The 72,089-nt window shown below is 43.4% G+C and overlaps 1 protein-coding gene and 1 long non-coding RNA gene across 2 annotated transcripts; both read left to right on the plus strand.

Annotated features, from left to right (window-relative positions):
- The first annotated feature begins 19,402 nt into the window (after positions 1-19,402).
- LOC137362355 (deleted in malignant brain tumors 1 protein-like) lies at positions 19,403-46,955 on the plus strand. Its single transcript, XM_068026767.1, has 7 exons — positions 19,403-19,536; positions 26,978-27,010; positions 27,862-28,176; positions 35,853-36,167; positions 40,560-40,874; positions 46,575-46,889; positions 46,945-46,955. The coding sequence occupies exons 1-7, from the start codon at positions 19,491-19,493 to the stop codon at positions 46,953-46,955; spliced, it is 1,350 nt and encodes a 449-aa protein (XP_067882868.1). The 5' UTR covers positions 19,403-19,490.
- Positions 46,956-57,758: 10,803 nt separating this feature from the next.
- LOC137362339 (uncharacterized) lies at positions 57,759-59,603 on the plus strand. Its single transcript, XR_010972485.1, has 3 exons — positions 57,759-57,877; positions 58,613-58,769; positions 59,040-59,603. It is a non-coding gene; the product is annotated as an uncharacterized lncRNA (long non-coding RNA).
- The last annotated feature ends 12,486 nt before the right edge of the window (positions 59,604-72,089 follow it).

Consider the following 72,089-nt stretch of genomic DNA (forward strand, 5'->3'; position numbering starts at 1 on the left):
CAGAGAGGGAGACAGAGATACAGGGAACGAAAGCGAGACAGCAAGAGACACACAATGAGAGAGAGAGAGTAGGACACTGAGAGAGAGAAGGAGAGAAAGAGAGACTGAGATAAAGAGCCTGAGACAGATAGGGAGACAGAGCTAGAGAGAGGCAGGGACAGAGAAAGAACTGAAGAGTTAACAAGAGTAAGAGAGAGGGAGAGTCAGAGAGAAGGAAAGAGTGGGAGATATAACCCTAAATACACGAGAGAGGGAGAGTCAGAGAGAGAAAGAGAGGGAACATGGACTGAGATAGAGAGAGAGAAAGAGAGTCAGAGAGAGGGCGAGAGTGGGCGGCATAACTCCAGATACATGAGGAGAGCTAAAGTGACAGAGAGAGTGCAAGAGAGCAAGAGAGTGGAAGGTAAGCTGAGAGAGAGAGAAGGAGATTGGCAACCAATTCAATTCTGGTTTGTTGACCTCGAGGAATGGGAGTCTCCAACATTATATCACTTCCTAATAATCTTCATGTTCCTTCCAATGATTTGTAAAGAGTGAATTTGGACCCTCACAAGACTCTAAGCTCCTGCTCTCACTCCTGTGTCGATTAAGAGATCAAGTTGAAGTGAACGATGTATCTGTTACTGGGTCTGATCATCCTGTTTCATTGTAAGTGAGTGTGACGTACAATAATATTGTTAATAACTTTCCTTTCCTCTCCCAGTCTTCCTTTCACTCCCACAAGTTCGCGATCAGAAACAATGAGAAAGAAGGAGACAAAGAGAGGCATTGACAATCTTCTGCATTCTGATTTGTTGACGTGGAAAATGAACGTCACCATCTCTGCCTCACTTCCTAATGCTCTTCCTGTTCCTCCCAATTACTTGTACGAGTGGGTTGGTTATTGACAACACTCATCGTTCCTGCTCTCTCCCCTTTGCTGATTCAGAGGGCAGCTTAAAATAAAAGATATATTTGTTACTGGCTCTGATCACCCAGTTTCATCATAAGGGGTTTGTTTCAACAATAGCTCTACTTAATTCTTCACTTATTCCCACTTTCTCTCATTCTTTCACTAACTCTCTCCACTGGACTGATTGTCCCTGTTTACTGATCTCCTCCTCTCACTGTCTCTTTCCCAGATGTGAACTCATAGACTATCCACCAGACTCCCACCGCTGTCTCCAAATTTCCTGGAGAGCATGGTGAGAGGGGCCAGTAACTGCAGGGAGACAGGGACACCAGCAGATGGAGTAGGTGGGAGCGGAAAGTAACTGCAGTGAGATAGGGACACCAGCAGATGGAGATAGTGAGCGGGGAGACAGTAACTGCAGTGAGACAGGGACACCAGCAGATGGAGATGGTGAGAGGATACAGCAACTGCAGTGAGACAGGGACACCAGCAGATGGAGATGGTGAGAGGGGACAGTAACTGCAGTGAGACGGGGACACCAGAAATGGAAATTGTGAGAGGGGCCAGTAACTGCAGGGAGACAGGGACACCAGCAGATGGGCATGGTGGGAGCGGAAAGTAACTGCAGTGAGATAGGGACATCAGCAGATGGAGATAGTGAGCGGGGAGACAGTGACTGCAGTGAGACAGGGCCACCAGCAGATGGAGATGGTGAGAGGGGGACAGTAACTGCAGTGAGACAGGGACATCACATTGGGGGATGACAAAAGCACTTCTCCTCTTTGACAGATATTTTATATTTCCCTCCCACTGCCCTGTCTCAGCAGCCAGACCTGGAGCCCACACTGAGAGATGGCTCTGTCGTGCCAGTCACTGCACTGTCATCGTGCAGGCAGAATTGGAGACCACACCGAGAGCTGACCATGCGTTGCCTGGCATTGCATGGTGAAGCAGCGAGTAACATGAGAAGTCTGAGAACAAGTTATTAAACATTGATTGCATTGAAATGCTACCCATCCCCCTTCCTCCCACCCCTGCACCCCGTGATCCACGAACATCATTCTTCTCTTCCATTTAGCTCAGATCTCCACTGCACCTGGACAGAGAACATCCCTGCATGAGGCATTCACATGCCCACACACTGTGAAGGAACTAAAGTTATTAACAAAACAATCTGCACAAATTGACATGGATAAACGTTTGACTAATATTACGTTCACAAATTGCACTCAAATTAATATTCATTCATGGGCCACCTAATTGTGTTTTCCTGAAGGCTGCGTGTTTTCTAATTCTAGAGCTGCCCCTTTGACCTCAGCGTGGTGGACGCTGACTGCAGTAGTAAAAATGGCACTGCAGATATTTACAACCGGAATTTTCTGATAAGTGTGTGTGCGCGATTGTGTATATGTGTGTCTGTGTTTATGTGTATGTGTTTCCATATCTGTCTGGCTCAGAGCCTGTGGTCTGATTGGTGTATCTTTGGTGAATATTTGTCTGTCTGTCTATGTTTGTGCCTGCGTCTGTGTGTCTGAATATCGGTCTGGCTCAGTACCTGAGGTCTGATCGGTGTGAATTAGAATTATGAATTAGAGATACAGCACTGAAACAGGCCCTTCGGCCCACCGATTCTGTGCCGACCATTAACCACCCATTTACACTAATCCTACACTAATCCCATATTCCTACCACATCCTCACATGTCCCTATATTCCCCTACCACCTACCTATACTAGGGGCAATTTATAATGGCCAATTTACCTATCAACCTGCAAGTCTTTGGCTGTGGGAGGAAACAGGAGCACCCGGAGGAAACCCACGCAGACACAGGGAGAACTTGCAAGCTCCACACAGGCAGTACCCAGAATTGAACCCAGGTCGCTGGAGCTGTGAGGCTGCGGTGCTAACCACTGCGCCACTGTGCCGCACACTGTTTGTGTGTGGGTGTGTGGGTGTGTGGGTGTGTGTATGTGTGTTTGTATATTGGACTGGCTCAGTGCCCGGTATCTGATCTGTGTGTGTGTGCGTGTGCCTGTTTCTGTGTGTTTGCATATCTGTCTGGTTCAGTGCCTGAGATCTGATCGGTGTGCATTTCTGGGTGTGTGGTGTGTGTCTGTGTTTGACTTTATGTGCTTGTATATCGGTCTGGCTCAGTGCCTGGGGTCTGATCAGTGTTTGTGTGTATGTGTTTGTGTGTATATGTATATCTGTCTGGCTCAGTGCTTGTCCTCTAATCTGTGTTTGTGTGCGTGTGTGTTTATATGCAAACCTGTCTGGCTCAGTGCCTGTGGTCTGATCGGTGTGTGCCTGTGCGTGTGTGTGTGTGTTAATGTATGTGTGTGTGCTGTGTATTTGTGTCTGTCTGTCTCTTTGTGAGTGTGTGTTTGCATATGGCTCCAGCTCAGTACCTGGAGTCTGATCAGTGCATGTGTGTGTGCGTCTAATTTGTCTGACTCAGTGCTTGTGGTGTGATCGGTGTGTGTATGTCTGTAGGAGCAGGAGTAGGCCCTTCGGCCATTCGGCCCTGCTCCGTCATTCATTATGATCATGGCTGATCACCTAACTCTGTAACCTGTTCCCGTTTTCGCCCCATATCCTTTGGTCCCCTTAAACCCAAGAGCTATATCGAACTCCTTCTTGAAAACATACAATGTTTTGGCCACAACTGCTTTCTGTGGGCGAGAATTCCACAAGCTCACCACTCTCTGGGTGAAGTAATTTCTCCTCATCTCAGTACTGAAAGGTTAACCCCGTATCCTTAGACTATGACCCCTGGTTCTGGGCTCCCCCACCATCGTTAACATCATTCCTACCTCTACCCTGTGATGCCCTGTTCGAATTTTATAGGTTTCTATGAGATCCCCCCTCACTCTACTGAACTCCAGCGAATATAATCTGAACCCACTCAATATCTCCTCATACGTCAGTCCCGCCATCCCAGGAATCAATCTGGTAAACCTCCGCTGCACTCCCTCGATAGCAAGAACATTCTTCCTCAGAGACCAAAACTGCACACAATATTCCAGGTGTGGCCTCACCAAGGCCCTGTATAATTGCAGCAAGACATCCCTGCTCCTGTACTCGAATCCTCTCACTATGAAGGCCAACATACCCTTTGCAGTTTTTACCACCTGTTGGACCTGCATGCTTGCCTTCAGCGACTGATGTATGAGAACACACAGCACTCATTTCATATTCCCCTCTCTCAGTTCGTAGCCATTCAGATAATAATCTGCCTTCCTGCGTTTGCTGACAAATTGGATAACCTCACATTTATCCACATTATACTGCATCCGCCAAGCATTTGCCCACTCAGTCAACTTGTCCAAATCACCCTGAAGCCTCTCTGCATCCTCCTCACAACTCATCCTCTCACCCAGTTTTGTGTCATCTGCAAATTTGGAGATATTACATTTAGTTCCCTCAACTAAATCATAAATATATATTGTGAATAGCTGGGGCCCAAGCACCGATCCCTGTGGTACCCGACTAGTCACTGCCTGCCATTCAGAATAAGGCCCATTTATCCCTACTCCTTTTTTCCTGTCTGCCAACCAATTTTCTATCCATCGCAGTACAGTACTCCCAGTCCCATGCCTTTTAATTTTACATGCTAATCTCTTATGTGGGACTTTTTCAAATGCCTTCTGAAAGTCCAAATAAACCACATCCACTGGCTCCCCCTCATCATCTCTCCTAATTACATCCTCGAAGGATTCCAGTTGATTTTCCAAGCATGATTTCCTTTTCTTAAATCCATGTTGACTCTGGCCGATTCTCCCACTGTTCTCCAAGTGCTCTGCTATAAAATCTTTGATAATGGATTCTCGAATTTTCCCCACTACCGACGTCAGGCTGACTGGTCTATAATACCCTGCTTTCTCTCTACCTCCCTTTTTAAATAGTGGGGCTCCATTAGATACCCTCCAATCTGTAGGAACTGTTCCAGAGTCGATATAATCTTGGAAGATGACCACCAATGCATCCACCATTTCTAGGGCACTTCCTTAAGTACTCTGGGATTCAGACCATCAGGCCCTGGGAATTTATCAGCCTTCAATCCCACGAATTTCCCAACACCATTTCTCTGCTAATACTGATTTCCTTCATTTCCCATCTCTCTCTGAGCCCTGTGTTCCCCAACATTTCTGGTGTGATATTTGTGTCCTCCTTTGTGAAGACAGAACCAAAGTATACAATTAGTTGGTCAGCCATTTCTTTGTTCCCCATAATAAATTCCCCGTTTCTGACTGTAAGGGACTTACATTTGTCTTCACTAAACTTTTTATCTTCACATATCTATATAAACCTTTACAGTCAGTTTTTATGTTCCCCACAAGCTTGCTCTCATTCTCCATGTTCCCCTTCTTAATCAATCCCTTGGTTCTCTATTGCTGAATTCGAAACTGCTCCCAATCCTAAGGTTTGTTGCTTTTTTCCTAGCGAATTTATATGTATCTCCCTTGGATCTAATGCTTTCTCTAATTTCCCTTGTAAGTCATGAATTGGCTACCTTTCCTGCTTTACTTTTGCGCCAGACAGAAATAAACAATTGTTTCAGTCCGTCCATGCAAACTTTGAATGTTTGACATTGCATTTCCACCGTCGTCCCTTTAAGTAACGTGTCCCAGTCTATCATAGACAATTCGCGCCTTATACCTTCATAGTTTCCTTTACTAAGATTCAGGGCCCTCGTCTCAGAATCAACTATGTCACTCCCCATCTTGATGAAGAATTCTATCATATTATGGTCGTTCTTCCCCATGGGGTCTCGCACAACCAGAGTGTCAATTATTCCTCTGTCATTACACAATACCCAGTCTAGGAAGGCCTCTTGCCTAGTTGGTTCCTCAACGTATTGGTCCAGAAAAACATCCCGTTTATACTCCAGAATTCCTCCTCTATGGTATTGTGACTAAGTTGATTTGCCCACTCAATAGTTTGATTAAAGATACCCGAAAATACAAATGTTCCCGTAATACATGCGTCTCCAATTTCCTGTTTTATGCCATTCCGAACATCACTACTACAGTTTGGGGATCAATATCGAACCCCCACTAACCATTTCTGCCCATTAGAGTTTCTCAGCGCTACCCATACATATTCCACATCGTCAGAGCTAATATCCTTCCTGATTATTGCATTAAAAAGCTCTTTAACCAGCAATGCAACTCCAACGCCTTTTGCCTTTTGTCTGTCCTTCCAAAATACTGAATAGCCCTGGATGTTCATTTCCCATCCCTGATCACCTTGCAGCCATGTCTCCATAATCCCGTCTGCATCATACTCGTTTATATCTATTTGCGCGATTAATTCATCCACTTTATTGTGAATGCTCCACGTGTTAAGGCACACAGCCTTAAGGCTTGTTTTAAAACATTAGTTGGCCCCTTCCCACTATTTTTCACTGTGGCCATGTTTGATTCTGGCCCTTGATTTCTCTGGCTTTCACTTTTCCTATTCCTCTTACTGTGTTTTGTCCTTGTCTTTGATCGTCCCTCCTCTGACTCTTTGCAAAGGTTCCCATCCCTCCGTGTGTTTGTGTGTGTGTGTGTTTGTGTGTGTCTCTGTTTGTGTATGCGTGTTTGTATATCTGTCTGGCTCAGAACGTGGGGTCTGGTCGGTGTGTGTGTGTGTGTGTGTGTGATTCTCTTTGTCAGTCTGTGTATGTGGTTATATAGCTGTCTCGCTCAGCGCCTGGGGTCTGATCGGTGTGTGTGTGCCTGTGTGTGTGTTTTATCAACCTCTTTGCTGGTAGATTTGCTAGTGCTGTTGGGGTTGGGGGGTGGAGTTGCTGTTGGGGGTGAAATAATTTGGCAGCGCAATGATATAAGACTGGAGGTACAGTCGGGATGATGCACTGTCAAATGAAGAAGAACATCTAAATCAGTTTGGAAGGCAGAGCAAATACAGACCTGTTAAGGCACGAGCGAATAATGCAAGGATGGATTGCATCTATTTTTTTAATGCGAGGAGTCTTACTAGCAAGGCAAATGATTTGATGGCATTAATTATTACATGGGATTTTGATATTAATGCTATCACAGAAACATATTTTTGGGAATGGCAGGACTGGCAGCTCAGTATTCAAGGGTATAGAATCTTCAGGTGAGACAGACGAGGGGGTAAAAGAGGAGGTGGCATTGCACTGTTGATCAAGGAGTCAATTACTGCAGTAAGGAGGGATGATATCTTAGAGGGATCCTCAAATGAGGGTATATGGGTAGAACTTCAAAACAAAAAAACTGGCAAACACTTGGCTGGGAGTGTACTACAGGCCTCCAAACAGTCAGGGAGAGATAGAGGAACAGATACGTAGGCAAATCTCAGGCAGGTGTAACACTGATAGGGCTATAGTAGGGGAGTTCATGTTCCAGCAATATTAACTGGGATATTCTTTGTGGAAATGGCTGAATGGGGGCGGAGTTCTTAAAATGCATATAGGAGAGTTTTTTGAGCCAGTACGTAGAACGTCCGACAAGACAAAGGGCAGTACTGGACCTAATCCGAGGGAATGAAGCTGGACAAGTAATAGAAGTATCAGTGGGGGAGCATTTCGGGCTTAGTGGTCATAAATCTGTAGGATTCAAGGCAGCTATGGAAAAGGACCAGGAGGGACCGGAAATAAAAGTACTGAATTGGGGGAAGGCCAATATCAATATGAAAAACAGGATCTGGCTAAAGTGGACTGGGAGCACATAATAGAAGGAATGTCTACATCAGGCCATTGGGAGTCATTCAAGGAGGAAATAGTGAGAGTTCAGAGCCAGCACGTACCCGTAAAGATGAAAGGGAGGTCTAACAAACCCAGAGAACTCTGCACGTCAAAGGATCTCGAGGATTGGATCAGGAAAGAAGGGGGCTTGTGGCATATTTCGAGCGCTGAAAACAGTGGCGGCCATGGAGGAGAATAGAAACATAGAAAATAGGAGCAGGAGTAGGCTATTCTGCCCCTCAAGCCTGTAGAATGTGTAGGCAAAGGAAAGGCCCAAGGCGTTTTATAAGTATATTAAGGGCGAGAGGATAACGAGGGAAAGAGTCGGGCCCATTAGGGACCAAAGTGTCAATCTGTGTGTAGAGCCGGAGGATATAGGTACGGTTTTAAGTGATTAGTTTTCATCTGCTTTGACGATGGAGAAGGAGGATGTAGGCATAGATATCAGGCAGGGGGATTGCGATACACTTGTACAAATTAGCATTGAAACGGAGGAAGTATTAGCTGTTTTAGTGGGATTTAACGTGGATAAATCCCCAGGCCCAGACGAGATGCATCCCAGGCTGTTATATGAGGCAAGAGAGGAGATAGCAGGGGCCCTGACTCAAATTTTAAAATCCTCTCTGGAAACAGGAGAGTTACCAGAGGACTGGAGGCCACTGAATGTGGTACCATTATTCAAGAAGGGGAGCAGGGATCTAACAGATAATTACATCAGTGGTATGGAAACTATTGGGAAAAACATTCTGAGGGTCAGGATTAATCTTCACTTGGAGAGGCAGTGATTAATCAGCGGTAATCGGCATTGCTTTGTCAGGGGAAGATCCTGTCTAACAAACTTGATTGCAATTTTTCGAGGAGGTGACTAGATGTGTAGATGAGGGTAAAGTGGATTCTGTAGTCTACATGAACTTCAGTAAGGCTTTTGCTGAGGCCCCGCATGGGAGATTGGTTAAGAAGGTAAGAGCCCATGGGATCCAGGGTAATTTGGCAAATTGGATCCAAATTTGGCTTAGTGGCAGGAGGTAAAGGCTGATGGCCGAGGGTTGTTTTTGGGAGAGCAGACGTGTGACCAGTGTTGTACCACAGGGATCGGTGCTGGGACTCTTGCTGTTTGTAGTGTCCATTAATGATTCAGACGTGAATATAGGAAGTATGATTAGTAAGCTTGCAGATGGCATTAAAATTGATGATATTGTAAATAGTGAAGGAGGAAAGCCTTTGATTACAGGACGATATAGATGTGCTGGTGAGATGGGCGGAGCAGTGGCAAATGGAGTTTAACCCTGCAAAGGTGATGCATAGGAGGGATAACAAGGCAAGTAAATACAAAATGGATGGTAGGACCCTAGGAAATAAAGGGTCAGAGGGACCTTGGTGTACTTGTCCATAGATCATTGAAGGCAGCAGCAAAGTTAGATAAGGTGGTTAGGAAGGCGCATGGGATACTTGCCTTTTTTAGCCGAAGCATATAATATAAGAGCAGGGAGGTTATGATGGAGCTGTATAAAATATAAGTTAGGCCACAGTTAGGGTGCTGTGTAGAGTTCTAGCCTTCACCTTATATGAAGGATGTAATAGTACTTGAGCGATTGCAGAGGGGATTCACCAGGATGTTGCCTGTGCTGGAGTATTTCAGATTTGAAGAGAGACTGAAAAGGCTCGGGTTGTTTTCCATCGAGCAGAGAAGGCTGAGGGGGGACGTGATTGAGGGAAACAATATTCTGAGGGCATTTATAGGTCAGATAGGAAGAAACGTATTCCTTCAGCTGAGGGATCAATAACCAGGGGGCATAGATTTAAAGTAAGGGGCAGGGAGTTTAGAGGGGATTTGAGGAAAAGAATTTGAACCCAGAGGGTCGTTGGTGTCTGGAACGAACTGCCTGAAGATGTGGTAGAGGCAGGAACCCTCACGACATTTAGGAATTATGTAGATGAGTATTTGAAACGCCCGAGCATACAATGGTCCGAGCCAAGTACTGGAAAATGGAATTCGAATAGTTAGGTGCTTGATGGCCAGCACAGACACGTTGGGCCAAAGGGCCTGTTTCTGTGCTGTATTACTCTATGGCTCTCTGATTGACCACCGCACAGTCCCTCTGGAGCCAAGGTCCTGTCTTTATATTGAGGTATACTCACCATTGTAGTGTGTGGCACTGTCACGACGCTAAATGGCATAGATTGCAAACAGATCTAGCAACTCTAAACTGGGTAACCACGAGACGCTTTGTTCCATAGGCAACAGAAGCAACAGCAGAATTATATTCAGCCATAATGTTTAACTTCATGGCACGGCATATCCCCACTCGACCATTAACATCAAGCCGTGGGATCAACCCTGGTACAATAAGAGTGTTGGAAGGCTTCCCAGGAGCAGCAACAAGCATACCTAAAAATGAGGTGTCAGCCTGGTGAAGTTACAACACAGGACTACTTGCATACCCAACAGTGGAAGCAACATGTGATAGACAGAGTTAAACAATTCCACAACACACAGATCAGCTCCCAACTCGATGTCTTCCCCACCAGTATTGCCAGCCGTCCTGACTCCCAGACCATCTCCAAAATGCTTGAAAATTTCAGCCTGTTGAATCAGGCAAGGCTTCCAGCCACATGACACACCAGATAAAATAACTTGTAGAAAAAACAAGTAAGTCTTTTGGTCGATGAACTCAATTTTCCCACAATTCATATAAAACTCCTCCTCTCCCATCCCACAAGCTTTGTGTGCTCTCTTAAACCCAGAAGCTCACAGTTGAAAAATCTTTCTTCATACTGTCCCCACTCACTTTCCTGGATGAGTGCAGGTCTAATAACACTGAAACAGATCTGCAGTCCTGCCGCATCCAGTCACGAATGGTGGTGGACAAATGATCAACCAACAGGAGGAAGAAGTTCCACAAATATCCACATCCTGACTAATAGTGGAGCCCAGCACATCAGTGCAAAAGACAAGGCTGCAATATTTACATTCATCTTCAGCCAGAAGTGCAGAGTGGATGATCCATCTCGATCTCCTGCTGAGGTCCCCAGCATCACAGATGTCAGTCTTCAGCCAATCTTATTCATTCCACGAAATATTAAGAAATAGTGAAGGCACCGGACACTACAAATGCTCTGTGCCCTGACAGTATTCCGGCAATAGTACTGATAACTTGTGTTCCAGAGCTAACCATACGCTGAGCCAGGCTGCTCCAGTACGGCTACAACACTGACATCTACATGGAAATGTGGGAAATTGCACAGGTATGGCCTGTCCACAAAAAACAGGACAAATCTAACCTGGCCAATTATCGCCTTATCAGTCTACTGTCGATCATCAGCAACGTAATGGGAGGGGTGATCAACCATGCTTTCAAGCAGCTCTTGTTCAGCAATAACCTGCTCACTGGCACTCAGCTCTTGACCTCATTACAGCCTTGGTCCAAACATGGGCAAAAGAGCACAACGCTAGAGGTGAGGGGAGCGTGACTGCTCTTGACATCATGGCAACATTTGACTGAGCATGGCATTAAGAGGCCCGAGAAAAACTGGAATCAAAGGACATCAGAGGGAAAGCTCTCCACTTGTTGGAGTAGTACCTCGCACAAAGGAAGTTGGTTGTTGTTGTTGGATCTCAATTATCTCAGCCATAGAACATCAAGGCAGTGTGCTCGGCACAGCCATATTCAGCTGCTTCATCAATAACCTTCCCTCCATTATCTGGTCAGAAGTGGGGATGTTCGCTGCTGATTGCACAATGTTCAACATCATTTGTGAATCAGAATATACTAAAGCAGCCTGTGCTCATATGCAGAAAGACATGGAGAACATCAAGCCTTGTGCTAATAAGTTGCAAGTAACATTCACACCAGACAAGTGCTAGTCAGTGACCATCTCAAACAAGAGGTAATCTAAGCATCTCCCCTTGATGTTCACTGGTATTAGAATTGTTGAATCCCCCACTATCAATATCCAGTGGGTGACCGTTGACCAGAAACTGAACTGGACCAGCCAGGTAAACACTGTGGCTACAGGCGCAGGTCAGATGTTAGGAATTCTGCCTCGAGTAACTCATACCCTGTCTCCCCATTGCCTGTCCACCATCTACAAGGCACATGTCAGGAGTATGATGGAATACTCTAGACTTGCCTGGATGGGTGCTGTTCCAACAACACACAAGAAGCTCGACACCATCCAGGAAAGCAACTCGTTTGATTGGCACCCTATTCACAACCTCCAGCATTCACTCCCTCCACCACCGACACACAGTGGAAGCAATGTGTATCAAGAACAAGGTACACTGTGGCAACACACCAAGCACATACCAAAGCCGCTACCCCTACTACCTAGAAGAACAAGGGCAGCAGATGGATATGAACACCACCACCTTAATATTCCCCTCCAAGCCACTCACCATCCAGAAAAATAACAAGACAGTCGTTCCTTCACTGTCGCTGGATTAAAATTCTAGCACTCCCTTCCTATAGCACTGTAGGTGTACCTACACCCCAAGGAGTGCAGCAATTATGGATGGTCAATAAATGCTGGTCTAGACAGGGACGCTCACTCCCCATGAATGAATAATAATAAAAACAACAACAATCTCTCCTGCCCTCCGTCCTATCACACATCTTAATTTTATTTCTTCTTGCCACCTTCTTTTCAGTTTCTAATAAAAACTATTTCATTTCTAACCTTTTCCAGTTCTGATGAAAGGTCTCAGACCTGAAATGCTAACTCCGTCTCCACAGATGCTATCAGATCTGCTGTGTATTTCCAGCACTTTCTGATTTAAGGTCAGTGTTTATTAGGTTGCCTGAGTGTCACATTATTAACAGTGACCCCAGAAAATGACAGTGTTGGCAGAGAGATCCTCAGATCTTTACTTTCATACTGCGTTCTCTTAAGTATTTGAGAAAGTCTGAGGAGATCTTGCATGTATAACATAATTTATATAGGTTCTTTGCTGAGTATCAGTGCTTACTGCAAGTTCCTTGGTTAGCGCTACCATTTCTCAGTATGTTCATGTGTAAGTGCCACTGTTTACAGGATCGATCAGCTCCTCACAGATACAAGATATTGACCCAAATATCTTCAATCCCCACCATTCTGTGCATGTGTTTCAAGTTTCTCTGACAACCAGTTGCTGTCAACACCCATGGCTCATACTGAAATTGTCAGTCTGTGATATCTGCAAAACACACCTCAGGGGGACAAGTCTATCAGATTGGGAAAGTACCTGACACATCCTCAGAAACCAAAGAGTGTGTGGCAATGTTATGGGGGATTTACCTCGTTTCAAATCATTTTTGTCCAGATTGACAATGCAGTTTGTGGAATTATTTTATTAAATGTCCATTTCTGGGGAGTTTTTGTTTCATTCTATGTGAGATCCGGAGGAATTAATCATTTGAACATTTTCTACCTGTGATAACTTTACAGTGGCTGCTCAGCTGTGTTCATTTATTGATCTGTTTTAGTTCTTCAGACTCTTTTCATTACCCAGATTTACTTTCATTCCCAGAGAAATCAGGCTGACATTAAATGTTATTTATTGAGGTACAGTGGACAATTTATTGAAGCAACTGTCTACCTTCAGATCCCCTCTTTGAATTGAATCACAGCAAGTTAACTACTGACATTGACACAGGCTGCATTTCCAGTGATCGGATCGCAGCGAGTTAACACTTTACATTAACACAGGCTCAATCCTCCTGACTGTATTTGATTCTTAACAGTATTCCTGCTTCATGAACCTGGACAGGCAACATCACATGGGTTCTTCTATTTTAAATTAAAACCTCAGCGAGAATTGATGCTTTGGTGTATCTGACTTTGCTGATTGAATTGGACTCAGAGTGATTTATCATGGCCTGTTGATATTGTGTGTTATACATTTGGAAATTGTACACAGATTACAGATATTCTGTGCTGTGATTCAGTTTTTGTGATAAGAGGTACGTTTACTTGCAGACACTAAGCTGTCAAATATTTCCAATGAATTAATGATATTGCCCAGAAATTCTTCCCCCGATACTTTGTCCTTTTGGATTTTAAACAACGTAATTTCAGATTCCGAGTTTTAATATGCTGCTGCAGTATCTTGACATTACAGAGCAGCAGGCAAGAAAAACGGAAGCAGAGAAATCACCACAACGCCAGGTGCTTCCTCTCATTTCAACAGAACAGAAAAACACACAGTGGCTGTTCTGAGGTTCTGCAGACTGTGAGCTGCTTTTCACATATTTCGGCAATGGAAAGCCGTTCCTGACTCCAAGTGATCACCTTCCAGAAAACAGATTCCTTTGTTTTAGAGGAAACACATCACATCCCTCCCTGTATAGTTCAACGATGGTGAACATTCACAACTTATGATGACCACTCAGTGTCTCAGTGTGTTCTGCGTCTCTCGACAGTCTCAATTAGAGATCACATTTCCTCAAATATTTGGCAGTTTTCCCAATAAAGCTGCACAGTCCTTATATGGAGTGCAGCAGTTTTGAGAGGAATGTCTCAGATACACTCTGCTGTTCTACAGTGGGCAAATACAGCAAAACTGAGCAGAAAAGCAGTGATTGCTGTTTTGCTGGTAATGGTGGTAATGGTAATCGAGGTGGCTGCCCTGGGCAACAAGTCAACATTTGACCAAGTGTCTGCCGAAGAAGATTACTTTCCTGATCCCATCATATTCCCATTTGCCACTCTCTCCGAAGTTATTTATCTATTGTGTGTATGTATTTATATTCAATTGCAACCTAACCACATTTCTCTATGACATCAACTTCTTTAAAAAGTCAAAATATTGCAGATGCTGGAAATCTAAATCATGAACTGAAAATGTTAGAACTACTTAGTAGGCGAGGTAGCATTTTGAGAAAGAGAATTTTCTTCAGAACAGGAAAGGTTTGTGCTGTAACAGTGTTTCAGTAAGGACAGAGGCTGGGAAAATGGGAACAGAGGAAGGAGATAAAGAGAGAAACTGTGATGGGGTGGAAGGCAGTCGTGATTAAATGAAGAACAGAATCATTACCAGAACCTGCTGTCAAAAACAAATGGGGGCAGTAGTTCCCACGTGTTTATTTTTGAAGTTGATGCTGAGTCAGAAAAATTGAAACAATGTGGGCGGCTGAACACAGAGGGGTCAGCTCTGAGTGGGACAGGGAATTGTAATGGCAAGTGAATGGAAGCTACTGGGCATAATGGAAGAACTCAGCAAAGCAATTGCAGAATGTATGCTTCATCTCCATGGTGTTGAGGACAATTGTTAAGAAGTAATGCATTGATTAAACAAAAACAAAAATACAAATAAATCACTGTTTGTGGTCCTGACAGTTGAAGGAGAGAAGGTGAAAGGGCAGGTCATGCATCACCAACACTTGCCTGGGGAGGTGACATTGGAAGAGTAGTGGGTGTTTTGAGTGAAGGAAGAGTGGGTCAAGCTGTACCTTCAGAATGCTGAAAATAGAGCAGAGGATGTCTGGTGGGAGCATTGTGGTGAAGTTGGCAGAAGTGATGGAGGATATTTCATTGAATGTAGAGTCTGGTGGAGTGAAAGTTGAGGGTAAGCGCAACTTCATTATGGTTAAGGAAGGATGGAAGGAATGATAGTGGAACTGGAATGGAGAGGTTCAAAGGCCCTTTCAGCCACGGTGGCATAGAGCTAAATACACTTCATTCTAAAGCACACTTCTAACTGGAGAAGAGTAAAGGAGAAGGTGGAAAACAAGATCAACAACTTCTTATTTATGAGGTGTCCTTACATAGTTAAAATTTCCAAGTCATATTATCAAACACAATTTGATAGCGAGCAGCGTTAACAGATATTAAGTCAGATGACCAAATGCTTCGTCAAGGTGGTAAGTTTTAAGCAGCATCTTAAAGGAGGAAAAATATGTAGAGAGGCAGAGGTTTATGGTGGGAATTCCAGAATTTCGGATCTTGGCAGCGGTGGAGCGATTAAATTTGGGAATGCTCAGGTATCCGGAATTGAAGGAGGACAAATATCTTATAGGGCTAAAAGAGATTACAGAGATAGGGAGAGAAGAGCTCATGGGGAGATTATAAAATAAACGTGGGAATTTCAATATTGTTTAGGTGTGTGACCAGAAGCTAATGTGAGTGTAGAGGTGATGGATGAACGTCTCCTTGCGAGAGTTGTATGTAGGCAGCAGAGGTTTGGATGTCCTCAGGATGACTGAGGATGCAAACAGGGAGTTTGGCCACGAATGCATTGGAGTACTCAAATCTGGAGGTGAAGATGGGGAATTAAATGCTGCACTCTCTGGATGAAAAATGAATTGTCAGTTAAAGGAAAAGAGAAAGAAGAGATTCATTACAAATTCCAAATCAAGAATATAATCTCAAAACAAATAGAAAGCAGAGTGCACAGGGAGAATTGGAAAAGAATACAAGAAGGACAAAGGGAAAGCATGGAAAAGATTAGCAGCTAAGAGTAAAGGGGTTCAGAAATCTTGTCAAACATATACAAGTAAAAATAAAGGAACGGTGCAGCCGATTATGGAGAAGCAAATAAATATTCCTGTCGAGGCAGAGGGCGTGACTGAGGTACAGAATGAGTAATTTGCAACTGCCTTCAAAAAAGAAGAGGCTGAAATTAATGTCCCAATCGAGGAGAGGGATGCAGATATCCTGCATAGGATAAAATAGATGGGAACGCGTTGCTAAACAGTTTGTCACTAAATGTCGACAACATCCCTGGTCCAGATGGGAAGCATTCTGGGAGATAAAGGAATCTGGGTTGGAGATAAGATCAGGTCTGACCACAATGTTTCAATACTCCTTGTACATCGCACTGGGGCCAAAGAACTGGAATTTGGCAAACGTTAGACTCCTTTTCAAAACGAGAGGAGAGGGTAAACCATGTGACTACACGCTAATCTGTCTAACCACAGTGAAAGTTGAGAGATCTACCAGAGGCCTTCATCAAGGACAAAATTAATTCTCACTTGCAGAAGCATGAGGTAAGATGAGAAAAACATCTCGGATTTATAAAAGGCCAATCGCGTGTAACTTAACTGATTGAGTTCTTTAATCAAGTCAGAGACTGAAGTAGGCCTTGTGTATTTGGGCATCCAATGCTGACGAAGTACCTCATAACAGACTTATTCAGAAAATGGGAATGCATATTATTAAAGGGAAGATGTCAGCTCGAGTAGTCGATTGGGTAAGAGATAGGAGGGAGGGAACAATGGTGAATGGATGCTCTTCTGACAGGCGAGAGTGACTGTTGCCCGGGGGTTCGTCTTAAGATTATTGTTCTTACTTTCTTCATGCAAGTTACATAGACTTGGGTTTAGAATGTATAATTTTTACATTTGTGGATGGTGAAAAACATGGCTCTGCATTAAATCGTGAATATTATAATCGCAGACCTCAGGGTAGACAGTCTGCTGAAATGGGCAGATCAACGGTAGATGCAATTTATTGTGGTCAAGTCAGAAGTGATGTTCATTGTGACAGCATCATGTCAATATAACATAAATAGTACCATTTGCAGGAGGTGCAAGAACAGAGGGACAGGGGAATGCATGTTCATAAATCTTTAAGGATTGCAGGGCAAGTAGAGAAGCTGATTGAGAAAGTGTACGAGATATTTGATTTGAAAATGGGGTTATTGAATTCAAACATAAAGGGCATCAAGCTGCTACTTAATAGATCAATTGTTATGACTCAGCTGTCGTCCTGTGTGCAATTCCGGGCACGAATACCTTGGAAGAATTTCAAGGCCCTGCAAAACGTACAAAGGAGGATTATCAAGAAGGCACCACGGGTGAGGGAATTCATTTACAGGGAGAGAACAGTGGCGCAGTGGTTAGCACCGCAGCCTCACAGCTCCAGCGACCCGGGTTCAATTCCGGGTACTGCCTGTGTGGAGTTTGCAAGTTCTCCCTGTGTCTGCGTGGGTTTTCGCCGGGTGCTCCGGTTTCCTCCCACATGCCAAAGACTTGCAGGTTGATAGGTAAATTGGCCATTAGAAATTGCCCCTAGTATAGGTAGGTGGTAGGGAAATATATAGGGATAGGTGGGGATGTGATGGGATTAGTGTAGGATTAGTGTAAACGGGTGGTTGATGGTCGGCACAGACTCGGTGGGCCGAAGGGCCTGTTTCAGTGCTGTATCTCTAAACTAAAAAAAACTAAACAGAATTCAGGAGCTTGGATTTTTCGAATTGGAGCAGGGAAAGTTCAGTGGGATAGAAACATAGAAAATAGGAGCAGGAGTAGGCCATTCGGCCCTTCGAACCTGCTCCGCCATTCATTATGATCATGGATGATCATCCAACTCAGTAACCTGTTCCCGCTTTCGCCCCATACCCTTTGAACCCTTTGGACCCAAGAGCTGTATCTCACTCCTTCCTGAAAACATATAATGTTTTGGCCTCAACTGCTTTCAGTGGTAGCGAATTCCACAGGCTCACCACTCTGGGTGAAGCAATTTCTCCTTCACTCTGTCCTGAAAGGTTTACCTGCATCCTTAGACTGTGACCCCTGGTTCTGGACTCCCCCAACATCGGGAACATCCTTGCTGCATCTACCCTGTCAAGTCCTGTTAGAATTTTGTAGGCTTCAATGAGATTCCCCCTCACTCTTCTGAACTCCAACAAATATAATTCTAACCGACTCAATCTCTCCTCATACGCCAGTCCCGCCATCCCAGATCTAACAGAGTTCAAAATAATGAGGGGTTATGGTAGAGTAAGAATGCGAACTTATTTCCTCTCATGAATACGTTTGTCATCAGAGATCATGGCCAGGATTTTACTGGCCCCCAGAGGCGTGATTGGAAGCCGGGAGGGGTGGGGAGGGGGCACGGAGAAAAGCGGTGTGTGACAAGGGACTTGGCAGGATGGGGATCCCAGCGCCTCCCCATCGTCCAGTGATCCTGGAGGCAGCATAGACTGACAAGAGCCTTCTCGCCCAATGGCAGATTGAGGATCTTCAGTGGCCAATTAAGGGACAATTATGGGATCATTCCACCGCCGCTGGGATCTTACCAGCAGCGATGTCCTCCACCATATAGAGAGGACACCTTGTAAAACGAAGCATTCTCCCTGTGGCCTTGTGGGTGCGGTGGGGCGTTGCCTCCTTCATGGCCAATTTGTGACGCACAGAGCACCCCCACCAGGAACCAGTTCATTCCCTGGGACCTCCCTCCACCTGCAGCACAAGAAAACCGCCCAGGCCCTCTCGCCGGGGCCTTGCGTACTGGCTCTGGTGACACCGCCTCACCTACCTCTTCTCTGCGGTTCCAGAGATGGGCCTGGGTCCGAGACCTTCTGTCGAACCGGAAGAATAACTAGAAAGGTAGTGAAGAGACATTTCTTCACACTAAGGCTTGTTTAGATCTGGAAAGCACGACCCGAAAGAGTGATGAAATCAGATTCCAGAGGAATTTATAAAGACAATTAAACAAGTGCTTGCAATGGAATAATTTCCAGGTTACGTGAAAAAGCTACATCTGTGACAATAAATTAGACAGCTCTTTCAAAGGGACGACTCTGACTAAAGTAGCCGAATGGCCTTTCCTGTGCATCTATGAATCTATGATCTGGACGCCAGATCAGTGATTCATTTACTTTTCAAACTGTCACACGTCATTATCCTCGCAGGATAGGCTGGTAGTTGGAACCTGGGTTCATTTTATCCATTTATGGTCACATTTCGTCTCATTGGTGTATTTTACCAGCTTGTAATTCACGGTTCACACAAGTCAAAATCTATTGGTTATTTGGAAGAAAACATTTTTTCTGCAGAAACTTCTGTCAAAGAATTAATTTCCACAACAGCCAGAGTTTCAGAAGCTGCTGCAAGGAGCTCTTAGTGTCTGAGAACTGCGTTCGGGTAATGTTCTGTTCTCATCGCTGTACCCAGCGCCAGAACCATGATGCAAACCTTCCTGACCCTGTCTCTACTGCAGCTTTTGAACTGTAAGTTACAGATTTTTGAATGCATTATGTTATTTACTGATACACTGATTATTATTACAAGATGTATATTATTAATCTAATTATCATCTTTAATACAGAACCCATTCAGGAGATGTAGAAAGTAAATAATGCTTTATACATTTTAATTTTCTTGTGTAGAGTTTAATGAAATATTGGCACTTGTTTATTGCCTTCTACCAGCCGCTCGTACAGAGCAGACTGGCGTTGAAAATCTCATGGGTCGATTTAAGCAGGGTCTGTTAGAAAAAGAGACACTTCGCTGTTAGAATAGAATATGTCAGTGTCTGAGATCAATTTACGTAAAACGGATCTATTTTATTTTCAGTTGTCATTCATTGGGATGGTATGAAATGGATAATGTGTAATATAATTTGTAGTAGTTTCATTTACTACAAATTTTGGATTGAATGTTTCAATTTTAAGTTCTTTCAACTACAAATAGGAATAAACCCCCATTTATATAAAAATGCCTTGCGCTTACATAGCGCATTTTACGCCGTCAGGACGTCCCAAAGGGCTTTGCTGTCAATTCGATATTGTTTTGTAGTGTTGTCCATACTGTAATATAGGAAACGTGGCTGCTAATTTACACACAGCAAGCGCCGACAAACAGCAATGTGATAATGACCAGAATACTTTTTTTGTGTGTGACATGTTGATTGAGGGATCAACATTCGCCAGAGCACTGGGGATAATACCCCTACCCTTCCTCCAAATAGTGTACCTGAAAGGGCCGACGGAGCTTCGCTTTAACGTCTCCTCCGATGGAAAGAATTTGGGCAGTGCAGCACACCCTCAGCACTGCATTGGAGTGGCAGCCTAGATTCTGTGCTCAAGTCTCTGGAATTAGACTTGAACCCACCATCTCCTGACTCAGAGGCGAGAGTGCTAGCAATTGAGCTATTGCTGACAGTAATATTGTTTTGGTTACAGTAAACGAGTTTGGAATATTCTACATCTAATTAACAGGTATTTTAAATTCCCAGTTGAATTTGTATCGAACACAAAGACTGCGGGAGTTTGTTTTATATTTCCCCCTGTGTTTCTTATACTGACACAGCCAGCTGGAATTGAAATTCTAATCTGAGTATTTAAAGCGAGTCTGATAGAAGTAGAGCGCCGTCTTTGTTTGAATAGAGTGTATCAGAGTCAGGTGTAAGTTATCTCACTGAGTGCAGATCACCAGTCAAAACTACATCTACTGCCACCATGAACCGCCACACACATTTCTGAAACAGATGTTTCTCAACACAAGTGTTGTCTGCTCTCCTAGTGATACAGTTCATGAAACTAAATATTTTAAAATAATTTGTTCAATGTTGAAGTGTTACCTTCAATCTATAATAACCACTCAACTGGAGGTGGAACCAATATTTTTCAATTCGTTTTCATGATTAGTATAATTATCAAGAGCACTCTGCAAAAAATGATGTCACTGTAAGTTCCTAAATCATTGGGGAATTTGCTCTGTATTATTGATCAGTTAGTGATGATCTTCAAAATTAGTATCTTTTATATTAAATTAATTATTCTATTGCCTCCATTTTTTTGTACAGTGCCTGAAGATAGTTAAGTTTTCCCAATCACATATTTTCACACAGTGACATGTTGTGTGTAAAGAGTTAGCGATATTGTTCTTTATGATTGTTCCAACGGCTCGATATTTGTTGTTTTATTCCATTGATGATTCCATTCTGTTTCTCACTATTTCCCGTGTGTGTTTGGTTACATTTATCAATCTCTGTCTGTTACAAACTTTATTGGTTTACTGACAGGCCAGCTTAGTCCCAGTGTTATCAGATACTTGATGTGTTTAACGAATTGTATTTCCGTGAATATTAACTAATTGGATTGTAAAAGCCTGTTCTGTGGATTATTTAAAGAAAATTGTATTCAAGCCACAGAAAAGATAAACAATGAATTGCACATGACTCCCTGTATCCGTTTCTCCAATCGCTAGTTGCTCAGAATCATTTTTAAAAAGCAGGCATGCTTTATGACAAAAAACACTGTGATTCATTGCGATCATATGAAGCGAATATTGAAATAGTTTATCTCATTTGTAGAATTCACGTTGAATACGAATCTTGGGCTGTTGGTTTGATTTTACATTCCATCAATATTAAATAGGGAACAATTATCCATTCTTTTGCGATCAAAAAACATTGTTTTTATAATATCTTGCATCTTATTAACACGTCTTCTAAATTCCCAAGTGGGACATGTGCAGAATTTTGATTTAAATGCAAAATTGAAAACAAATATCGTGGCAATTTGTGTTATTTGGTCCTCTGCGGCACTCGTACCGACACAACTGACTGAAGTTGAAATTCTAAGCAGATTATTTAACAACAGCAATCTAGCAGTAGAAAGTGATCACAGTGAGAATAGAAGGTCTCGGGGTGTGGGGTCGATGGTAATGCAGGGATTATAGAACAGCAGTCAAAGCTAAATCTACTGCTGACCGAAGCCACGCGGGCATTTCTGTCCCAGTTATTTCACAGTAGAAGTGCTGTCTGACCCTGTGTGATATACTGAGTGGAACTGAAATGATTTAAATAGTTTGTTCCACGTTCGAGTGTTGTACATGATCTATAAATATTGTATAATGTATTAACTGTAGCAGAACCAATATTATTTCAATTAGCATTAGTTATTACTGTCATTGTGAAGTGCCGTTCCCAAAGATAATGTTAATGAATATTCCAAAATCTCCGGACGATTTTCCATTTGTTATTGTTTACTTAATGATGACCTTGAACTTTAGAACTTTGTATTATAAATTCTCAACTTATTTCACATATTCATATGAACAGCGTCAAGTAATAATTAATATGACAGTTTCTCACTGTTTCCAGTGCGGGTTTGGTGACATTTGTTAATGCCTATCGACAGCAAATGCAGGTTCACGACAGGGAAACGCTCCCTTAATGTTATTACAGACTTCCATGATTAATTTTCTTTTGGTTTTGTGAAAGGGATTGCATTCTAAAATTCTGATTTTTAAGGTAATTTAAGAATATTTTCTGCAAGCCATAGGACAGAGAGAAAGTATGAAATCTATCTGACTCCCTGAAACTTTTTTTTAGCTATTAGCCCCAGATCAAAATCAATTTATGGGGCATGTGCATATTTATTTTGATTTGTCATTTATTGAAATCGTACAAGTGAATATTGAAACAGTTTCCTTAATTTATAAATTTGTCATTGAACACATTCTGTCCTGTTTGATTTTAAGTTCATCAAATTCAAATAAGGAACTGTTATTCATTTTTGTCGCAAAAAGCAAAAACGGATCTAATATTTGTCATCTGATGAATATTTAATTGCATTTCCAGAGATAATTTGAGTTAAATTTTGTTTTATTACCAAAATCAAACAGAAGTGCGGCAAGAGTTGGTTTTATATTGTTTCCTATGGCTCTCGTACGGACGCAGCAGACTGGAGTTAAAATTCTAATCAGACGTTTAAAACGGAGACTCCTGGAAGTAGAAAGTAGTCAGTGTTACAATCGAGTGTATGGGAGTCAGAACTGTAGAATACCGGGATCTGCATCCAGTTGACTCATCGCACATTGAGATTTCTGTCCCCGGAATGTCTCAGTGAAGTGCCATGTGCTGGAGAGAATTAGATTAAATAGTTTGTACAGCATTTGGAATATTCAGAAAGGACAATAAATATTGTACAATATATTAGCTGGAGGTGGAATACATATTGCTTCATTTTTACTGATTATCGATTATACCCTCCAGAAAGTATGCTGCTGTTTTCAGGCGATTTGGCGGATGAACAATTTTATTTCGTCACTGACAATCTTCAAAACTATGTCTTTTGACATTAAATCATGATTTCTATTTCATACATTTATATGCACGGTGTTGTGTAATAATTAGTGTTTCTCAGTCTCTTTCTACATGATTCATACATTTGATGTAGTATTTAATATCCAGACGTATTTTGGAATCTCTTTCCACATATCCCAAACTTTATATATGGTGCGATGCAGTGTTTAATGAAAGATCCAGAGTTGTTTCCCAATCTCTGGGAAAAGGTGGAAAGTTGATCTGGGGCAATAGATCAGCCATGATCTTACTGAATGGCGGAGTAGTCTGGGTAGGCAGTATGGCCTAATCCTACTCCTATTAAATTCTTTTATCTCCTTCTACATGTGCCATACTCTGGTCACCTTGTGGAACAAATCCTGAATTTGTTTGCATATAGAAATTCAACAGACAGTGCACAGAACATTTTTTCTCGGTACTGTAAAGGTTCGATGCGTGTTTGGTTATTTCGAACCGTGGTAACGTTTCTTCAGACACTCGTTGATGTGTTATGGAGATAGATGCTAAACGTTACTGATAATAGTATTGACACACAGAATCCGGATTGTTTGATATGACTTCCTTCTGTCCAGTGCTTTGCTTGTGAGTGTAAGCTACAATAACTGTAATTCTATCAATTAATTTGCTTCTGAAATCCAAAATACCTCATTTATTTGTGGAAGTAGCTCAAATTTCAAGTAAAATAGTTTGATATAATATAATTATTTTGATTATTGACCCATCTAATAATCTGCCATTCGAAGCATGTACTCATAAACTCTCTGCATTGACTGTATTTTGTATCCCCTAAACCACCGCTGTCCCTGGTTTTGTAACACATTCAAGAGTTTAAATTTTGGGATTTGAATATCCAACGTTTGTCCCATTTCTGTTCACCTCCTTTGAGTTTATTGTTATTAATAATTAATATTTCTATATTACTGTTTGCAGTAATACGGTACCATAGTAATTTAACATATGTATAAAATGTTAAAATAACCTAACAGTTTTGCACTAAACCCATTAGTCTAAACATCAGGAAGGTAACGGTGTGAACACTGAAATCTAAGGCGTTGGGATCCGGGAGTCAGTGACAGCGGGACTGTCCATGCCAGGAGAACAGCAGCAGAGTTTTAGATCAGCTGAAGTTTACCTAGGGTAGGAGGCCGACCAGAAGAGTGTTGGAATAGTGAGTATATCCTCTGCATATATCGGAGATTTGAAAAACGGTACACAGAAATGCATTCAAACTTTTTCAAGAACAATAATGAGAGCAGTTAGAAACTGCGAGGAAGGATCTGAGAGCAAAATGGAGGAATCAGCAGAAATGAGGAGTAGTGCAGATAAATGGAAAAATAGTATTGATTGAGAAAGGGGATTGACTGAACATTTCTCTGAGACAGCAAGAGATAAACAGGCCGAATAGACAAGTATGGGTATCTCGGTTATAATTGTTTAAAATCATTTTCGGGATATGAGTTCGCTGGCCAGGCAGAATTTACTGAACAACCCTAGTTATCCAGACAGGATGACGGGGTGTTTTCTTGAACCACTGTCGTCATGTTGGCGACGTTGTCCTCCACCCATGTATTGTCTATCCCTAGTTTCCCTAAGAGGGTGTTCGTGGGCTTTCTCCTTGAACCACTGGATTATTTGGAGAAAAAATCCCACGTGACATGGATGGTTACAGGCTGAAATGATAAATGCATGAAGAGTAGGGGAAATGAATGAGTGGATTGAAGACGATTCACGGACTCTACAGAAACACTGAGACTGGAACCGTTTTTCAGTAAATACTGAAAGATTATTCCCCCCCTCCCCCACGTCTGTCATTGGGTGACTGGAAAAGGGGAATTTGTGGGAACTGACTATTATCAGGGAAAGTTAGTAGGAATGCTCAGGCTCCAGGACTGGGAGGAAATCACACACTCTTTACATTCCAGAATTAGGATCATTAAGAGACCAGTGAGATATAGTTGGGAAACAGTAACACATTCAAAATTACTCGGGAAGCACAGCTGAGGACAGGAATCGGTGTCCCGTTGTCTATAATATATCACCAGAGTATACAAAGAGACAATAATACATGGGAGATATAATTTCACCAGGGAGTTGGGGAACAGGTCAACACACCGCCTGTAGTATATAATTTTAGTTTAGTTTAGAGATACAGCACTGAAACAGGCCCTTCGGCCCACCGAGTCTGTGCCGACCATCAACCACCCATTTATACGAATCCGACTCTAATCCCATATTCCTACCACATCCTCACCTATCCCTACATTCCCCTACCACCTACCTATACTAGGGGCAATTTATAATGCTCAATTTACCTACCAACCTGCAAGTCTTCTGGCAGGAAACCGGAGCACCCGGAGAAAACTCACACAGACACAGGGAGAAATTGCAAACGCCACACAGGCAGTACCCAGAATTGAACCCGGGTTGCTGGAGCTGTGAGGCTGCGGTGCAAACCACTGCATCACTGTGCCACCCCATGTTGCGAATAGAAAAACACCTGGAGATCTGTGAGACACATTGTGATCAGTGGGATTGGGATCAGGTCAACACACCGTCTGTAGTATATAATGTTGAGAATAGAAAAACACCTGGAGATCTGTGAGACACATTGTGATCAGGGGGATTGGGTTCAGGTCAACCGAGTAACTGAATTTTTGAAAAGCAGAAACGCTTAACCAGTAAACGGGGGGACCATTGATCGAACATTATTAATGGGTAAAAGAACAGGGCACGTCGGTGATGGCAGGTTACAAGAGAATCAGAACTGCAGGAGCTTACTGAGAAACAGTCAGCACGGAGTTAGGAGGCTGACAGACCGTTAATCTTGTTTTGTTTCGTTTGAGGAAGCTATGTAATTTATTGAACGACAGAATAGCCCAATTACACGTTTACAGATACTTTGAAAGTTACAGGTGGAAGAATTTGCAGTAAATTGAAAGGCATTGAAATCTACCGCAGGATCGGAAAATCTTTAACTTGTGTTGCCATCCCTTCTCGAACTTTAGATCGGAAAGCTGAATTCACTGACAGTGCCATCAGTGTGGGTTTAAAAGGGTATCCATCACTACCCTCTTCTCAGGGTATCTACATACGGGTCATCAATGATCAGAGCACCATCAGCACAAATTTACAGGGCGATTGGGAATGGGAGTGGCACTAATTAGACTGCTCTGACGAAGAGACAGCATAGGCACCATGGGCCGAATGGCGTCCCTCTGTGCTGTTTCATTGTAAGATTCTATAAGGGAGAGGACCATCACCATCGCCTTCTCAGGCACCTTCACACTGGTAATACATGAAGCCCACCCACCGTCAGCACAAGGAGAGAGTGTATCCGGATGTCAGTGTGTGTATATGTGAAAACAATTCTGGATATATTTTATCCCATTACCAATATTAATGTTGTGCAGAAACTGTATTTTCTGTTTTAAGGAATGAAATCACAGATCCCGATATAATTTCTTCTGCAAGGCACGGGAATAATGACCCTGCAGTTAGTTGTATTTGTGTTTTTTCTTTCTGACAGTTTCATTCATTTCTTGCCCCAGTGAACTCTAATTGTTAACTTCTCATTTCAGGCAGACCTGGGAACAGTAAGGCTGACCCGTCAGGTAATCGCCCTTTATTTTCACACTATCTGCTATCTCTCTGCTCTAATCCATCCCATTAAATATGAAGCTTGGGCGAAAATCTCAGCATTTTCTTTGATCACGGATTAACCCGCTGCCCAGTTGAGAGTCAGAAAGGGAGGGTGTCCCTCATACTGTGACTGAAGATCTTTAATTTTAGCTGAGAGATGAGTGCTGCCTTCATGCAGAAGGACAATAACTGAGGGTCTCTGAAAAGCAAAGTGTGAAGGATCAGCTCCACTCACACTGTTACCTAGCTGAGAGATGACTGCTGTCTTCATGCAGAGGGACAATAACTGAGGGTCTCTGAAGAGCAGAGTGTGAAGGATCAGCTCCACTGACACCGCTGCCGGCCCAACGGTCCAGCTAACCAATCTGCGCTGACATCAAGATCACATCACCATCCAGCCCTGTCTTCATTGGCTGTACTGGGTGTGGGTGCAATTTCCTCTGCTCTTTCCTGGTGCTGGGGTCTCACTGTGTTCGTCCAATGAGTTCTGAGTACGTAAACATGTGATCATTACAGCCACGCCCATCTCCCCACTTCTGCAGGTTAAAACTATTCTGAGCCTGTCCCCATCCAGTTCTCCTTCGAGCCGCTGTGCTGGTGGGAATATTCGGCTGTCTCCGGGTTCCCTGCTCGTTTGCACCGTGTATTAATATTTCCCTTTCCTTTTTTCATGTGTAATATATACTCCGGGTTTTATTAGGGTTCTGAGTGCAGACTGATATTCCTGTCAATTCATACCTGGTGAATGGGGAGGGTCTGTGCACTGGGAACCTGTGGGTTTAACACACAAGAACCGCTTGATGATATTTCTGATATTTTACAGAGACGGTGAAGCTGAGACTGGTGAATGGGGGCAGTCGGTGCACTGGGAGAGTGGAGATTCACTACCGGGGGCAGTGGGGGACTGTGTATGGCAATGATTGGGACCTGCAGGACGCCGCTGTTGTGTGTCGGGAGCTGGACTGCGGGACCGCAGTCTCTGCACCGGGCCGGGCTCACTTTGGGGAAGGGTCCGGACCCGTTGTGACGGTGAATGTAAAGTGCGGCGGGACCGAAGCCTCTCTGCGGGACTGTAAGTCAGCTCAATGGGGTCACTATACCTGGTCACACTTCTATGATGCCGGCGTCATCTGCTCAGGTAAAAATCTTTCTCAGTCTCTCATCTCCCACCGCGGCTGTTAGATTCTGTGAAGAAGTGAAAGTAAAACAATCCGCGATGGTCCGTACCCAGAAAGTCAGATGATAATAATTCCAGTTATCTCTGGTTAGAATTATTGTTAATATTAGGATCACTGTTTAAAATTATATTATTAGTATTATATTTAAGAAACATTTTCCACCGGGAGCAGCCAATACCTGATACTCAGCACATTTACAATGCAGACAGAGCAGTTTCTATTGAGATTTTCCCCAGATCCGCAGTGAATGATCTGAACCGCTGGAAATGTCACAATCTCAATCCAAATCTCCATTCATCAACCCAACAGCCGCTGCCGGGCATGTACTGTCCGCCCGGCTGCCAACCTGCAATGATCGCTTGGCTTCAGATCTGATATATCACACAGATTGTGAAGCTGAGACTGGGGAGCAGGGAAGGGAGGGAGGGAGGGAGGGAGTTTCCTCAGCCTCGGGGAGCTGAAGTAATGGGTCCACAGTTATTGTGGGAATCACAAAGATAACTGCTCTGTAAGATCCCGCAGTTGCCTGCGCATGGCCTTTTTAAGTAGCGGTATAGTGTAAAAAAGTAAGGAAGTTATTATGAACTTTTGTGGAATACTGGCTTCACCTCAACTGGCGTATTGTGTACAATTCTGGGCACGGCACATTAGAAGAATGTGAATGCTATAGAATGGGTGCAGAAAGGATTGACAAGGAAGGTTCAAGGGATGAAAGACTTCAGTTACAATGATCGTTTGGAGAAACTGTGGTCGCTCTCCTGAGAACAGAGAAGGCTGCGAGGAAATTTGATGGAGGTGTTCAAAATCATGAGGGGAATAGACAGAGTAGAGAGAGAGAAAGTGTTCCTCTTGGCAGAAAGGTCAATAACCAGAGAACACTGTTATAAGGTGGATGGGAAAAGAACCAACCGTGACATGAGGAATAAGTTATTTACACAGCGAGTGGTTAGGATCTGGAATGTTCTACCTACGAGTCTGATGGAGACAGGTTCAATTGTGGCTTTCAATGTGGAATTGGACAAGCACCTGAAGAGAAAATCTTTGCATGGCTATGGGGAAAGGGCAGAAGCATAGGACCAGCTGAGGATCTCTTGCCGATAACCAGCATGGACACAACGGGCTGAATGTCCTCCTTCTGTGTTGTAAACATTCTATGATTATATGCTGACTGTTGCATCTTGCTGGTCAGAAGCTGTCTGTCCAGTTTTTAAACCTAAAACTGTGAATGTGGTTTCAAGGTAATTAATTGCATAATGTGAAGGGTGATCATGACAGACTGTAGAAAACTGGCTGCAAAACAGTCAACAAAGTGTGGGTTAAAGGTAGTTATTCAGACTGGCAAAAGTTGAGAAGTAGTGCGTGACAATCCATGCCAATGAGCTACTGCTGTGCAAATGCTTTCTATTTTTCGGTCCATTCTAAAATTGACAGTGCACAACATTAAGAAGCGGCTGAGCACACTGCACATAACAAAGACTAGGGGCCCGATAACACTCCAGCTGCAGTGCTGAAGATCAGTGCTCTAAAACTAGCAACAACTGGAGCCTAGCTGATCCAGTACAGTTACAGCACTAGGATCCAACTGATCCGGTGGAAAATTGCCCAGTTGCATACTGCCTAGAAAAGCAGGGAAACACTGACCAGTTCGCACCCAATCAACCGACTCCAATCAACAGCAAATCTTTCCTTGTGCTGGGTATGACTCCCCTTTCAACGTATCTCTCTGAAAATAATCCTCAATGTTTTTGTATTTTCTGCAGCTTTGTTAACCCGTATTGCTGTTGTATTCATTTTTCTATCTGCACCCCTGAATCCCATTGCTCCTCGACACAATTTAGATTATCATTGTCCAAGGAAAATGTGTTCTCATTCTTCCTACCCTAATCTGTAAGTGTACATTTATCTGCATTAGAATTAATTTACAATTTCGTTAACGTCATGTATTTTATCACAATCTGCCTTAGTATTAACCATTGTCCCAAGTACATGTCATTAATGAATATTGTAATTGTATGTCCCTCCCTGAGTCGAAATCATTTATGCAAAATATGATCAATAGTACTCCTAGCATCAGTTCTTGTCGCACAATACTTCTTGCACAGTTCTAACTGCCCAAAATACTTTTTGTTTGCACACAGCCGAACACTACTGTAGATGTGACCTGACCAGGATTTTTTTTTAGCTGTAGCATCATTTCCAGCCCCTTGTATTCCGTTCCTCTAGATATAAAGCCCAGCATTCCATTTGCTGTTTTTTTTCCTGTCCTTGCCCATGACCCTGAAGTCTATTTTCCGTTTTTTCACCATTTCGAAAATACTGGAACATTTTAAATTCCAAATTGGACACCTCACACTTGCCAATATTGTAATAGTTTTACACAGTCACTTAATCTATTTTTTTTGTTGTTGCAAATTTATGCTTAAAATATGCATGATTACAATATCGTTGATATTTTTCAATGGCAATATTGAGTATGTCAATTATATACGGCTTTCTGTCCAGCCATCTAAATCATTAATAAATAGTAGAGGTTCCTGTGGGACGGCGCTATCACATCCTGCCAGTTATATGATCTGCCCATTATCCCTGCTGTCTGTCTCCTGCCACTTAGCTCACGTCCTAAGTAGTCAATAATTTGCCCTAAATCCTGTGAGCTGCAACTTTAGCCAACAATCAGTTATGAGGGATTTTGTTGTTTGCTTTCTGGAAGTCCATCTGATTAACATCCATTGAGCTTCCCCTGCCCTCTACTTTAGTTACCTCCACAAAACAATTGATCAGGTTAATCAGGCATGATCTACCTTTTACAAATCCATGCTGGCTCTCTCTCTGATTGGTTGTAACTTTTCAAGGTGATCAGACACTCCATCTTTAAATGTACACTCTAGTAATTTCCTGACAACAGCTGTTAGGCGAACCAATCTATAATTCCCTCGATTCCCTCGATAACATTCTTTAAATAGCCGTGTAACAATTGCAATTTTCTAATTACTGACCCAGCAGTTTGCTCTCAATCATTAACAAAGTGATGGAAGGTGTTGTTTGCAGCGCTATCAAGCAGTACTTACCAATAAACTACTCACTGATGCTCAGTTTGGGTTTGTCGGACAACTCAGCTTCAGGCCTCATTAAACCGTTTGTCCAAAAATGGAAAAAAGAGCTGAATTCCAGATGTGGGATGAAAGTGACTGTCCTCGACGTCAAGGCGGCTTTTGGTCAACTGTGGCAACAAGGAACCTTAAGAAAAGTGACGTCCATGTCCATACTAATGCAAAGTAATTATGTATAATTCCCGCCATTTCCTTATTTTCATTTATAATATCACCATTGTCATTTTAATGAGGCTACATTGCTCTTACTTACAACCTATTTTAGAAGTGATTGTAAAAGTTGTGTAGCTTTTGCGATCTATTTTGTCACCCTTTGCTATTCTTTCTACATCTGCCATTCACGAGAATCTGGGCTCTTTTCCCCATTTTTCCATGTTTTTGTTTTCTTTTATGCTGATCATGTTACTGTGTCTTGCACGGCAGTCCATAATAGATGAGGTGAGTTTGGAATTGGACCATTTAATGCTGTGGTCATTGAGTTGAGCTTACTTGACGGTGGCAGACATGTCTCATTCATTGCATCAGGGAAGCTATGGAGATCTAAAAACACCATACTGTCCCCCTAACAGTGGCCTGTTCCTCAGTGGATATCTGGTTGTCTATCCTCAAGAGACACACCATCACCTGATCTGCAGCCAACATAACACGACCAGAACAATAGTATGGAATGACTTGCCACGATACAGAGTAGCTGACAAAAAGCAGCAAGGACAATTGCATATACCGACCTATCATAGAAAATAATTAACAGACCAATAGCAGCCAGAACAAGAACATGTAATAACCTATCACTAGTAAGATCCTGTCCATATTCCCTTTCTCCACTACATATAAACCGATAACTTCCACTAGTTCCAGTTGTTTCTCCAGACAATGGGCACAGTACACTGCTCAAAATGTCGAGGTCTGCCAATATTTCTAACAACTCCTTTTTCAAGAAAGAACTGCTGTTTTAAGAGCAAATTCACGTGGTGAAAACCCGTAAAATTGCCTTACGCAAATGTAGCATCTTTCTGTTTTTCCTCTCCCGGTGGTGCCTATTTATTTTACATTTCCAACTGTGCTCTACCCCCTCACCCCGCCCCCCCACCAGCCTCCTTTCACCCACTAACTAGTTTATCATTCCTGTAACAACCTTATTTATCCTTCATTCTAGGACCCTGATCCCAACCCGGTTCTGGTGAAGCGCATTCCAACAGAACAATTATTTAATATCCCAGTACAAGTGGTGGGTGCCATGAAAAGTAACACCTCTTTCCAACATCAACACCTTCAACCACGTGTTGACCACCCTAATCCACCCCCACCCACACCCCATACAAATGTGCAAGCGGCTTGTATAATAATCCAGAGATTATAATCCTTGTGATCTTCTTTTTTAGTTCAGCTCCTGGTGCTCTCTGAAAAGAACCTCTTTCCTCATCTTTCCTATGCTGTTGGTCCTTACATGGTTCACAACGACAGGATATTTCCCCTGCATTCTCCCAATCTGATTTGGGATATCCCTCACTTCGCACAAGTTGGGGAAATACTGTTTGGGACTCCTAAAACCCTAACTATTGAACTACTTAAAAGTATCACATTATGATCCACTCCTCCACCTTTTCCACAGCTTCCTGTTCCAACGTATCACGGTCAACATTCTGGCTGTCCTTCTGACAGTCTTCATCCTTATCCTCACAAATAGCCAGTACATTGTTCCTGTTGGATAGATTCACTTTCTGCATATCCTCGTTCACCAACAAATCTGGATTTCCATTACTGTGCACTATAAGCTGCAACAACCTCATTCTGATCCCGCACCTTCAACAAGTGGTGGTACCCACCACTTGTACTAGGATATTAAATAATTGTTCTGTTGTGACTGAAATCTGCAGCAAACTGTCCAATATTCCTCTTGCTGCTGTATGTGTTGGGGTATCTCCAATTCCCCCTCCAGCTTTATGACCCAGAGCCAGAGAGTTTGCAGGTGGATACATCTGCTATGGACATGTTCCCTCGGGATAATTGCGTCATCCACAAAATCCTATATCCAGAAAAAAATAACTGATCTGCCATAACTTAGTCTGTCTTTATTTTAGAGTTAAAATTATTTGTCGATGCATTTTAGCTTTAAAGCTATTTTACTGGTTAGCTAATGCCGAAACACTGAGCACTCACCAATTAACGTAATACTTATTTGAAACTTATCCACATCCCCTCATACTCTGACTTGACAATTGCTTCCCCTCTATTTGTCTGGTGCCTGCCTCTCCCAATAGGCTCTGCTGCTGCTGGATGTGGTGCTGTCTTAAATCGGTGACTCCACACACTTACTCAAGCTGAACAGACAAAACAAAGCACCTCCTTGTAAACCCAAGCCCTCGGCCACTTGGAAGGACAAGCACAGCAGATGGATGGTAACAGCGCCATATGCAAGTTCCCATCAAAGACGCACACCATCCTGATTTGGAACAATATCAATGTTTCTTCACCGTCGCTGGGTCAAATCCTGGAACTCCCTTCCTAACAGCACTGTGGGTGTACTGAGAGTGCATGCACTGCAGCAGTACAAGAAGGCGGCTCACCACCATCGTTGCAAGGGCAATTCGGGTTGGGTAATAAATGCTGGCCTTGCCAAAAACCTCCACTCCCTGTGAAAGAATTAAAAAAAAACATCCTTTTCCCCCTCTGCACCGAATTCTTACTCTGAGCAAACTCTAACTTCCCATTGTGTTCATTATTTATTCAGTTAACATTGCAATCTGTGGTTACACTCTGCCTTACTAGAAGTCTAAAAATAGAAACATGGAAAATAGGAGTAGGAGTAGGCCAGTCGGCCCTTCGGGCCTGCCAAGCAATAAAAAATAATCATGTCTGATCATCTAATTCAGTACCTTGATCCGTTTCGTCCCCATACCCCTTGATCCCTTTGGCATTAAGAAAGATATCCATCTCCTTCTTGAAAATATGTAATGGTTTGGCCTCCCCTGCCTTCTGCAGTAGAGAATTCCGCAGGTTCACCACCCAATGAGTGAAGACATTTCTCCTCATCTCGGTTCTAAATAGCATACCCCATATCCTGAGACTGTGACTCCCCAGCCATCGGGAACATCCTCCCTGCATCGAGCCGGCCTCGTCCTGTTCGAATTTTATAGGGTTCTATGAGATCCTATCTCGTTCTTCTAAACTCTGGTGAAGGTAGGCCTAGTAGACCCAATCTCTCCTCATACGTAAATCCTGCCAGCCTGGAAACCAGCCCAGTAAATCTTCTTTGCACTCTGTCCATGGCAAGGTCATCCTTTCTCAGATAAGGAGACCAAAACTGCACACATTACTCCAGATGTGGTCTCACCAAGGCCCTGAAGTAAGACATCCCTGTTCCTGCACTCAAACCCACTTGCAATTAAGTCTAATGTTCTTTGCCTTTGCAGGCACATTCAAGTTGCAACAGTTTAGACCGTTTCCAGCAGACAGTAATTACCCCAGATCGGACTATCACAGCTGATTGACTGCTTACTGCTAACTTGACTTGCACGATTAACTGCTAACATGAACTGCCTTGCAGCTTTTTTATATTGCAAGTTAAATTCTAAATGTTAAGGCTAGATTTCAGTCTTTCACACTAATTACCAAATTCTACACTTCCCACTCTGTTTGTAACATATGCAGCTAAAGGTACACACTATGCTTAAAACCTTTGACTGAACTCTACCTAGCTCAGAACTTGCAGAAGAACATTGCCCAGGCAATCAAATTAAGTTCAAGAAGAAGGTCCTGACAACGGTTTCAATGGCAAATAAATTTGAGCAATAACTGCCAGAGATGTCCACATCCCTCATGAAGAAAAGCAGCTCCTAAATGGCCTTGTTTTGTATTTATTCTTTTGATCTTCTCTAGCGCATCTATCAAACCCCTTAAACATTTTAAACACGTCAACTCGATAATGTCTAATCCTTCTAAACGCAATCTACTGCAAACAAGGTTTATGCAACTTGTCTTCAATAATGTAACGCTTTAAGCATAGTTGTCATTCTAGTGACTCTGTCCAGCACCTACTCCAAAGCCGATGGTTTTGTGAAGTGCCGTGCCCAAAAGCGACAACAGATACAATAGAAACATCACATCCTTCTGAGTTTTATATTCCAAGTACCAAGAGATAAAGTCCAACTGTCGATTAACGTTTGAAAGAAGAACTGTTAACTTTTGAGTATTCAGCCAACTTCTTAAAGAGGTCCTGTAATAATTATTGTGAGGAAAGTACACAGACCTGAAACATAACTCTCTTGTTCTCTCCACAGATGCTGCTCGCCCTGCTCAGTATTTCCAGCATTTTCTGTTTCATTTCAGATCACCAACAGCCGCAGTATTTTACTTTTGTGTTGCTGTAGTAATTCTAATTGTTTTTTGATAGATAATTTGTGTAAAGTATGGTTGGATAATCGTGTTGATAAAATTCTCCTTTTTTTTACCCATTTTCTATTTTGCTGTTTCTATGCAGAGGATGATTTAGAAATCATTTGGATTTGTATTTGTTTTCAATACAGGAAAACCTGAACTTCGATTGGTTGGTGGGATGGACAGATGCTCCGGTCGGGTGGAGGTGCTGCATGGCCACCAGTGGGGGACGCTGTGTGACCTTTACTTTGATATGGAAGACGCCAAAGTGGTCTGTGAGCACTTACAGTGTGGGGCAGTAAACTCAATCCCGGGAGGAGCCCGCTTTGGAAAGGGTACTGGTGCAGTGTGGAAGGAAAATTACAGGTGTATGGGGAACGAGAGGCGATTGTGGGATTGTCCTGTTTCATCCTGGGAACAGTTTAGCTTCTCCCATGAAAACGATGCAGGTGTCATCTGTACGGGTGAGTCATCTCAGTCAATTGAACTGAAATACAGCAACCGCTCTGCTGTCAAGCATCATTGACTATTTCCACAGGTCTCTGATTCACTCGTTTTGCTGATCCCATGCTTCCTTTGTCACTAAGATTCTGAGATGTGTTTGTGGGCTTATTGGTCTGAATTAAATTACAAATGAATCAAAGCTTCACTCCAGTAAACATTTATACATACAATGACTCGTTGGTCGTACTTCTCGTCATATAATATCTATTTCCGGGTAAATCTGGAGCATTTTTCAAGGGCTATAGAATCAGCAAGATGCTCCCAGGACCACTGCCATGGAATGGATATGTTGCTCGAGCATTGAAACTGTTATCAATGTAGGCAGTTCAAATATGAATGATCATGGAATTCTCTGCAAAGATCAGCTGTTTAATAGAAAACACTGTGAACTTGTTGTAAGATACATAGTGTGAGATATATTTTAAGTTCCACCACACCGGTTGCAATAAAATGATAGTGAATGGCATAATTCGTTATTTCACCAATGTGCTATGTCTTTGAAAATTTCACAAACATGATGTAAATTTAAATTCTCCCAATTTGCAGGATTATACTTATCTCTCAGCCAGCACCCTCATATAACAGATTATCTGCTCAGTTATCTGATCACTGTATGTGGGACATTGCTCAATGCAAAAGTGCTCCCACGTTTCACAATTTACAATATAGGTAATAAAAACAGGAAGTGCTGGAAATACTCAGCAGTTCTGGCAGCATCTGTGGTGACAGAAAGAGTATCAACCTTTCAGATTGTGGATCTTTCATCAGAACTTAGAGATTTAACAGTTTTTTTTAAAGAAAGGGGGAAACAAGGAAAGAATGAAAGGAACGCTCCGTGATGTGGTGAAAGACAGGAGAGATGAAATGGTAAAACGAACAATGCAGAGCAAAAGTATGTTAGAAAGAGCCAAGTAAAAAGCACATTTCTGGAGGAGGTGCAAATTGGAAGTCAAATATCGTCCAAAAAAGAAAAAAAGGGGGAGGGAATCTGATCTGAAATTGCTGAACTCAGTGTTCATTCTAAAATGCTGTAAAGAGTCTAGTGGAAAGAGGAAGTGATGTTTCTCAAACTTATGTTATCCTGCATTGGAACTGTCCAGGAGAAAGAGGAGGGAGAGGTCAGAGTGGTAGTGCAGTAGACAATGAAAATGACAGGCAACTGGAAGCGAAAGGTAAAGCTTGCAGACTTGAAAAAGGTGTTCTGCAAAGTAATCCCTCCACTGTGTTTGGTCTGCCAATGTAAAGGAGACGCATCATGATCAGTCAATGCAGTAAATACATTATACTAAAGATTAAGCAGTACAAGTAATTCGTTGTTTCACTTGGAAGCAGTGTTTTGGGGCTTGGATGGTGAGAAAGGTGGAGGTAACAGGGCACTGGTTGGAACTCCTGCGCTTTCATGGGAAGTTCCTGTGGGAAGGGGTGTTGAGAATGATTAAAAGGGAGTATCAGGGTACATTTTCTATATTTAATAAAGAAATAGGAGGCTTATTGAAGCAGGAATATTCTGAAGAGATCATCCATTTGGAGTATTTGTTTGATGGTTAGCATTGCTGTAACCCTCTCAAGTCGTTTTTGTTGCGAATGCAGTGCATTACATTGAAAGAAGTACAATTAAATCGCAGTGGGGGTGGGGGGGGGGGAATCCTCGGTTGAGGAAAAAGGAAGACATATCAGAAACGCTGTCATGGAAGGTAGCATCATCAGAGCAGATGCGTCGGAGACGGAGAAACTGGGAGAATGGAATGGAGTCCTTATAGGAGGTCCTTACAACCACAGTGGCTTACAGGGCCCTCAACCGTGCCTGGCACATTTCCTGCACCTCTACCCTCTCCCCTTCCCCTCCCTCCCAAAACCGTGACAGGGTTCCCCTTGTCCTCACTTTCCACCCCATCAGCCACCATATCCAAAGGATCATCCTCCGCCATTTCCGCCACCTCCAGCGTGATGCCACTACCAAATGCATCTTCCCCTCCCTACCCCTGTCAGCATTCTGAAGGGATCGTTCCCTCCGTGACACCCTGGTCCACTCCTCCGCTACCCCACCACCTCATCCCCTTCCCACAGAACCTTCACCTGCAATCGCAGGAGGTGTAATACCTGCCCATTTATCTCCTCTCCCCTCACTATTCCAGACCCCAAACACCCCTTGCAGATGAAACAGCGATTTACTTGTATTTCTTTTAATGTAGTACATTGTATTCGCTGCTCACAATGTGGTTTCCTCAACATTGGGGAGACCAAACGCAGACTGCATGACTGATTTGTGAACACCTCCAACAGTCCTCAAGCAGGACCCTGAGCTTCTGGTTGCTTGCCATTTTATCACTCCCCCTGCTCTCATGCTCACATCTCTGTCCTGGGATTGCTGCAATGTTCCAGTGAACATCAACGCAAGCTCGAGGAACAGCATCTCATTTTCCGATCAGGAACCCCACAGCCTGCCGGACTGAACTTTGAGTTCAATAATTTCAGAGCATGATGGGCCCTCCATTTTACTTTTATTTTGAGTTATTTTTTCTTTTCCAATTTTAATTTTTTTTTTGTTTTTATATTGTTTCATCTGAGTTTGGTCAGTTGGGTTACCCACTGTTTTATTATGTTTGTACTTGTGGCTGTTCAATTTTCAGTCTGTTAACACCCTTTCTGTTCTAACGTTTTGTCTTTCAACACACCACTAACACATCTTTGCTCCAAGTCATTCTGGTCAGCTATTCTGTAACCTCATCCTATGTACACCTTCTCCTTTGTTATCTCTTGCCCCACACCCACTTAACTTGCTTATAACCTGTTAGGTTTCTAATATTTGTCAGTTGTGAAGGCGGGTCACTGATCTGAAACGTTCACTCTGCTTCTCTCTCCACAGATGCTGCCAGACCTGCTGAGTATTTCCAGCATTTCTTGTTTTTATTTCAGATTTCCAGCACGCGCTGAATTTTGCTTTTAATTTGCTATTTCTCAAACTTATGTTAACCTTCATTGGAACTGTGTATGAGAAAGAGGAGGGAGAGGTCAGAGTGGGAGTGGAGTATACAATGAATACCAGGAAGATAAAGGTGAAGTTTGCAGACTAAACAAAGGTGTTCTGCAAATTAATCACTCGACTGTGTTTGCTGTGCCAATGTAAAGGAGACGCATCATAATCAGTCAATACAGCAAATACAGTATACTGAAGAGAAAGCAGTACGAGCAAATCGTTGTTTTACTTGGAAGCAGTATTTGCCGGCTTGGACGGTGAGAAAGGTGGAGGTAAAAGGGCAGTGGTTGCATCTTCTGCGCTTGCCTGGGAAGTTCCTGTGGGAAGGGTTGCTGAGAATGATTGAAGAGTGCATCAGGGTGTCACAGAGGGAATGGTCCCTTTAGAATGTTAAAAGTGGAGGGAAGGGGAAGATGTGCTTGGTAGTGGTATCACATTAAAGGTGGTGGAAATAGTGGAAGATCATCTGTTGAATATGGAAGCTGATGGAGCGGAAGATGAGGAGAAGCAGAATCCTATCATGGTTCTGCGAGGGGGGAAAGGGTGAAAGCAGAGGTATGGGAAATGGAATGGGCGTGATGGGGCCCTGTCAACCATGGTGGGTGGATGAGGAGGTGAGGAGAGTCCTCGGTTGTGGAAAAAGGAAGACATATCTGGAAGCACTGGTATGATCGGTTGCATCACCAGATACAATGCAGATGGAGAAAGTGGAAGAATGTGATAGAGTCATTCTAGTATTCGTGGTGTGAGGAATCATAGACAAGATAACTGTGTGAGTCCCCAGAATCAGAGACACAGATGTTGTGGAAGGGAATGGAAGAGTTGAAGATGGACTATGTGAAAATGAGGGGGAGAAATTGGAAGAAACGTTGATGCTGCTTCAAGTACAGGGCGAGAGCAGGAAATATCAGTACATGTGGACAGGAGGACAACCTTCAGTCCCTCGGGTCTGTCACCTATTGCATTAGTGACCACGAATCAAAAGTGCTTCATTGCCTGTGAGGCGACTTGAGATGTCATCGGAAGCATTGTGGCAACGTAAACTGGTCTGTTTCTCTCCATATGGGATGAAAGGAACTGTCATCTGTCAGGAGCCATTTAAAGCCCCTGCCCCACCCTTCGGTCTCATCACTTATCAATTGCCGGTATGTGCCGCGCTCACCTCCAGTTCATTTTACCCTTGGCCCCCAGTTTAAACAGTGGAAGCGACTCGGTATGTCTCCAAAATGTATTTACTGAGAAAAGATGATGGTGAGCAACATCTGCCGACACGCCTTCTGAACAATGATGACAGAAATAGTAACCATCAAAATTAATAACTTTTCTGGTGGCAGTGAATTATGCTTCAATTTCACCATTGTGTTTCATATTGTAGATGAAAATTGGTCACTAAGGCTGACTAACGGGGGAAGCTGGTGTGATGGGCGAGTGGAGATTTACTACACCGGCAGCTGGAGGAGATTGCAGGACAGACTCTGGACCCTGAATGATGCCAACGTGGTCTGTACACAGCTGGGCTGCGGTGAAGCGACAGCCGCTTATAACTATTCAAAGGACGGAAAGAGTGAAGGACCCATCTGGGTGAATGATGTCCAATGTGGAGGAAATGAATTGCAGCTCCAGAACTGCAGTTTGTTCACATTGAATTCGTCTCTCACTGACAGTATGGGTGTTGGGGTCCTGTGTTCAGGTAAACAAATTCTTCACTGCTTTTACAATAACAAAGAAGTGAAATGTCTAATCTGCTGAGAAATGTGATAATACAGGTTACTTGTTCCTGGGTGTCTCAAATCAGTAATTTCATTTGAGGGTAGGGGATGAGCATGGTGGGCGGTGGGGGAGCTGGGGATGGATGGGGTGGTGTTCAGGGAGAGAGAACACGGACACAATTAAACAACAAGAACTTTTTTCTCACAGAACTTTCAATAAACACATACATCACAAAGAGTTTATCAGGAATGTAATCGGACAGAAAACTGACACAGAGCCAGACAAAGAGATGTTAGAGTGGGTGACTAAATTTTTAGTCAGATGGTTGGATTTGAAGAGGCGGAGACACAGAGATGTTTGGGGTGGAAATTCTCATCTGGGTGGTTAGATGGTTAAAGGCTAGACTGAAAGTTGTGGGGGATGGAAGTGGGAGATGTACAAGAAGCTGGATTCAGATAAATGCAGAGCTCTCGAAATGATTCAGGCTGGAGGAGGTTATACTGATGGCAGGGGGAGAGCATGAAGGTGTCTGAACATGAAGATCATAATTGAAAACTCGATGCATTGGCAGCAGGGATACCAGTGAGTGCAGTGGCGTTCCTGAGAGGGGCTTAATGGAGGGCAGGCGACAAAGCTTTGGATGAGCTGATGTTTCTGGAGGATGCAGGATGGGTTATCACCCGGGAGAACATTGAAATATGCTGTTCCACAGACAACAAAGCATGGGTGAGCATTTCAGCAGCAGATGGGCTGCGGCAGGAAGGGAGGTGAATGATGATAGAGGTGAAAGATCTCTATTTTGTGATAAATAGAATACAGAATTGGACTCTCAGCTGTGGTATCAAATCCGGCGTCGAGCTTGCAATCAGTTCCATTGTGCAGTATATAAGTGCAGGTAGCTGTGTGGGAGTTGTTCTGGTGTAAGTTTCATTAGGCTCTGTATAAAAGTAGACAGATGTTTTGGACCAGATGCTTGAAAGTTCCATTGTGCAGCATGTCAATGCAGGCATATGTTCTGGGGAAGTTGTATTGTGCAGAATGAAAGCCTCGACCGATGTTTTTTTTTAGAATTAGAATCAGAATATTTCAGCGCAATACAGGCCCTTCGGCCCACGATGTTGCGCCGACCTGTGAAACCATCTGACCTACACTATTCCATTTTCATCCAAATGTCTATCCAATGACCACTTAAATGCCCTTAAAGTTGGCGAGTCTACTACTGATGCAGGCAGAGCGTTCCACGCCCATACTACTCTCTGAGTAAAGAAACTACCTCTGGCATCTGTCCTATATCTATCACCCCTCAACTTAAAGCTATGTCCCCTCGTGTTTGCCATCACCATCTGAGGAAAAAGACTCTCACTATCCACCCTCTCTAACCCTCTGATTATCTTATATGTCTCTATTAAGTCACCTCTCCTCCTCCTTCTCTCCAACGAAAACAACCTCAAGTCCCTCAGCCTTTCCTCGTAAGACCTTCCCTCCATACCAGGCAACATCCTAGTAAATCTCCTCTGCACACTTTCCAAAGCTTCCACATCCTTCCTATAATGCGGTGACCAGAACTGCACGCAATACTCCAGGTGTGGTCTCACCAGAGTTTTGTACAGCTGCAGCATGACCTCGTGGCTCCGAAATTCGATCCCCCTACTAATAAAAGCTAACACACCATATGCCTTCTTAACAGCCCTATTAACCTGGGTAGCAACCTTCAGGGAATTATGTACCTGGACACCAAGATCTCTCTGTTCATCTACACTACCAAGAATCTTCCCATTAGCCCAGTACTCTGCATTCCTGTTACTCCTTCCAAAGTGAATCACCTCACACTTTTCCGCATTAAACTCCATTTGCCATCTCTCAGCCCAGCTCTGCAGCCTATCTATGTCCCTCTGTACCCTACAACATCCTTCGGCACTATCCACAACTCCACCGACCTTCGTGTCATCCGGAAATTTACTAACCCACCCTTCTACACCCTCTTCCAGGTCATTTATAAAAATGACAAACAACAGTGGCACCAAAACAGATCCTTGCTGTACACCACCACTAACTAAACTCCAGGATGAACATTTGCCATCAACCACCACACTCTGTCTTCTTTCAGCTAGCCAATTTCTGATCGAAAGCTCTGAATCACCTTCAACCCCATACTTCCGTATTTTCTGCAATAGCCTACCATGGGGAACCTTATCAAACGCCTTACTGAAATCCATATACACCACATCCACTGCTTTACCCTCATCCACCTGTTTGGTCACCTTCGAGAAAAACTCAATAAGGTTTGTGAGGCACGACCTACCCTTCACAAAACCGTGCTGATATTTCGCTAATGATAGTTTGGGGTTGTTCCAACGAACATTTATTTAAATATGACAGAGTGGAACTTACAACATATGAGATAGTTAATGATTCAGATTTAATACCGATTGGTTACAGTAAGTATTTTTTTCGGATACAGCGGCATTCAATACATTCCATCGTTTCACGTCAGAAGTTTACAGTGCCGAATGGTTATTACACACTCAGTCAATGGACAGAGTAGAGTATGTCATCTTGTTCTTTAGTTAGGTAGATGTTCAGCTCCACCCAACATTTATGTCCGCCTACAGAAGCCATGTGTCTTCTCCTTGTCTTCTACTTCTCTATCTGATGGGTCACATCCTGATTCTTATTCCCCAAAGTGCCTGACGCAATTAGTCCAATCATTTTTGTCTCGTCCAGATTAAATACTGGTTTCCTGCTCAGCCAGGAGGTCTACACATCTGGAGTTCAATTGTCCAATGACACTTCCTGATCCTGTCCAACATTTTGCAGAGAGATCCTGTTTTCTGCCCTCTTTGTTCACTCCAACAGTCATATATTGATATAATTGGTAGTTTAGATCATTGATATTTTACAGACAATAGCAATTGATAATATGCCTCACAAGTTTCGTCTGCTCATTGAACATAATAGCAGCAGCCTGTCTGGACAGAGAGGTCTGCATATTCTCTGTTCAGACGTATGGTTTATCTCTAAAATTACTCAAATGTCTTCATTGTCAAATACAGAGTCCCATCCTTACAAAAGTAAGTGATTCTGTTATGCAATTAATATTACATCTATTTATGATAATGTTATAATCAACACGACCCTGGAACATAGTTCTACACGAAGATACTGTATATTGCAAGACTGATGTTCAAGGGTAGAACTTGTGGACGTTACATTCTCCAGTATGAATTGGAAGTAATATATAGGGTGGATAAAAGAAATTCTGGCCTTGCCAGTAACACCCACACCCCATGAAAGAATTAAAAAAAAACAGAAAGGCTGGGTGACATCTGGCCAACAATCTGGTAATATAATCCTGAATGGATCAATCACATAAAGCATCATCGGTTCCTGCTCTTCTTTGCTAAAACCACCCGTTAGACAATGATCATCCAGGAAGGCAAAGGAAACGCGCAGCATATCTTCTCCATCATAAATCTTCCCCCTGAACCACTCCCCTGCCTCGTCCACCCTGAACTCCAAAAATAAATGAGAGGACTCCGAGACTTTTTGTCACAAAGTTCAAAAATATCTGTTCAGTCGCCTCCACAACTTACCTTTCTTCCCCAATCCACCGGGCCTAACTTCCTATCAGTTGTTCAACCCCACCCCGCACCATCACCCTGAATTCGCTTTTCTTGTTTCTCTCCTAGAGTCCTTCACGCTCTCTCTGAACCTATGCTGTTGATGAAATCCACGTCTTGCTGTGTGCGCCTTATTTCTACTAAGATACTGAACAGAGACATTCCCTTCCTGGGTCCCATGACAGCTGACAATATTAACGATTCTCTCTTTCTCTCTTCATGTTCAGCCCCCTCTCCTTCAAATCGGCAGTCATCATGCCTCTCCTCAGAAAGAAACCATTGACCACCTGTCCATGCAAATTATTGCCCCAGCTCCAACTGTTCGTTGCTCGCCAACGTCCTTGAATGTGTTGTCGCCTCCCAAATCCATGCTCATCTTTTATGGACTGCATGTTCCAATTCCTCAAATCCGATTTCTATCCACACCACAAGACCAGAATAACTCTTATCAAAGTCACAAATGTCATCCTAAGTGATTGTAACAAATCTAAACGTTTCCTCCTCCTATTTCTTGACTTGTCTACAAATGTTGATATGATTGATCATGAAATTCCTCTCCAACCCCTCTCCATTATCCCCTGGCTGGGTGGGACTGCACTCAGCTGGTTCTAGTCTTATCTGTGCAGTCATAGTCAGAAAGTTACCGGCAATGTCTTCTCTTCCCGCTCCTGCAAAGTCACCTACAGTGTCACCAAAGGATCTATCCATTGATACCTCATTTCTCATTTACATGCTGCCTTTCAGTGATATCCACAAACTGAGCCTCAGTTTCCACATGTATCTCACTGTATCCAACTCTACCTCACATTCAGCTCTCTTGAGCCCTCCACAGCCTGTACACTGTCAGAATTCCAGTCTGACATTCAGTACTGCATCAGCAGAAAATTCCTCCAACTCAGTATTGAAAAGATAGAAACCATCAGTCCCCATCGCATGTTTCCTTGCTGCCAACTCCATTTCTCGCCACACCAACTGTCTGTGACTCAGGCAGACTGCTTGTAATCTTGGTGTTACATTTGATCCCGGGGTGAGCCTCCTACCAAATCTCCATATCTTCATTAACACTGTCTATTTTCACCTCCATGACATCACCCGAATTTGCCGTGATCTATTCTTGTCGATTGCCCTTTTCCCTCCAGACTCGATAATTCTAATGTACTCCTGGCTGGCTTCCTTAGTTCCAACCTCTGCAAATTCTGCTGTCTCGACCAATTGCCACTCAGGCATCTGCCCTCTGCTCACTGACCTACTTTTCCCAGCAATGCGCGGTTTTAAATTTCTCATCCTTGTTTTCAAATCCCTTCTTGGCCTCGCAGCTCCTCTCTTTGCAATCGGCTCCAGTTTGACAGCTCCCAGTTCTGGCTTCTTGAGCATTCCTGATTTCAATTGCGCACCATGGCGGCCGTGCCTTAAGCTGCAAAGGTCACACGCTCCAGAATTGCTTCCTTAAATCTCTCTGCCTGTCAACCTCTCTTCCCTGCTTCAAGATACTCCATAACAAGCAAACTCTTTGACTTCGCTTTTGGTCATGTGACCTAATATATTCTTTGGTGCTCTGTGTTAAATTTTCTTTGATATCACTCCTGCACTGCGCCTTGGGATGTTGCATTACGTTAATGGCGCTAGATAAATGCAAGTCACTTGCAATTCAAGATAAAGGCAATAGGAGATGACAGTAAATGTCTGACCAAGATAACAGATAAGGGTAACATACATGGACAACGAACATATACAGTAATAAAACATGGGTATAAATTAATTGTTATTCGTGTGAGTGATCGCCTGTACAACAACGTACACAGCGTTCAAAACATAAAATGGGAACTGGAGAACATAACATGTCAAAGCCAGATGTAGTAGGATATCTGAAACATTTCTGTTCATTACATTCTGTGTAAGAAGCATGTGTAAACAGATATTCTGTTTTATAGCTTTATTTACCTGTCGCAGGCGCATTTAACATGTCTTGTTTTAAAGCTGGTGATGGTGCAATGAGTTGCATTGAGTGATGAGGTGAATGTCTATTGAAAGTATAATCCTCCTGTACTGTTGTCCAACAGACCACGTGCAGGTAAGGCTGTCTGACGGTGGAAGCCCATGTACTGGCCGAGTGGAGATTTATTACAATGGGATATGGGGTTCAGTCTGTGATGATTCCTGGGATCTGGCGGACGCTGACGTGGTTTGCAAACAGCTGGGTTGTGGAAAGGCCTTGGACCTGGCACTTCCGGCATCTTGTGAACGAGGCTCAGGGCCAGTTTGGTTGGATGAACTGAAGTGTTTCGGTAACGAATCATTTCTCTGGGAATGTCCCTCAGCATCGTGGGGTAACCACGACTGTTCTCATAAAGAAGATGTGAGGATCTTGTGTTCAGGTAAGGGTGCTTCCATGTGCCCATTTTCCGTTGTGTTGTGCACATGGCTTCACAGGGAAGATATGACATCGAATTACATACAATGGACAGCACAGAATCTGGCCATTCGGCCTTACTGGTCAATGTGGTGTTTATGCTGCCCACGAGTATCGCCCCATATCACTGCATCTAACCCTCTTTGCATATCCGCCTACTTCTTTCTTCTTCATGTACCTATACAGCTTTACCTTGAAGGCATCGACGCTCATCACTTCAACAATTGCATGTGTTCGGAATTCAAAATTCAAACCACTCCGAGCTAAAAAAAATAATTCTCCTGAATATCTTATTAGATTTGTTCATGATCATCCTATATTTATGATCACTAGCTTCGGTTTCTGTCACTTTATAAGTGATTAGTGCCCCTATATCCCGAGGTCTCTTTGCTGTTATACATCATTTTAATCCTTATTTTACAAGAAGTACGTTGCCTCTTTATTCTTCCTATCAACACTGACCACCTTAGACTTATCTGTATTCAACTCATTTGGCAATTGTTTGCCCATTCGGCTCTTTTACTAACGTCTTCCGTATTTCGTATTTGTTGTTCTTAGTGTTAACTATATCCCCAAATTGCTGTCATCTGAAATTTTGAAATCATGTCTCCCTTGTCTAAGTCAAAATCGTTTTTGTAAATATTGAGCAGCAGTGACCCCAGACCTGTGGAACACGACTTCCCACCTTCCGCCATTCTGGGTTACCACATTTAAACCCGACAGTGTGCTTTGTAGCTCGTCTTATACTATTCTTCCACTGATCTCTTGACTTCACATGCTCTGACCCCAGTCATGATCTCACGATGTGGTTCCTTGTCGGAGGCCTTCTGAAAAAAACATGCATGTTGCGTCGACTGCATTATCCCCGTTATCTTTCTGTAACGTCTGAAAACAATTCAGTAACGTTGTTTGTCTTTCTGTTGTTCAATCCGTGTTGATTATTCTTTAATACATTATGGGCTGCCGGTGTTTTTCTATCGCTTTTCTTGAATACTTACCGGAAATCAGTGAACACAACTGGTGCAGCATGTGTTGAGCTGTGCAGTATGAACATACAACGAGTTATCAATCTAACTATCTGGATATTTCTTGTGTCATTGACAGAGCACAAAGAGCTGCGGCTGGTGAATGGGAAGCATCGCTGTGAGGGGAGAGTGGAAGTGTTCTACAATGGCACCTGGGGAACAGTGTGCTCGGATACACTTGATGGACCTGATGCAGAAGTGATCTGTAAACAGTTACAGTGCGGTCCCCTCAGTTCTATCGATTATTATGCTCAGTCATTTGGAGAAGGATCCGGACCCATTTGGCTCGATGGGATGGAGTGTATTTCACACGAATCGTTCCTTTGGCAGTGTCAAACAGAACCGTGGGGGAAACACAACTGTGAACACAGGGAGGATGCTGGTGTTATTTGTTCAGGTAACACAACAAACGTCTCAATCTGTGAGTGTCATTTCAAACATTGGTGGCTGATACAGTCAGCATGTTTCTCTTCTCAACAGAAGCAAAAGTAACTGAGGAGCAGCTCCATCGATCAGAGGACTGCATTCGAGAATATGATTGCAAACATGTACTTTCACCAGGTGCTACTTCCTCTTTATTATACCAACTATCTGACTTGTACTCCTGTCTTATACTACATCAATAATAATAATTGATTCTCTTTGCCAGATTCTGGACATTGGTTGCGCCTGTTTGGAGGTAACACCAACTGCTCTGGGAGAGTGGAGATATTGTGCAATAACAGCTGGGGCACGGTTTGTGATGACTCCTGGGATTTGTCCGATGCCAATGTTGTCTGCAGACAGCTGGGTTGTGGTCACGCTCTATTGGCCCCTGGAGGAGCTACTTTTTCTCAGGGTGACGGTGTTATCTGGCTGGATGAGGTGAAGTGCACTGGAAGCGAATCTTCTCTGGCCGACTGTCCTTCCTCATCGCCGGCTCAATCTGACTGTGATCACAAGGAAGATGCCAGTGTGATTTGTTCCGGTGAGGGTGGCAGGGTTTGGAGAGTGGGGTTAGGGTACCTTGTTTTGTTAAATTGACTCATTAGTTCGGGAAATTAAGAACAGTATTTATCGTTTAAATGGAAAGTGCTGAAATTTCATCCTCCTGAACTTTTTGTACAATATATTCCATAGGGTTCGATGTGCCTCCAATTGCTTTCCCATCCACATCTGCAGGTACTTACCATTATTAATAGTCCAGCTAGCATTAGAGTTTGTATTAGTTGAATTGGTATTGTTGTCATTTTCTGAAGATGCTATGTGCACGTTCTCATTGACTGGAACATTTTGTTGCCTCACCGCATATTTCAAATGGTCCAGTTTAAATTCCGCTAATCCCAGTTTCTGGCTGTACCTGAACTGTCCTGCACTGATCAGAAACATGGGGGCACTGTCTCTGTAATTTAGATTGTTTCACACTTTCCTCTGGTGCAATGTGCACCACATAATGGGGAATGTTCAGCCCAACTCATTGCCTGGAAGCAGTGGATATAATTATTAAATACTTCTTGCAAATATTTTATCACACAAGATGGACTGTGTCTGTGCTAAACCTTTCTTTATTTTTGTCATTAAGAACAGGGATATAAAACTACTTCCATCCTAGTTGCAGTCTGCTTCGGAGTCCTGCTAATCTGTGTGTTGGTCTCACTGATGGTGGTTATACAGAAAAAGTCAATCAGAAGAGGTGAGGCTCATATCTTACCGTGGAACAAACAGAAAATCGCAGATTTCATGTCATATACTTGCAAGACTTTCGGTCAATGCAGCTTTCTATGGACTGTCAGGTGACCTTGTTAGAAATACATTGCAGTCGTTTTTGCTGGTTTTCTCCATTCAAGGTGCTCCAGAATGAATAAAATGTGACATTCAAAACGGAGAGTGATTTGAAGTGTTCACATTCACTGTGAGAGTTCATCACATAATACATGAAACTCTGGAAGAATTTACTTATTGTAACAATGGATCAGGAAGATAATTTGATTTTTTGGGCTGTGCATTCAGCTATTTATTTCACTGTTCATCTTTCTTCATCCATTGGGTATCAATTCCTGCCCTTCAGATTCGGGCTCTGGGCATCCAATCGCGAGTTGTCTAACCGGGCCTGTCGGTTATTTTGACAAGTGATACTTGTATAGGACCTCCTGTATTCACCAGCGGTGATTCGACATTCCAAAACAACGCTTGCACTCATATTTCACCCATCTAACCCACTCCTGATTTATTATAAGAAATGGACCTCTTAATAAAAAGCACTTTTCATAATAATATAGAGTTCTTATAGAAAAATCTCTCTTTCTCTCTCTGAATAAGAAAAAGTCCATAGCTAGGACAGCATAGACCTGTTATCTCTGCCAAGGACCCGGCCAGAACAGCCTCTGTAACAAGACAATCATAAAGCTGAAAAGATCGAGCCTTGTAACTTGACTAGACTGGAAGTAGTTTGCAAACGATCACAAGCACGAGATCAGGTCATGGAGTCATAGAGTTATGCAGCAGAGAAACACTCCCTTCGGCCCAACGTGTCTGTGCCAGCCATCAAGCACCTATCTATTCTAATCCCGTTACCCAGCACTTGGCCCTTAGCTTTGCATGCTATCCCATTTCAAATGCTCATCTAAATACCTTAAATTTTGTGAGGGGTACTGCCTCTACCACCCCTTCTGGCAGTGTGTTCCAGTCTCCAATCATCCTCTTTGTGAATAGTTTCTTCCTCAATACCCCTCTCAAACACCTGCCCCTTACATGAAATCTATCCCCCCTGGTTACTGACCCCGCCGCTAAGGGAGCATGTTTCTTCCTATCTATCATATCAATGCCCTTCACAATTTTGTATACCTCAATCAGGTCCCACCTCAGCCTTCTCTGCTCTAAAGAAAACAACTCTAGCCAATCCAGTCACTCTTCATTGCTGAAATGCTCCAGCCCAGGCAACATCCTGGTGAATCGCCTCTGCACTCTCTCCAGTGCAATCACATCCTTCCTTTGGAGTGGTGACCAGAACTGTACACAGTACTCCAGCTGTGGCTTAACTATAATTTTATACAGCTCCATCATAACCTCCCCGCTCTTATATTATATGACTCGGCTAATACATACAAGTATCCCATATGCCTTCCTAACCAACTTATCTCCCTGTGCTGCTGCCTTAAGTGATCTATGGACAAGTACGCCAAGGTCCCTCTGACCCTTTGTACTTCCTAGGGTCCTACCATCCATTGTATACTCCCTTGCCTTGTTAGTCCTCCCAAAGTGTATCACCTCACACTTCTTTGGATTAAAGTCCATTTGCTACTCCCTCGCCCATCTTACCAGCCCATCTATATCGTCCTGCAATCTAAGGCTTTCCTCCTCACTGTTTATGACACCAGTAGTGTTCGTGTCATCTGCGGTCTTACTGACATACCTCCTATATCCACGTCTAAATCATTAATGTACATTACAAACAGTAATGGCCCCAGCACCGATCCCTGCAGTACACCACTGGTCCCTGGCTTCCAATCGCAAAAATAACCCTTGACCGTCACCCTCTGCCTCCGGCACTAAGCCAACTTTGGATCCAATTTTCCAAATTGCCCTGGATCCCATGGGCTCTTACCTTCAAAAAGGAAATAGGAGAGATCAGGGCCAACATATTCCCGTAAAGTTGAAGGGTAGGAGCAACAAGTCCAAGGGAACCCTGGATGTCAAGGGTTATGGGGGATTAGATAAGGAATAAAAAGGAGGTTTATGACAGATTCAGAGCGCTGAAAATAGCGCAAGCCCTAAAAAAGTATAGAAAGCACAGGCCGTACTTAAAAAATGACTTTGGAGAGCGAAGAGGGGGCATGCAAAAACACTTGTGAGCAAGATAAAGGACAATACCAAGGAGTTTTTAAAGTATATTCATGGAAAGAGGATAACCAGGGAAAGAGTAGGGCCGATTAGGGACCAAAGTAGCCATCTGTGTGGAGCCGGATGACATAGATTAGGTTTTAAATTATTACTTTTCATCTGTGTTCACCATGGAGATGGATGATGCTGGTGTAGAGATCAGGGAAGGGAATTGTGATATACTTGAATAAATTAACATTGAAAGGTAGGAAGTATTAGATGTTTTAGTGGGCTTAAAATGGATAAATCCTCAGGCCCAGATGAGATAGCTTAGTTTAGAAATACAGCACTGAAACAGGCCCTTCGGCCCACCAAGTCTGTGCCGACCATCAACCACCCATTTATACTAATCCTACACTAATTTCATATTCCTACCACATACCCACCTGTCCCTATATTTCCCAGCCACCTACCTAAACTAGGAGCAATTTACAATGGCCAATTTACCTGTCAACCTGAAATTCTTTGGCATGTGGGAGGAAACCGGAGCACCCAGAGGAATCACACGCTGACACAGGGAGCACTTGCAAACTCCACGCAGGCAGTACGCAGAATTGAACCCGGGTTGCTGCGGTGCTAACCACTGCGCCACAGTACTGCCCTGGGAGGATGTGCCACATACTGTTACGTGAGACAAGGGAAGAGATAGCAGGGGCTTTGACACAGATTTTCAAATCCTGTCTGATCACAGGAGATGTACCAGAGGACTGAGGACAGTGAATGTGGTACCATTATTCAAGAGGGGTAGCAGGGATAAACCAGATAATTACTGGTTGGTGAATCTAACATCAGTGGTACGGAAACTATTGGAAAAAATCCTGAGGAACAAGATTAATCTCCACTTGGACAGGCAGGCATTAATCGGGGAACTCAGCATGGCTTTGTCAGGGGGAGATCGTTTCTAACAAACTTGATTGAATTTGTCCCCAGTCTGCTGCAGGTAAATATATGAGAATGCAAAAAAAATAGATACATAGACTTATCCGAAAATATGCACAACAAAACTACTCTGCATTCACAATACCTGGCTTTGTCTCTTTACTATCGGCATCTCTGTGATTTGGATGTGTTCGCAGATAATTTACTGTTAAACGCTCGTGGTTTGCAACTAAACTTTAATCTCCCTACTCTTCATCTGTCAGGTTCTGTCACTGGTGGCAAGGGTTCACCGGCTGGTTTATACCAAGCAATTTATGAAGAGATTGAGAATATTCCACCTGGCAAGGATTCCTATCAGATCCGGCGTTCAGGTCTGTGTTTTATATTTCATACCGAATTTTGTCTAGACAAATGTCACTTCCACTTAAATACCCCATTTTAATGGTCAGTTTACTGACTGAACACTGTCAGAAATCCGTTCACTATCACCCTGTGAAGGTGGCCTATCACAGTGCGAGTGTGTCTATATCAGTGTGTATAGTAAGATGAGCAATGGGTTTGGGAAGATTCCCACCCATCGCGAATGGTTAAAGAACGTTATTTCAGTTTGTTTGTAACTTTCATGTAATTTTATTCCATTTAAACAAGACCATAAATAATCACTGCTCTCAGGAGGAGACAGTCACATTGACTCAGATTTTATTTCTCGAGGTGACTGGATTTCTGGATCAGAAACACGTTCCCATCAGGAACTCCTTACCTGAAATCAATGGTTTCTACAAAAAAACTTATTCTGACACTTTGTATTCTGATGCTTAACATAATATCTACAAATTCCACTTCATGATACTGGGGCAACAACACTAGAAAATCGATGAAAGCTTTGTCCTGTGATATATTTAGGGAGCGATTTAACCATTGAGATAAATTTCTGAGGTTACAACAAAACACACAAAGACGATTTCCCTGGTAGATAAATGAGAATCCTAAACGATTCAATAAGTATATTAAGAGTAAATGGGTAGCTAGGGAGAGAGTAGGTCCCCTTAAGGATCAGTGTGGTAATCGATGTGTGGAGCCACGGGAAATGGGGTAGGTCGTAAATGAATACTTTTCGTCTGTATTTACCGTGCAGAACGTCACGGAAGCTAATGCGTTCAAGGGAGGGACCAGCGATATCCTGGAGCATATCAACATTACAAGGGAGGAGGTGTTGGAGATTTTGAAGCACATCCAGTTGGATAAATCTCCGGGGCCTGACCAGGTGTATCCTAGGAGGCTATGGGAAGAGATTGCTGGGACCTGGCAGAGAGTTTTGTATCATCATTAGCAATGGGTGAGGTACCGGAAGACTGGAGGAGAGCTAATGTTGTGCCTTTATTTAAGAAGGGTAGCAGGAATAAGCCAGGGAACTACAGGCCGGTGAGCATTATATCAGTGGTGAGAAATTTATTGGAAGGGATTCTGAGAGACAGAATTTATATGCATTTGGAAAGGCAAGGTCTGATTAGGGATAGTCAGCATGGCTTTCTGCGTGGGAAAACATATCTTACGAATTTGATTGAGTTTTTTGAGGAGGTGACCAAGAGGATTGACGAGGGCAGGGCGGTGGACGTTGTCTACATGGACCTTAGCAAGGCTTTTGACAAGGTCCTGCATGGTAGGTTGTTCCGGAAGGTTCGAACACATGGGATCCAGGGTGTGGTAGCACATTGGATACAAAATTGGCTTAGTGATAGGAGGCAGAGGGTGGTAGTGGATTGTTGTTCTTCAGATTGGAGGCCTGTGACCAGTGGTGCGCCGCAGGGATCGGTGCTGGGCCTTCTGTTGTCTGTCATATATATTGGTGACTTGGATGAGAATGCAGGGGGCATGATTAGTAAGTTTGCAGATGATACCAAAATTGGTGGTATAGTGGACAGTGAAGAAGGTTATCTAAAGCTACAACAGGATATAGATCAACTGGAAAAGTGAGCAAGGGATTGGCAAATGGTATATTTAACGCAGGCAAGTGCGAAATGATGGATTTTGGAAAGTTGAACCAGGGAAGGAGATAAACAGTGAATGGCAGGGCCCTGGGAGTGTTGTTGAGCAGAGAGACCTTGGGGTGCATGTACATAGTTCTCTGAAAGTAGCAATACAGTTAGACAGGGTGGTGAAGAAGGCGAATGGCATGCTTGCCTTCATCGGCCGAGGCATTGAGTACAAAAGTTGGGACGTCATGTTACAGTTGCACATAACGTTGGTTAGGCTGCACTAGGAGTACTGTGTGCAGTTCTGGTCGCTGCACTACAGGGAAGATGTGATTAAGCTAGAGAGGGTTCAGAAAAGATTCACAAAGCTGTTGCCTGGCTTGGAGCGCTTGATTAATAAAGAGAGATTGGATAGGCTGGGTCTGTTTTCCCTGGACCGAAGGACACTGAGAGGGGACATGATAGAGGTATATAAAATGATGAGAGGCATAGATAGGTTAACTGGCCAGAGTCTGCTTCCCATGTTAAGGGTGACTAAAACTATAGGGCATTGATTTAAGGTGAGAGGGAGGAGGTTTAAAGGGGATAAAATTTTTCACACAAGGAATAGTGTTTATCTGGAATGAGCTGCCAGAGGAGGTGGTGGAGAGTGTAACAGTAGTAACATTTAAGAGGCATCTGGACAGGTACTTGAATGAGCAAGGCATAGAGGGATGTGGAATTAATGCAGGCAGGGGGAATAGTATAGATAGGCATTATAGTGGGCATGGACGCTGTGGGCCGAAGGGCCTGTTTCTATGCTGTGCGACTCTATGACTCGAATTTCAAATCCGTTATTGCCCTCCTTGCACACTTTTCTACCCCATTATCCGGGGTGGGGCTCGGTTTTGGAGCCCCACCACCTGCCGTTTGAGACTCTGAAAGGGAAAGAGACAGGGTGGAGGGATTTTGGATTAAGAAACTGTGCTCACTGACTATGTTTTACACTATTGTCTCTGCTCTGATGTCTGAAATCTGACCGACCGGCTGTACTGCGTATTGTTTTAACGGCTCGCTGTATGAGCCAACATTTAAGGTCCAACCCTAGTTGCTCTTGAACCACTGCAGTCCCTGTGATGAATTTTCCACAATCACGTCAGATACAAAGTCCCAGGACGTTGTCACCAGATGATGACGGTATTATGTTATTTATTCGAACGTGCCAATCAATCTCTCCAATAACCATCCATGTTTGTGTTTAACAGTTACTGATTCCATTGAGTCCCTCAATCAGATTGAATATTACACCAGTTACAGTTTGGGTGACACGGATCCTGGATCAGAATATCCTGAAGGGAACATCTCTAGAATTCGGGGTGGGTACATTTTTACTTGTTACCATCACGTTTTTTAATCCATCACTCTGTCTGATATCTAAAATCAACAATTAAATCAATCAGAACTCACTCGCCCGAAAATGATGCTGCTGAAGACATGGAGATTTGCTGAGTGAGTTTAGTTTTAAAAAATTGAGAAATAATTTGGATTTCTACAAAATCATCCCGATTGTATCCAGTAGTATAATGGAATGAAACTTTCAGTTCATGATGTTTTCTGACACTGTTGTCTTGGCGGTGCAATGTGAAATTTGCGTGTATGTTGGATGGGTGATTCAATGGGATACACGTGACTTTTAAATGGAGGGCAGAATTTTGTTGCACAGTGACCACAGTCTGGGAGTGAAAATGCCGCTGGATAGCGGTGCAAAGGAAACCTGACGTCCTTACACGGTTAGGTGATATTCCCCGAGTCGACCGATCTCGTGGGTGGAGGCTCCACTTTAAGACACTGGGCAGATAACGGAGCAAAGAAAACAGGAAATTCATGGCAATTTTCCAAACTATTCACAATTTAGTGAAAGGCGGGCGAGACTAACAGTTTCAGAGACTCGCCATCGATAACCAAGGGGAAGTTCAGAGGAAGGTCAGTTTTGGCTGTGAAAAGCATTGTGGCACTGGAGGGAGGGGGAGAGATATTGAATCACGGTATTGGCAATCTGGAGGCTGACCGATCTTGGCGATCACAACAGAGGTATTCAGAATGAGCATCCTCTCTGACTTATAAGATAGGTATAAAAAATGAAAACAATGAAGGGTTTGAGAAGTGAGTGCAGCAATTTACAATAGGTGTCATCCACTCCTGTTTTGAGATCTCCCATTGTGGAGGAGCATCAGAGATGGAGAGAACAGCAGTCCCCAGGGTTGGTCTGCTGCACCCAGCGAGGGACAGGAATCGTGAGGCTGGAACAGAGTGTGGATTAGCAGGGCAGCACAGTAGCACGCAAGCAGCTTCTTGAGTGCAGATGATGCTACCCACGAGTGGGTTTACCATCAGAGGCTCTGCTTCCTGCAAATGTCAGAGCAGCAGTGTCACTGAAGATTGTGCCATATCAGGGAGGTGGTCACTGAGCTGGAGGAGGATCTGATGGAGGAGGATCTGAACCAATGAGTGGGGGCACCCTTCCTCCAATTTCATTTTCATATTGTGTGACATTTAAGGCTGTCAGCTTAATGTAAGGCACTGCACTCACCTTGCCATACTACATCAGGGCATTGATCCTGTTCCTGCACTGAAGCCTCTTACATGGGACTACCTCACGTCTGCTCAACTCCTCCTCAATCTCCTGCCAGGCCCTGCCTGCCAGCCTAGCCGGCCTCCTCCACCCGTTCCGATGGGAAAAGCGCTTCCCTCCTGCCATTGCCGCTTGGAGGAACACGTACAGGGAGACATGAGAAAACATGGGCTCCACCCTTTCTCTGACTGCTGCCATCTTACAAACAGATCAGTTGTCAGTCCTCCCACCCAATGTCCCACAGTGCTCCTGTCTTTCAATCGATTGCTGGCTGCCGTTTAAAATATATGACGGGCCTATGATGACTCAACTGCCGCGGCACGACATGGTCCTACCATTCGTCAGCCTCAAATCTCATTCCAGCTGAAGATCACAGTCAAACCTGGCAAGCCTGAGTAGATTGGCGTCTAACAATATCATTCTAAATATTCAGTGTTACCATGTGATTTTTGTGAAAATCATTATTTCCTCTCAGGTCTGGTCCCCGGTGATTATGATGATGTTCAGACTGGAGCCATTGACACTCAGGATGGTCACTTGTTGCTGGACAGTGTTCCTGATGATCTCTTCACACTGACAAGTGCCGGCGGTGATCTCTCCACTCTCAGTGAGTTAAACTCCCACAGTCACCATCTCTCTGTTTCTACTTTGAATTTCATTCCAATCGGCGATCTCACAGACTGCTGGTTGATTTAAATTCATGTTGTGATTGAAGCAAATTAGTCTCCTCAATGGGGCGGCACAGTGGTGCAGTGGTTAGCACCGCAGCCACAGCTCCAACAACCCGGGTTCAATTCTGGGTACTGTCTCTGTGGCGTTTGCAAGTTTTCCTTGTGTCTGCGTGGGTTTTCTCCGGGTGCTCCGGTTTCCTCCCACAGCCAAAAGACTTGCAGGCTGGTCGGTAAATTGGCCATTATAAATTGCTCCTAGTATGGGTCGGTGGTAGGGAAATATAGGGACAAGTGGGGATGTGGTAGAAATATGGGATTAGTGTAGGATTAGTCGAAAATGGGTGGTTGATGGTGGGCCAAAGGGCTTGTTTCAGTGCTGTATCTCTGAACAAAAGTAAATGCTGGACTTATTTTAGAAAATACATCCTGACGTTATCTCTGTTATGAACACATTCACTGGAAATCCTTCAGGTGCTCAATCTAAACACCCTGATTCGGGCTCAGCAGATCCACTTCATCTGCTATCACCCAGCGGGAAAATAACAACACTGTGAATGGAGCTGGAAACCATTCAAATTCCAGTCCCCATCACCTCATTGACACTTATACAGATGACCCGCACTGAACTCACTTTTAGTTCAATAATTAATCCATCACCTTTCTCTCCATAGTATGCAACTCCCAGACCCGCACTGAAACAGCTTTGCTGGTTCCCTCCAATCCTGAAAACAATGTGGATGTTCACTGTGACACGTTCACAGCAGCAGACATTCCACCAATGACGGGCAGTGACTGTGCGGTTCAACATCTTACATCTGCATAAACCCGGTAAGACCAATGCTGTATTATTTGTTCCATTTATTTGTGCTGACAGTGTACAGTCCCGGCTGGTTCTTATATTAATATGATAATGAATGGTGTCTTCAGCAGTCAGTGATTCTAAAGTATCGCAGAGAACATTCTGTGTACTTACTATTGAAATAGGAGGATTATTGAAACATCAATATTCTGAGTAGAGAACATCTACTGTATTTGATGTGTTTATTTGATGGTTGGCATTGCTGTAACCCTCTCAAGTCGTTTCTGTTATCCTTTCAGCTGAAAAGTCAGCCTCAAATCCAGCAAATGATGTCTAAAGGTGTATCACAGACCGGTGGAAAATATTCTGTGTTAAATCTGAAACAATGGCATGAACATTTCCAACAGTGTGAACATGCTGAATGTGCTTTACTTCACGATATAAGCATCACTTTGCGTTCATCAGTCACCAGATTACTTGGTGTTGGAATAACAAGATTTGGCTTTTCTCCATATTTTCTCTGAAAGTGTGCGTAATCTGTTTAATTAAAATACCAAACAGAATTGATTTCGGATCATTTCTCTGTCTGTACAAATACTGAGATACATTCCTCCGCATGTAATTACCAACACTGATACAGAGATTAAATCCATTGCTTATTAATAAAGAGTTGGTATGAAATTCGTTCTGTAACCGTTTCACATGTTCATATCCTATTAAAGAATGTTTAGAATACGTCTGTCGAAGAATAAATGGTCTGTCTCTTTTATCTGCATTTATTGTATCGGCTTCCTCCACCGCCATCTACTCGATGTGGACAAATTACTGCAGTTTATAATGTAAGTGTTGATGTACAATGGAAATAATGCAAAATTAATAAAAACATTGATTCCATGTTTTAGCTGTAATGTGTGTCTTTGTCAATATTAATTCCAATATTATGATTCAAGTTCTAAATATACACCAATTCCTGGATACAATACAATGTTGTTTTACTGTGCTGCACTATCCCGGAGTATGGCGGTAGAGCAGGAGAATCTGATCAGAAATTAATGTGTTTTTGCAATTTAATTCTAAGTATTTTAGTTCGTCATCAGTGGTGTGCAATTGTTACTCAGTCGGGAGAACGACGACATCGTGCTGACTCTCCAGCTGATGGTGATTTTTGTTTTTGGTCGGCTGACTGAAACACCTGTAACCACCAGCAGAGGGCGAGCATTATTAGACTTGAAATCAGATAATGCTGGAAACACTGAGCAGGTCTGGTATCATCTGTGGAGAGAGAAACAGCACCAGCTTTGCACGTTAATGCGATTTCTTCAGAACCATGTAATGATTGAGATTATTACTTTTAGCAAAGACAGAACCAGGGAAAAGCGGCATAGTGGCGCAGTGGTGAGCACCGCAGCCTCACAGCTCCAGGGACCCGGGTTCGATTCCGGGTACTGCCTGTGTGGAGTTTGCAAGTTCTCCCTGTGTCTGCGTGGGTTTCCTCCGGGTGCTCCGGTTTCCTCCCACAAGCCAAAAGACTTGCAGGTTGATAGGTAAATTGGCCATTATAAATTGTCACTAGTATAGGTAGGTGGTAGGGAAATGTAGGGACAGGTGGGGATGGTTGGTAGGAATATGCGATTAGTGTAGGATTAGTATAAATGGGTCGTTGATGTTCGACACAGACTCGGTGGGCCGAAGGGCCTGTTTCAGTGCTGTATCTCTAATCTAAATCTAATCTAAGGAGGCATGGAGGGAATAAAATAATTAAGGTTTATGTTAATATGGAGGCAGGTATGATTAAATGAATCCCGTCGCCTTTACTCTCTCTGATCTATGTCCCTGTGATCTGCAACACTTCATTCTCTCAACCATGACATTGTCATTAAACCTGCTGACAATGGAATCTCTGTTGTTGTTTTCTGAAAAGAACCTTGGGGAGCCTAAGCTCTAACTCTCTGGCGTATCTTCCCAATTTCCCTGGACCATGATCACACCAGCGAACATCAAGTCATCCTTTCGCATGCTATCACTGCACATGGAGAGTGGACCTGCGTGAGAAGGGCAGCGGCGGCATGAGATAAAAAGCTGTGGCAGAGAATCCCTTCTACCTCTCTCCACCTGTCAGAGCTGAGGTGTGTCATCTCAGAAAAACAGGTAGGTGATTGGTGGGTATCTCATCCGTGCCTGTTTTGATTAGCCAAGTGGTTTAAATGATGAGACGTGATGACAGATGATGAGTACAGTTAAGAAATTCACATTTAAAGTATTTAACATCCAAATTAATTAATTAGAATAGAGATAGCTGGGGAGGCGATGTGTTGTAGCTGTATTATGTGGGAGCTGGTGGACACTAGTGCGATCCACAGTGACCACATCTGTAACAAGTGTTGGCTGCTCGAGGACATTCGGCTCAGAGTTGATGAGCTGGAGTCCGAGTTGCGGACAATGTGACACAGCAGGGAGGGTTAGAGTTACCTGGACACTGTGCTTCCGGAGACAGTCGCGCCCCTTATATTAATTACATCAACTTTGGACTGCAGTTAGGGACAGGAGGGTGTGACTGCGAGTGAGGCAAGTATGGGGATCTAGAATTTAGCTTTGGAGGAGACATATCCAATAGTTATGAGGCTCCTGCTCCCAGTGTGGACGAGGGCACAGGCTGAAGTGAGGATGAGCGAACTGACCACAGCACCATGGTTCAGAGCGCCATTCAAGTGGGTAAGAAAAGAGAAATGTACTAATAGGGGTTAGGATAGTTAGGGGAATAGGGACTGTTCTCTGCAGCAAAGATAGAGAGTCCCGAAGGCTGTGTTGCCTACCTGGTGCCAAGGTTGAGGAGACCTCTTCTTGGCTTCAGACGAACTTGGAATGGAAGGGGAAGGATCCAGTTATTGTAGCCCATGTAGGTACCAACGACAGAGGAAGGATTCGGAAAGAGGTTCCGCTGAGGGACTATGAGCAGCTCGTGCTAAATTAAAAAGCAGAACCACAAAGGCAATAATCTCCGCAATACTACCTGAGCAACGTGGAAAATAGCGCAGGGTAAATAAGATTAGAGAGGTAAATGCATGGCTCAAAGATTGGTGTGGAAGAAATGGGTTCCGATTCATGGTGCTCTGGTACCAGTTCTAGGGAAGGAGAGAGTTGTTCCGTTGGGACGGGGTTCATTGGAACAATGCTGGGACCAGTGTCCTGCCCATATGCCCATACGTATAACTAGGGTTGTAGATTCGATTTCAAACTAATTAGTGCGGGGGACGGGGGTGGTGGGTTTCAATTCAAGGGAAGTTTTAAAAACAATCAAAAGGAAATGAGAGATCTGAGATGCAGGGTAGTGAAGAGGTGAACAGTAATCAAAGTGTGACAGGAAGGAGCAGAAAATATCAGCAAAATATTGCAGCAGAAATTAGAACCAAAATGAGTAGTAATGGGAAAAAAGTCTAAGCTTAAGGCTTTTTATCTGAATGGACGCAGCATCTACAACAAGATAGATGATTTGACAGCACAAATAGAAATAAATGAATGTGATTTGAGAGAAATCACAGAGAGATGCTTGCAGACTGACCAAGACTTGGAATTCAAAATTCAAGGATATCTGACATTCGGGGAAAAAAGGCAAAAGTGGAACTTTGTTTATAAAGGAAGGTATCAGTGCCATATCCTGGGCTTGTTGATGCTTCTTCACACTGAACCAGCTCGGCATGGTGATCAGTATTCTGGGATGGTTGACCAACATTCACACTGTACCAGCTCGGCATAGCGATCAGAATGCTGGGCTGTTTGACCCATATCCACACTGCACTAGCTCGACATGGTGCTCAATATCCTGGGATGGCTGACCCATATTCACATTGTACCAGTTCGGCATGTGATCAGTATCCTGGGCTGGTTGACCCATATTCACACTGTACCAGCTCGGGATAGTGATCAGTATCCTGGGCTGGTTGACCCATATTCACACTGTACCAGCTCGGCATAGTGATCAGTATCCTGGGTATGGTTGACCCATATTCACATTGTACCAGCTCTGCATGTGATCAGTATCCTGGGCTGGTTGACCCATGTTAACACTGTACCAGCTCGGCATGGTGATCAATATCCAATACTGGTTGACCCATATACACACTGTACGAGCGCAGCATGGTGATCAGTATCCTGGGCTGGTTGACCCATATACACACTGTACCAGCTCAGCATGGTGATCAGTATGCTGGGATGGTTGAGCCATATTTACACTGCACCAGCTTGACATGGTGATCAGTATCCTGGGCTGGGTGACCCATATAAACACTGTACCAGCTCAGCATGGTGTTCAGTATGCTGGGATGGTTCACCAATATTCACACTGTACCAGGTCGGCATAGTGATCAGTATGCTGGGCTGGTTGACCCATATTCACACTGCACCAGCTCGACATGGTGATCAGTATCCTGGGCTGGTTGACCCATATGCACACTGTACCAGCTCAGCATGGTGATCAGTATGCTGGGATGGTTGACCAATATTCACACTGTACCAGCTCGGCATAGTGATCAATATCCTGGGCTGGTTGACCCATATTCACACTGCACCAGCTCGACATGGTGAACAGTATCCTGGGTTGGTTGACCCATATTCACACTGCCCCAGCTTGACTGGGCGATCAGCATCCTGAGCTCGTTCAAGCATATTCACATTGTACCAGCTCGGCATGGTGATCATCTCCAGTCAGTCCATAAGAATGACCCCGAGCTTCCGGTTGCTGGTCATTTCAGTACACCACCCCTGCCCTCATGCTCACATCTCTGTCCTGGGATTGCTGCAGTGTTCCAGCGAACATCAACACAAGAACATCGTGGAACAACATCTCATTTACCTATTCGGCACACTGCAGCCTGACGGCTTGAACACGGAGTTAAATCATTTCAGAGCATGACGCCCCCCTTTGTATTTTTGGTTTTATTTTCTTTTGTTTTCTTTTTCCTTTTTTATTTGTTTACTTTATTTTAGGTTTTTCAGTTTGTTTCTACTATGCTTACCTACTGTTTTTTTAATGTGAGTGATTGGAGTGCGTTCTGCTCAACAGTCAATTCTCACCCTCTTTGTCCTCACGCTTTGTATGTCAGCACACCATTAGCACATTATTTGCCTTTGTTCCATGACAATATGGTCAGTTAGCCTCTGACCCTGTCCTATCAACACCTTCTCCTTTGTAATCTCTTGCCCACCCCGTTTTAGTTGCTTAAAACCTTTTACATTTCTAATATCTGTCAGTTCTGAAAATCGGTCACTGACCTGAAACAATAACGCTGCTTCTCACTGCTGTCAGGCCCACTGAGCATTTCCAGAATTTCTTGTTTTTATTTCAGATTTCCAGCATCTGATGCATTTTGCTTTTAACTTAGTGTTTAATTCACTGCCACTTCTCTTCCAGGAATTACATTGAAGAAGTTCTGCTCTTTTCTCCGACGGGATTTTCGTTTGCCTCTTTTACCTTGTTCACTTTCATTGCTTTCTATTTCCGTCGTGCTGCTTGCTAAAGTGTCTACCAAAACATGTTTTCACATTAACATTTCCTTCCTCAGTGACTGTCTCCAACTCCGACTTATTCCACGTGGATTCCAACTGAATTTTCATCCTTTTTTTAAATCCAGCAGGATTACAGGCATCTCTAAGAAATACAACGTTCGTCGGACAGCTGTTCTTGCCGCATCCTGAGATCCACACTGGATTTCTGCATGTGCCCACCGCATGTACACACTGGACCTCTCTCTCCAGAAGCACCACCTCACGTTATCTCAAAGCTGTTCTATTCCACAGTTTCATTTCATCCTTCGTCTTATCCTACGCATTAATATTAGTCTTTTTTCTTCCTTTCATGTGCTATGGAACGCAAGTTCCAACAGCTGATGGGAACTAATGCCCCTGCAGATCCTCCTTCCGTTTCTCTTCCCTCTGACCCAACCCCTTCTGATCTGACCCCTTTCCATGTATTCACTATACCCTCTGACCTTCCCCTCTCTGGTGCCGAACTTTTGGTACTCAGCAAAGGATTCAGTTTAATCACCTTACACCCCCACATCAATGAATTCCGTGCTTGGCACGACATTAACTTCTTCTTCCATTGCCTTGACGTCCATGCTAACTTCTTTGCACAGGAGTCCTTCCCCGGCCAGATGACCCATTCACCCGCCTCCAGCATGCACCCTCTACCTGGACCCTTCCCTCTGGCCTCTTAACAGCTCTTTATCTTTTCATTGAAAACTGTCAGCGTGTCATCATAATTTCTCTGCCACCCACACTCACTCTAAACTATCCCTGCTCTGAACATGCCAGTCTCAGTTCTAACCCCGACATTGTCATCAAGCCTGCAGATAAGGGTGGTGCTGTTATTGTCCGGTGTACCGACCTCTACCTTGCAGACGCTCAGTGCCAACACTCAGACACTTCTTCCGATTCCCCCGGGACTGTCACTGACCTCATCTCCTCTGGAGATCTTCCGTCTGCAGCTTCCAACAGAGACATGATTAATATAGAGTATAAAACATGCCAGCAAATTGTTAAACAACATGAACTCACCATTACACAGCTTAGAGTCTGGTTAATTCTCAAATGGGAAATACAACTAATATAGAGCATAAATTGTTCCAGTTAATTGTTAGATTAAATGCCATCACTAATACACAGGCTATAATATTCTGATTAAGTGTTAAATTATGCATGATATCTAATTTATAGAGTACAACGTCGCAGCTAATTGTTAAATTAGATGTCATCCCTAATACAGAGGGTGAATATCCTAGTTAGTTGTAAAAGGAGGAATGTTAACTAATATAGGACATGAATTGTTCCTGTTAATTGTTAGATAGGACACCATCCCTAATACACAGGGTAGAATATTCCTGTTAACTGTTAAATTAGGCATCATAACAAATATAAAGTGTAAAATGTTCCAGCTAATTGTCAAATTTGATATCATCCCTAATTCACAAGTTGTAATATTCTGGTTAATTGTTAAATTACACAGGATAACTAGTGTAGAGTGCTTAAAATTCTAACATATTGTCAAATTTAATGTCATCCCTAAGACACAGGTGATGATATTCTTGTTCATTGTTAAATTAGACATTACAACTAATAGAGTGTGTAAAATGTTCCAGTTAATTGTTAAATTTGATGTCATGTCTAATACACAGTGTAAAATATTCTGATTAATTGTTAACTTCGACAAGCTAACTAATACAGAGTGTAAAACTTGCCAGTTAATTTTTAAATTAGATATCATCTCTAATACACAGGGGATAATCTGGTTAATTGTTACATTAGTTTAGTTTAGTTTCGAGATGCCGACCATCAACCACCCATTTATACTAATCCTACACTAATCCCATATTCCTACCACATCTCCACCTGTCCCTATATTTCCCTACCACCTACCTATACTAGGGGCAATTTATAATGGCCAATTTACCTACCAACCTTCAAGTCTTTTGGCTTGTGGGAGGAAACCGGAGCACCCGGAGAAAACCCACACAGACACAGGGGGAACTTGCAAACTCCACACAGTGGCGCAGTGGTTAGCACTGCAGCTTCACAGCTCCAGCGACCCGGGTTCAATTTTGGGTACTGCCTGTGTGGAATTTGTAAGTTCTCCCTGTGTCTGCGTGGGTTTCCTCCGGGTGCTCCGGTTTCCTCCCACAGCCAAAAGTCTTGCAGGTTGATAGGTAAAGTGGCCATTATAAATTGCCTCTAGTATAGGTAGGTGGTAGGGGAATATAGGGACAGGTGAGGATGTGGTAGGAATATGGGATTAGTGTATGATTAGTATAAATGGGTGGTTAATGGTCTGCACAGACTCGGTGGGCCGAATGGTCTGTTTCAATGCTGTATCTCTAAATCAAATCAAAATAACCGATAGGGAGAGCAAATGTTCCAATTAATAGCTAAATTAAATGTCATCCATAATACACAGGGGATAATATTCTGGTTAATTATAAAAATGGACATAATAATTAATATAGAGCGTAAAACTTTCCAGGCATTTATTATATTAGATGTCATCCATAACACACAGGGGATAATATTAAGGTTCATTGTTAAAATGGACATGATAACTAATATAGAGCGTAAAACGTTCCAGGCATTTGTTATATTAGATGCCATCCATAACACACAGGGGATAATATTAAGGTTAATTGTTTGAATGGACATACAAAATAATATAGAGACGAAAACGTTCCGGGCATTGTTAAATCAGATGTCATTCATATTAAGTAGTGGATAATATTTTGGTTAATTGTTAAATTAGACATCATATCTAATACAGAGTGCAAAATGTTCCCATTAGGTGTTGAATTAGATGTCATCCCGAATACAAAGGGTATAAAATTCTGGTTAATTGCTAAATGGGGCATGATGATTAATACGGAGTATAGAACGTCCAGGCATTTGTTACATTAGTTGTCATCGCGAATACACAGGGTGTAATATTCTGGTTAATTGTTAAATTGGGCATGATGATAAATGTCGAGTGTAAAATGTTTCAGTGAATTGTTAAATTAGCTGTCATCCTGAATACACAGGGTATAATATTCTGGGTAATTGTTAAATGGGTCATGGTAATTAATAAGAGTGTATAAAATTCCAATATATTGTCAAGGCAGAAGCCATCCCTAATACAAAAGGAATGATATTCTGGTTAATTGTTAAATGGGTCATGGTAATTAATAAGAGTGTATAAAATTTCAATATATTGTCAAATTAGATGCCATCCCAAATACAAAAGGAATGATCTTCTGGTTAATGGTTAAATTAGACAGTATAACTAATAAAGAGCGTAAATCGTTCCACTTGTTAAATCAGATGTCATCACGAAAACACAGGGTATAATATTCTTGCTAATTGTTAAATTAGACAAACTAACTAATATAGTTTGTAAAATGTTCCAGTTAATTGTTAAGTTAGATGTCATCCCTAACACACAAGTTATAATATTCTAGTTAATTGTTAAATTATACATGATAACTAGTATAGCGTGCTTCAAATTCTAATAAATTATCAAGTTAAATGTCATCTCTAATGCACAGGTTATAATATTCTGGTTAATTGCTTTTTTAGACATGGTATCGAATACGGAGTGTAAAACGCTCCAGTTGGTTGTTAAATTAGATGTCACCAATAATACACAAGGCATAATATTCCGGTTAGTTGTTAAATTAGGCATGATATCTAATACATAACATGAATTGTTCCAGTTAATTGTGAAATAAGATCTCATCCCGAATGCACAGGGTATAAAATTCTTGGTAATTGTAAAATTAGACCTGATAACTAAAGTAGAGTGTAAAACGTTTCAGTTAATTGCTAACTTAGATGTTATCCCGAATACACAGGGTTTATTGTTCTGGTTAATTGTTAAATTACGCTTGATAACTAATATAGAGCGCTGTAGCACCTGTTTCCTGACAGCCGTCCGAGAAATACTTACATGACTGTTGCGGAGTGGGGCTGCTGTCAATCTGGCAGCAAAGCAGAAAGTACTGCAGAAGTCCAGCAGGCCAGGCAGCATCTGTGGAGACAGAAGCAGAGTTAACTTGTCCAAGTTCACAGACCTGAAAGTTAACTCTGCTTCTCTCTCTGCAGATGCTGCCTGACCTGCTCAGTTACCCTAACACATTCCGCGTTGCTGTCACATACTTACCCTGCTGCGTCCCAATGTCCTGTGAAGTCGTGATTCTCTTCACCCACTTAAGTGTAACATTCCCTCTTGTAGGCGAGCTGCACCTGGGTGAATAATCTTAATTTTGCACATTCCAGTACGTGAGACTTAAATAGACCATTAAATGTATTACAGAGGTTTGCAGAGAACACACTGATACAAATGGGAATGCACGTGTGTCACAGCAATGTAAAGACTCCTTTCACTAAATGTTCCTCACCAACATGTGTGTCGTTTTCTCTGTGGGAGTGATATGTGCCAGCATGTAGCGGCAACGTCACATCCCTTTGCACCTTTGGCACTTCAGGAGAGCCAACGTATGCAATAACATCATTACCATGCCATGACTACTCATGAGCGTCTGCAGGGACTCAGTGACATGGACATTGCATCAGTGTGGTTTGCAGAGCTCATGGTGGTTCCTATGGAGCAGACAGCCTTTGTCTGATATGACACCTCTGTACGTCCCTCGCTCACTGCTAGCCCTGTGTGCAGAGCCTGGGTGTCATCTGCCCTCCAATGTATCTTTCATGTTGTCGGTCCTCAGCGTCCTCATATTCCGAGGAGGAATCTGTTGACGTCTCTCCTCATCATACCAGGCCTGGCCCCTATTGGGTGCATACTTGTGCAGACCAGCAAAGAAAAGAGTTGGCCTTTTCGGCCTGTAGTACAGGGCATTACCCTATCCATACAGCCATTGAAGGCGTTCTTTCAGCATGCCGATCAGCTGCTCAATGGTGGCTCTTGTACCTCAGTGGCTGGCGTTGTACTTCTCCTCTGCAGCAGTGGTGGAGTCTCTCACTGGTGTTGGGAGCCATGTCTGCAATGGATAGCCCTTATCTCCAAGAAGCCACCCCTCCCTCTGGGCCAGTTTAGTGAACAGTGGTGGTGGCCGGGACGGGTGCAAGACCCAGGTGTCATGACAGTTTCCTGAGAGGTGGTCACACATTCACTGCAAGCAACTGTGGTGCTCACATACCAGCTTCACCTGGATTAAGTGGGCTCCTTTAATATTGCGTCTGCAGGTGGTAGCGTGGCAGTAGACCTGATGACCACTTGTGTGCAGTCTATGAACATTACAACGTATGGTTCTCCGGCAATGATGCCAGAACCAATAGCCCTCTGGGTCTGACTGTGAGTCTCCGGCCTGAAGTGAACATCCTCGCTGGCCATCCGGTGCGGGCATTGGTGACCTCCCTGATGCAGCGGTGCACTTCTAACTGCATGACCCAACAAAGGTCTCTGGTGGGCCCCGAAGAGGCTTCAAAGGGATTAGGCTCGCGAACCGCTGTAACGATGAGAAACAAAGGCATGGGATGTCCACAGGAGCCCATGGGCTGCAGGTCATCCTTGAGCAGGGCACAGAGACATGCCACCACCATCTCTATATGCACAATCTCCTCTGACACTGGTGGTCTGACATCTGTTGGTATATCATGTGGGACCTGGTAGATGCACGGCAAACGTAATGGCCAGGTCCCCTTGATGGCTGCTGCTCACGACCAGGGGCCTCTACACGGATCGCACCTGCCTGTTGGTATTGCTTCCAGCACATACGGATCCTCACGTGCAGTGGATCACACAATGGCGGACGAGCCAAATCTGTTGCCATGTGATAAATAAAGTTGCACCCTTCATAGATTCGAAGGCTGCTAATAGGGCAAGGATTGGCGTTGGTAGGCACATCAGATGCTTTCCTGGATCAACTATGTGGGGTGCCATGGCATTTCCCAACTTGGCCAACACTTAGAGTGGCACAGCATGACAACATCAAGATCCTACCAGCTGAATCGATTGCCCCCACCATCCACATAACCTTAATTCTCCTGCCCTTTCTGGCACCCTCCACTCACACAGGGTGCCTAGTGTGCCATTGGCCCCTCACAAACACAGAGAGCACACTGTTAACGGAGGGCTGGCACATGTTAATTCGCTTCATGCCAGCACAACTTTCCCCCCAGTAATCCCAGGCCGCATCCCATTCAGAATGCAAAGGAAGATCCCTGTGCATCGTCCTATCCTCCTGCCTTTAAGAATGCAGTGTTAGACCCCTGCATAGAACATAGAAACATCGAAAATAGGAGCGGAGAAGGCCATTCGGCCGTTCGAGCATGCTTCACCATTCATTATGATCATGGCTAATCATACAACTCAGTAACCTGTTCCCGCTTTCCCCCCATATAATGGTCAACCAACCCAGTTTACAGATCGCCAGGCTGAGCTGGGACAGTGTGAATATGGGTCAACCAGCCCAGGATACTGATCACCATGCCGAGCTGGTACAATGTAAATGTAGGTCAACCAGCCCAAGATACTGATCACCATGCCGATCTGGCAGTGTGTGAACATGGGTCAACCAGCCCAAGAGACTGATCACTATGCTGAACTGTCAATGTGTGAATATGGGTCAAACAGCCCAAGATACTGATCATCATGCGAAGCTGGTACAGTGTGAATATGGGTCAAGCAGCCCAGGATTCTGATCACCATGCCAAGCTGGTACAGTGTGAATATGGCTCAACCAGCCCCAGATACAAATCACCATGCCGAGCTGGTACAGTGTGAATATGGGTCAACCAGTATAGGATACTAATCACCATGCTGAGCTGGTACAGTGTGAATATGGGTCAACAAGCCCAGGATACTGATCACCATGCCGAGCTGGTACAGTGTGAATATGGGTCAACCAGCCCAGGATACTGATCACCATGCCGAGCTGGTACAGTGTGAATATGGGTCAACCAGTCCAGGATACTGATCACTTTACCCGGCTGGTACAGTGTGAATATGGGACAGCCAGCCCCAGATACTGATCGCCATGCCGTGCTGGTACAATCTGAATGTGGTTCAATCAGCCCAGGATTCTGATCACCATGCCGAGCTTGTTCAGTCTGAATAAGCGTCAACAAGCCCAACATATTGCACTGATACCTTTCATTATTTACAAAGTTACCTCAACTCCTTTCCCGCTTTGCCTTTTTTATCCGGAATGTCAGAAATCCTTGAATTTTGAGTTTCCAGTCTTTGTCATTCTGCAAAATTGTCTCTGTAGTTGTTATAAAATTATATTCATTTATTTCTATTTGTGCCATCAAACCATCTATCTTGTTATAAATGTGTGCCCATTCAGATAAAGAGCCTTAAGCTTAGACTTTTTACCATTATTACTCATTTGGCTTCTAATTTCTGCTGCAATCTTCGGCTTATATTTTCTGCCCCTTCCTGTCACACTTTGATTACTTTTCGCCTCTTCACTACCCTGCACCTCTGATCTCTCGTTTCCTTTTGATTTTTTTAACTTCCCTTCAATTAGTTTAAAGTCTATCTACAACCCTAGTTATACGTTGCAGCATGACACTGGTCCCAGCTTGGTTCAAATGAAGCCCGTTACAAAGGAACAGCTCTCTTCTTCCCCAGTACTGGTGTCAGTGCCCCATGAATCGGAACCCATTTCTCCCACACCAATCTTTGAGCCACGCATTTACCTCTCTAATCTTATTTACCCTACGCCAATTTGCACGTGGCTCAGGTCGTAATGTGGAGATTATTACCTTTGTGGTTCTGCTTTTTAATTTAGCCCCGAACTGCTCATGGTCCCTCAGCAGAACCTCTTTCTGATTCCTATCTATTTCATTGGTACCTACGTGGGCGAAAACAA

Source organism: Heterodontus francisci, unplaced genomic scaffold (assembly GCF_036365525.1).
Source record: "Heterodontus francisci isolate sHetFra1 unplaced genomic scaffold, sHetFra1.hap1 HAP1_SCAFFOLD_236, whole genome shotgun sequence".
NCBI classification, from domain to species: domain Eukaryota; kingdom Metazoa; phylum Chordata; class Chondrichthyes; order Heterodontiformes; family Heterodontidae; genus Heterodontus; species Heterodontus francisci.

Coding starts and splice junctions, on each gene's coding strand:
- LOC137362355 (XM_068026767.1), top strand. CDS start 19,491: ATGATGCAAACCTTCCTGACCCTGTCTCTACTGCAGCTTTTGAACT. Junction 28,177..35,852: donor TGCCGGCGTCATCTGCTCAG/GTAAAAATCTTT, acceptor TTTTCAATACAG/GAAAACCTGAACTTCGATTG. Junction 40,875..46,574: donor TGTTGGGGTCCTGTGTTCAG/GTAAACAAATTC, acceptor GTTGTCCAACAG/ACCACGTGCAGGTAAGGCTG.